Source organism: Pantherophis guttatus, chromosome 8 (genome assembly GCF_059756535.1).
Source record: "Pantherophis guttatus breed Tessera chromosome 8, ASM5975653v1, whole genome shotgun sequence".
Taxonomy (NCBI): Eukaryota; Metazoa; Chordata; class Lepidosauria; order Squamata; family Colubridae; genus Pantherophis; species Pantherophis guttatus.
The window spans coordinates 41,968,675-42,024,249 of record NC_142070.1 but is presented as its reverse complement, the minus strand read 5'-3'; the positions used below and the strand labels follow the sequence as shown (position 1 = coordinate 42,024,249).

The 55,575-nt window shown below is 34.6% G+C and overlaps 1 protein-coding gene across 30 annotated transcripts; it reads right to left on the bottom strand.

The window, feature by feature from the left end:
• Positions 1–3,212: 3,212 nt before the first annotated feature.
• PCM1 (pericentriolar material 1) lies at positions 3,213–55,253 on the bottom strand. 30 transcript variants are annotated; one of them, XM_034442855.3, is made up of 42 exons: positions 54,973–55,179; positions 54,226–54,351; positions 50,272–50,398; positions 49,673–49,918; positions 46,229–46,501; positions 44,587–44,757; positions 44,329–44,442; positions 42,933–43,121; positions 41,134–41,311; positions 39,881–39,990; positions 38,328–38,547; positions 37,513–37,711; positions 35,631–35,807; positions 34,457–34,611; positions 33,415–33,638; positions 32,627–32,775; positions 32,045–32,174; positions 31,560–31,673; positions 30,777–30,967; positions 29,604–29,795; positions 26,752–26,974; positions 25,984–26,129; positions 25,043–25,233; positions 23,842–24,010; positions 22,440–22,798; positions 21,034–21,201; positions 18,081–18,137; positions 15,530–15,702; positions 15,306–15,434; positions 14,161–14,281; positions 12,986–13,126; positions 12,603–12,736; positions 12,134–12,268; positions 11,080–11,244; positions 9,925–9,984; positions 9,215–9,344; positions 7,939–8,096; positions 7,463–7,538; positions 6,224–6,480; positions 5,814–5,906; positions 5,575–5,698; positions 3,213–4,316 (listed from the first exon to the last, which is right to left on the bottom strand). In XM_034442855.3, exons 3-42 carry the CDS (start codon positions 50,365–50,367, stop codon positions 4,291–4,293), a joined length of 6,363 nt encoding a protein of 2,120 aa, XP_034298746.1. In that variant the 5' UTR covers positions 50,368–50,398; positions 54,226–54,351; positions 54,973–55,179; the 3' UTR covers positions 3,213–4,290. The 30 variants fall into 30 exon arrangements, with proteins under 30 accessions (XP_034298746.1, XP_034298742.1, XP_034298748.1 ...); XM_034442851.3 differs by having other exon boundaries at positions 54,853–55,070; XM_034442857.3 differs by lacking the exon at positions 54,226–54,351 and having other exon boundaries at positions 54,973–55,253.
• Between the last annotated feature and the right edge of the window lie 322 nt (positions 55,254–55,575).

The window sequence follows — 55,575 nt, the reverse complement described above, 5'->3', positions numbered from 1 at the left end:
TAATAAACATAAAAAATATGTTGAAGACAGACTGTATGAAAAAGAAATCTATTCCATATTGTAATGTCAGGGCCCTTTTTGCATTTTGTAAGTAAACAGGTACTGTAATATAGAAATACTCTTTTTCAATATGGTAATGAAGGATCGTGCTTCAAAAGTGGGGAATTTTTTTCTGCTATAGCACTGGCATCAAACTCGATCACATCATGTGACATACTGTGATGTATCGCAACATTTGCCTTTGCAGAGCCGGGGTGGGCGTGGCATGCACGTGATGCATCCAGCCCACAGGCTGCCAGTTTGACAGGCCTGTGCTAGAGTGCCTATTTCTTCTGAAGTGAGGGAAATCCATCTAGGTAACAACACCCACTTCTTGTCTCCTAGACATTAAAAAAAAGGAAGAAATATAAAGAGCTTTTCTGACCCACAGGCCCAGGGAATGAGAAAGGAGGATTGAAATCTCAAATTATTGAGCTCTCTTAAGGAAGAAGTCATTACAGTATTGATCAGACAACTGAGCAATGCAAGCTCAAGGAAGCAACCTCCACCGGGGTGAAATCTACTTACCTTCCTTATCGGTTCGGAAGTGCATGTGCCCCACCCGCACGCTTGCATCACATGCACATGCAGACCCTCTGTGCATGTGCAAAACATTCTGCGCATGCGCAGAGGGTTAAAAACACATTACTTCCTGGTTAAAACCAGGAAGTAACAACACCTGGGCGGGTGGGTGGAGCCTTGCACCGCCATCGCTACCAGTTCTCTGAACAACCTGCCACAATCACTACCGGATCGCCCAATCCGGCCCAAACCGGGAGCATATCACCCCTGATCTCCATCAATACTTATTTAAACTTGAGACTGAATTGAGCTTTTATTTTATTCCTTTACAAAAACCTACTGAAGGTGATTTCAAAATGTAGTCACTTCTGCTGAATGCAGCCTTTCCAAATGGGGTATGAGAGATGAGTGGATGTGTGCATGTACATACGCCCCTGCTTGCTATACATTCACAATACTGCAGGCTATAAATTCTTAAGAGCTCTTTTGGGAGTAGCCACATATCCTTCTGCGCAGAGACTGGTATTCAACCTATTAAGTGAGCATCATAATTAGACCCTTTAAGAACTTGAACAAGGTAAAATTCCTTTAAGATCTAGTTATCTAAACTTTTACTATTATAGCAAATTCCCAGCCTGGAGTCCACCAAATGTTTATTACTACCATACTACCACTTTTCCTATTGCACCGAAGTTCATGATATTGGTAAGCCAGTGCACACTGTAGTGTAACGTATGTGTCATGTTGATTTGTAGAAAAATGATAGGGGGTACTCTACTGAAGAATGCTGACCTGGTGGCTAGCCATGCAGTTATGCTAAGCCATAAAAAGGATCAAAGCTTTCCAAGAGAATATATGTGCTGATGCTGTTTTCATCTCTACTGAATGCAACGTAATGGCTGGATCTCATTGCTAATTCTCTGGGAATTTGTCACACATTTTCCACTCATTTTCCTTGATCAGGGGTCTGCAACCTTAAACACTCAAAGAGCCATTTGGACCCATTTCCCACAGAAAACAACACTGGGAGCCACAAAGCCCTTCCCGTGCCTAACTATTTCTTGAGTGGCCACAGAACTAGCATATGTAGCTGAATTAAATGTTCTGTTTTCTTCTGAAACTTTCTTTTCTTGGATTTATCCATGGTTGGCCTACCAGGGGTTGAAAAGCTCAATAAATTGCGTGCTGGCGGGTGTCAGACATTGGCAGTTGTGATACATATTTTGAGTGACGGAGCCACAGCAGTGGGTGAAAGAGCCACATGTGGCTTCAGAGCCACAGATTGCTGACCCCTGCCCTTGATATATACATACTGTATTTTTTGGAGTACAAGACACACCTTTTTTCCCCAAAAAAAGAGGATGAAAATCTGGGTGCGTCTTATACTCCGAATGTAGCCCCACCCAGCCTCACAAACGGAGATTTTAAAGGCCAAATGAAGCCTCTGAAAGAAGCTTCAGGAAAAAAACCCTCTGAAAGGCTTTTATCTAAAATAATATGGCAAGCAGCAAAAGAAGAATCAGTAAAAGTTCTAACCAAACAAATCTGGAGAATGACAAAAATAACCAACAGATTGGAAGAGGTTAATCTTCATACCAATACCAAAGAAAAGAGACTTAACAGAGTACAGACAGTCCTTCAGAAAAAAAGCCTCTGAAAGAAGCTTCAGGAAAAAAGCCTTTTTTCCTGAAGCTCTGTTTCAGAGGCTTTCAGAGGCAGAAAAAAAAGTTTTTTTTTCCCCTGAAGCAGTGTTTCAGAGGCACAAAAAAAAAGCAAGGCACAGAGCTCACAACCAAGGAACCTGTTGCTAAAATTCACCTCTGGAAACAGCTGATTGGGGGTATTCTAGGAGGCAGATCCACCCACCGATCAGCTTTTTCCTTATTTTCCTCCCCAAAAACTAAGGTGCATCTTATACTCTGGTGCGTCTTATACTCTGAAAAATACAGCATTAATTTCTTAAATGAGACTTCAAAATATAAGTATTCATTTCTTAGTGAGACTTCTAGATGACTGTATTTTGCAATATTCTGCATCTTTGGTTCTGTGTTTATTTTCCAACAATCCCTACAAAGCCTGTAGATATTAATGGAAGACCATGGCATTTTTACCAAGTACCTGATTTTGGTTTCTATTGAGTGGAATGTTCTTGTTGCTACTCAAGTTTAAGCATAAACGAATACACACAGTCTTCTCAAAACAGAAGAATTTGTGCATTTGCACTTCTGAGTTGAGCTAAGACTAAACAAGGTACAATTAAATACTTAATATGTTAATCTTTAAAAGTATTCACTTCCCAACCCCAGGGATGTTTGTAGGCACTGCCCTTTTTGCCTTATAATACTTTGATCCACTCTGTGCATCATTCACTTGAATAGCAATAGACTTTTAAGGCAACATCTGATTTTACATAGTAGGATCAAACTGTGTTTACAAGGGGAAAAATTACTAATGATACATCAAAAGGAATACATTATTTCAAATACATTCTATCCAGGTTGGTAAGGCATCACTGGTATTTTCATAGAACAAAATTAGGCATTAGTGCTGTCCTGCACATTCATGGCAAGAAGGAATTTCATACTGTTGTAACAAAAATAACGTTCTCATCATTCCAATTTTGGGAACAGAGGACTCTGGATTTAGATATATTTTCACACAATATTTTATCACAAAATGAACAGTTGTATTCAGAAGAAACAGTTTCTAAAGGGTACAAAAAACCGGTGAAGAATTCTGAAGTGGTTGAAATAACGATATATTTAATATATTTAACTTTCCTTACATTTTCTGGGCTAGTCCATTTAATCAAAATATTTAATCGAAAAGAAGAAAGTATTGTATATACAACTGTTTATACACCATATGGAGACGGTGTAAAGGAGTAAGTTGGTCAGTTCTTACATACAAATACAAAGCTGAAATTGGTTTGGGATACTGTCCCAAAACTATGTCCACAGGCAATCACCTCAGTCATTTTGAGCTAAAGATTTATGATGACCAATGAAATGGTTGAGAGCACAATCATTAGAGATCTAATATCTGTTATAAGGACAAAGAATTATTGTGTTATATGTGCTAAGAGATTATTATTATTATGACCACTATTTAGAAAATTTTTATTTCAATCTGATCTTTTTACTATAGTTTTTATTACTCATTCTCTCTTTGCCCTGTAAATCTCTTTCTGATAAAATAATTATAGCTCAGTATAGTTTACACTGTAGTAAATTTGTCAGTTTTTAAGGTACCCCAATATGCAGGAAGAGCAAAACATTGCTCTGGTATTGCAAGAAGAGCAAAACATTGAAGAGCATCTTTGGATCAAGCCCATTATTGTATGATGAGAACTCAGTAACACTTTTATAAACAAGCTAGCAATAAACTGTTTTTAAAAATCAACACTTTTCCCTTGACTCTATTATTACTCATGGCTCATCTTAGCTTCATATAGCATTGTTCAAAATACACCTACATACAAGTCAAACTTTTTTTAAAACTACATGGTAAAATTGCTAAATCACAATAATAAAAACATAAGAACTGCAGCCAGGTTGAAAGTTAGCTGTTTGAACTTTTATGAGAAAAAATTAGCAAGCCTATTCTAAAAGGCAGTGTGTGAAAAACTACTTTACATTTTATACAGATTAGAACACATGAAACGTAGTAGTGATTTTCTATTTGCATTTATCAATGAATTAGGCCACAGAAACGTTCCAGAGGTCATTTTCATGCACTTTGAGCTCCAACAATCTCTGAAAAAGGAAAATAAAAAGTAACTATTTACCAACAATACAAAATACATCTTTGTACTGAAACCAGCTTTAACAAAGGTGTTTTGTAAACTACAGTCAACAAATATATATGATCAGACAACATGAGTTCGTTATTCTCATTGTGAAGATGAGAGTTTATTGTTCCCTACAATTAATACAAATCAATGTAAATAGGTAATAATTTTCGGTACATCAAGAAACAGTTTAATAATTCAATAATAGTAGAAAACAAAATAGATTATCACGATGCAAAATTTGTCCATCTAGAACAGAATGTTCTGGAAATTCTGGAAAGTTCCAGTCTCTCTCCTAAACATTCTTGACCCTCCTCCTAAGCAGGGTTTTGGGGGATAGTTCAAAAATTTCCAGAAGTAACTTCTTTAAACAGGCAGCATTTTGCAATGTTGAATTGTTTCTAGTTTGGAAATTATTAAATATATCTGGGAATAGTTTAATCTAGTGGTTAAGGTACCAAGCTAGAAAGCAGGAGACCATGAGTTTTATTCCCACCTTAGCCACAAAAGCCAGCTAGGTGACTTTGGGCCAGTCACTCTCTCTCAACCCAATTCACCTCACAAAGTTGTTGTTATGGGGAAAATAGGAGGAAGAAGGTGCATTGGGTATGTTCATCACTTTGAATTATTTGTAAAAATAACAAAGGCAGGCTATAAATAATTAAAAAACGAAAAAATGTGAAGGCCCAGAACGGAACATTCCAGAGTTCTCAGTGAATTTTGTACATTTCTAAGAAAGGATAGAACCTGTTCAACTAATTTTCACTTTGTTAACTGGTTCACAACCATAGCAAGACAAATGTAACTGTAAAATGTAAAATGTAACTGTTCTCGACTTGAGCTTGATTCCTGGTCATTTCACTATATAGTTCTGTTGGGCAATGATTCAGGAATGGTTTTTTATTGCCTTATTCTGGGAAGTATCTTTCACTTCCCAGTCTTGCCTTCAGCTCTGGTGTTTCTTGATGGTTTGCCACTCAAGTATAACAACCTCCTCTTTCTTTTTTAGGATAACTAAAGTCACCAAGCTATTATAGAGATATGCATATTATTTCAGTTAGGGTTAGGGTTAGGGTTAGGGTTAGCTTTAAGTCTGAATGCAGAACAAAACTAAAAGTATTTATGCAATTTTCCTAGTTCTAAAGTCTACAATCTGCATCAAGTAAACTAATTGTATCAGCAGGAGTAGGATAAGCAAAACTAAAGTAATCAAAGATTCTCACCAGGTTGCTTCAACATTTGAGGATCTCCTACTAATTCCTCACCCTGCCTTTCTGCTTCAGCTAGAATTTCTTCAGTGATACTATTTGTCTGAGACTCTGCCATCATTTTTTTCATTAGTTCTTCCTGAAAATGGATCACAAGAGTAATTCTCACAATTTACTAGTCTTGTCCACTTGTTCTACACCATGCTCTTAAAAATAACCTTTTTGCTTTGTATATTTCTTAGAATAACATTTACCTCTGAGTAGACTGCAAGTTTAAGCGGTATGTCTTCAAGTTTTACAAAGTCATCTTCATCAGATTTCTGACTCACATTTCCAGAACCAGTTTCCTATAGAGAGAATAGTTCTAATTTAATTATTTATCTGTAAAATGTATAACTTGACTTTCTTCCAAGAGCTCAAGGAGGTCCCCAAACATAATATATAATTTTATATATTATTTCATTAAAATAATTACTTATTGACCACTTCTTGTTATGAACAGATATAATCTTTCAGTAGAACAATGTAACTGAACTAAACTAAAACTAAAGAATAAAACTGAAATCCAAAAGAAGCATTCTAGGTAGACAATTCTCCAACCATGCATTCTTGAGGCTCATATCATATATTCATATTATATTTAAAAGACAAAAGCACTACATACATATTCATTAACCAATACAGGAGATTCTGTATCAGGACTGCCAACTACAGAGCTTTCAGGTGTTCCCGATGATGATTTTGAGTCTCCACATATTGCGTCTACAGCTTTGTTTTCATTTTCTGCTAATGGAGAGTTTGTTTTTTCAGTAGCTAATTTAATGTTGGCATTAAAATCTTCAGCAACTCTAACAACTAAGGACTGCTTTTCTTCTGTAAGATTAAGATACTGAGGTACAATAGCAGGTATATTTTGATCATCTGAAAAACAAACAATATTTGATTATGTTGCTTGCAAAGACTGGGGATTTTATAACAGTTTACACAAAAAAACCAACAGTTTGTGACTATGGAAAACATTTCAAAAGATTACATTAAAAGATACATGTATTTTATAGGAACGATCATGTTGAATAATTTAAAACTGATCTGGTATAAGTAACTCAAAACTTCAATATGCTGACTTCAGTTAGATATATTAAGACATAGACATATTGTTAAGATAGTCCAAGATTGCAGTCTTAGAGGCTGAAAGAATACACATTGTGTCATTTTGTCAATTAGTTTATAGTCTGAATCCAGACTGCACCAACAGTTCATGCTATATTACAAAATATTAAGACTTTGAATAATAAGCAAAAAATAATACTTGAACAATTTATATAGAAACAGCAGTCTACTTGTGGCCCGAAAATTATTAATATGAAGTTTCTAAGCAAAAACTTAATATAAATCAACTTGTTTTGTCCATCTTTCTCTTGTTCTCCTTCCGCTATTTAATTAATTTTCTTTGACCTATTTACTAGTTTTAATAAAGCCAAAATAAATGTAGATCTTATTAATGTTACTTACATTTTCAAATCTAAAAGCATGAAATCTTAAAATCCTACTCTGAAAAAGTAGGATACGTTTAATAAACTCTGAAGTAAGAGTGCTGCCACGCCATAGAATCCTTTGTGTTCTGTTTAGTAAGCGTAAAGTATTCATAAAATAAGCACTGATGAGTAATACCTAACTTTTATTTAACTTCCGTATAATTAACATAAGAGAAAACAATTATTTTTATGAGTGCATTTCTGTATTTCAATAGAATATATCTTTCTAATCATCAAAACACTTGTGAATTAATTCTACTCCGGCCCAAACCAAGCATCATCTAATTGCACAAAAATTTCAGATGATTTATCTTTTTTCCTAAGAACAAAAAATACCTTGTAAATAGGTTTTTCTATATTCATTTTACCTTTAGTATTTACAGAGTCTTGTTCAGAAGATAAACTTTGACACACATTTGGATTTTCTGATATGGACTGTGAAATCTGTGACAAAATAAATTTATTTACTATTTTGACTCATTTAAACATTAATTATTTCGTATTAATTAAAGCTCCAATCTTATCATGAAACATATGAAGAATCTTAAATTCAGTGTTAATAGTAATGTTCTGCTTCAACTAATTTAGCAAGCAGGAGAATATTCATTCATTTAAAACCATTTTCTAATACATTACATTATTACCGATTAAAAATCCCCATCAAACTTCCAGTCTTCTTGTTTGAAAAGCTATTGTATTCTTTCTTAGTAACTTTAAATTTTACAGTTTTACCACAGTTTTACCACTATAGAATAGTTCTAGATTTTCTAAATAATTATGTTAATAAATCTTTCCAAAGAATGAAAACCTGTCTAGCATCAACACATACTCATTCTCTCAATACCTGTTCTTCTTCGTTTTCAGCTGTAGTTTCATTATTTGCCTGGAGGGAGGTTTGAACATCTACAGGTCCTTCTTCAAATTCATCCATTTCTTCGTCTTCATTTTCATCTTCTCCACTTCCATAATTAGTGAGAGCCTGAGTTTCTGCTTTAGATAAGCCTAGAATGTGTGAAATATACTCCAAACATAAAACAGACCACAATGACTAAATACATACCCAGAAACACAAATATTAAAAGCCTTGGGTTGTTCTTTACCCCAGTGTGAGTTTAGAATAGTCTAAAGCATGGGTGTCACACTCGCCGTGTCACATTGCCGTCACGTGACACAGAGAGACACAGCACGTTTTGCAATGTTTTTCCCATTCGTGGAGCTGGGGTGTATGTGGCCTGCATGTGACGCATCTGGCCTGCGGGCTGCCAGTTTGACACCCCTGGTCTAAAGGGATATAGAACATTCCAAAGTCCTCTGAAATGGTCTGTTTCCAGTTTAAATTCTGAAAATCCTAAATCTTCTGTTTCAAAATAAACTACCAAGAGATATTAAACAGTGGAGAAGGAATTACTTGGGCTCAAGAAATACAAATCAAAGACTACTTTGAAGCATAGAACTACTATTTGAGTCTTTAGATTCTAGCCTTGATTCTACAAATGTAATTATGCAAAATATTTTAGACACTGAATAGTGAGTAAGGCTAAAGCTGTGCATCATAGATGGATATCTAACGGCATAATTTTATGTTTATTTTAATTATCCAGAATGTGCAATATAGCATACTCTCAACTAAGTACAGACTGGATGGAAGTCAAAGCCTATTATACAAAGAAGCTACAAATGTTCAGCAATAATGGTATGTGCAGTACAATATTAAAAATGAATGTAAGTGTATTTCATATCCTATTGGAGACACAAGAGTGAAAGAATGCTGTGGCAACAGTTCTTTTCATGCATGTAATCACCTTTGGAATGTAAGTCTACCACTGTTGAACCAGGCTCAAGGGCCAATCTAGTCATCATAACTTTAGTTTAGACTAGCATCTATCGCATTTCATCTTAAACATAATTCAGGCTCAATAGGTGTAATAATCTATCTGATACATTTAACAATTGGATTGACAAACATGTGAATACATTTATCTATATTTATTTATTTAGCACACAGCAATTTATCTATAACAAGCTAGAAACAGAAGAGGACAGAATTAGTGATCTTTCATTCCACTAACGCAGATGCTTGATTACATGAAATTATAATCAAAACCATTAAAGTTGCTTACTTATGGAGACTGGACAATTTTCACTCTCTTCTTCCTGATCAGAAGGATCTGATCTTGTACTGATTGGAATTTCTCTGCTGAATATTGCAGGTTCATGAACTTGCTTAATAGTTTCAGTTTCATCTTTGTCCTAGAAATAAACAAAATTATTGTTATACAGAATAAAAGAGCTTTAATTGTTTAAGATTTCTTTTTAGTGGGGAAAAAAAGGATGAATCCTATAATGTCTATTCTATAAAAGATTTTACAATTCTGCTCAAATTTATCACCTCTTCAAATACCACTTGGGGGGGGGAGAGATCTTGGAGTAAAGAATATGAAAACTCCTTAATGTGAAAGAACCTATTCAGCAACTATTATCATTGCTTATGAACCTCCAAGAAATATCTAGTTTGACTGCTGCTCAAAAACAATTTAGTTTAATTTTGCTGGCCACTCTCACTATTAAAAAATTAATCAATAAAAGCCCCAGCATCACCCCAAGTTAGAACAACCTCCTAAGCGCATTTCTACATGAATGTATGAGTATTTGTGTTTGTGTGTATAGGATTAATAACTTCTCTGATCATTTGAGATAAATATTAAAAAGTTTGTTTATCTTTAAAAATTAATATAGTATTCATCAGAAATGATAAAACACCTTCAATTACAAAATCTGCAAAAATAAAGAAATAGAGGACATATTCGCCATTGCTTGAAAATTCCCTTACTTTGTCTTCATCAATATCTTCAGTAGATGAACATACTCCTTCTTCAAGTGATTTTTTTACCTAATAAATAGAAATTTGAAAGAATACTGGCTTCTGTTCAAACTAAATACCAACAACCAGATAAGATGGAAATATATAAATGAATTCTGAGCCATATATTCATTTTGCTGTGATTTTCTTTTCAGTTGGTAACTATTAAAGTATTACAATATTGTTTAACTAGATGTTTTAGTTTTTTGCAGCTTTCCCTATTAGAACTGGCTATTAGATTGGCTGAACACTTTCTCTGCAGGCTCTGGATTGGTATGACAAAGATATAGTTGAGTGGTTAAATTTCCTTACAACTTAAAAATATAAAGGTCAGATGATTCAAATCCTATTGGGATGCTAATATTTTCAAACTCCTTGTCTTATGTCCAAGACAAAGGCAGAGTGAAACCTTAATGAATTGTAATAAATTAAAAAACTAAGGAACAAAGAACCATTCTATTCTTCTACTGTTCTACAAATATACTAAACTGAAGAATTTAAAGTACAAAGAACTGTCATAAATAACAGGATGTGGTCATATTATAGCAAGCTAAAGTTTTCATGGTAAAGACTCTGATACTGTTTGATATTAGAACAGAAAAATTTCTGCATCCTTTGACATCTGCAGTCTTACTAGTGACAAATAAAATAAAGCAAAATATACAACCTTCCTCAAAATTCATGAACACTCATTTCCAAAATATGCCATTTGTTTTCATTATTGCATACAGAAAGAAAAATGTCATTTATTAAGAATGTAAAATATGGTTTAATTTTGAAGCTAACTTACTTTCTAAGCTGAACAAAAATTCTCAAATAGAGGCTCTTAATAAATTCTTATTTATTATCAGATTAGCCCCCATCAGCCTCAGTCATTGTTTTTGGTGTTTGGAAACAATGGGAGCTACAAATGAAAATATCTGAGACCAAAACAAGTGGAAAAAATTGAATAGTTCATAACTGAATATCATTTGAGCTCAGGAAGAATACCGACAGTAAGAGAATGCATAGGAAAATATCAAAATTGAAATTTAACAGAATTTGAAATATATTAATATATCTACATTACATGAAACAAAATTTTATATTGGCCTTTTTAATATAAGATTGTGCTATTCCACCTACTTCTATTTTTGGTTTACATTTTTGCTTTGCTGTCAGACTGTTATTATCCAAGTCTTGCATGAGTTTAAAAAAGGCTAATTCATTGAATAAGACTTCAGAAATCTCCACAAGAAGGTCCTCCCCACAATCCTTTAACTTTTTACCAGCAAATTTTGCCAGTGAATCCTGTCCAAAAAAGAGAAAAGAAAAGAAAAGAAAAAAGGTTTAATATATCTATTATGTTTAACTTTTATTCTTTCCCGCCTCCTGATTATATTCAAGGTGGCTGACACAGCATTATTCAACTTTACTTCATAAATTAACATATTAGCTCGAAGGCTTAGCTAAGTTCACTGAATGAGTTTATGGGTAAGCAAGGTTCTAAGGGATGTAGCATTTTATTCTAAAGCAAAACAGACAAGAATTTGGATTAAGTTCTCCCCCATGTTTCTACTGTGATAGATACTACTTTTTCCAAATATTTTCTGATTGTATATTCCTTGTTTGATTAATTAATTAATGCGCCAATTTCTAAAGCAAAAATAGAAGGCATGATTGACAAGTGCTCCCGAAGAAGCTCTGTCAAAAGAAATGAGAGTTACATCACAATCCTTCTGACAGACTTTTCTACTTAAACTAACATTAAAAAATATAAAAAGGACTTGGACAATTCTCATTTTTAACCACTGAAGTAACTTTTCAAATGATTTATCAAAAGTTTCATTAAAATATTCATTTTCTCACACTGTAAAGATGAGTATATTTTAAGTGTCAGCATTTACAAATCAGACAAATGCTATGGATTGCACTTTCCATACTTATACTTGAGTTGCCAGATTATTTAAGATCTCTTTCATATTAATTTTTCAAGAAATTATAAAGCACTTAGCTTTGATTCAGTAGCTTAAGTGCTATATAAACAGATTTACTGAAGTGGTAAAAAAACAACTGCTATTATTGGCAGAAACATTCACTTCAGAATCAAGGTAAAATAATATTTCCAAAGCATTACCAGCACCATAGTGATTCTGAAAATAATCCTTATTTTTACCGAGTTCACAAATTGTATACTTGCCTGCAAAATGCTACCAAGTTGCTTATGAAATATCTTGACAAATTCTTTGCTTTCATCATTTTGTTGAGTAAGGGTTAAGACCATACGTTTTACAGCAGTCAAGAGTTGGGAAGTACATATTTCATCCATGTGTTCCTAGAAAGAATTCAGATTAAGTTTTATTTAAGCTAAGGATGTATGTATGAAAAAAGTAATTTAGTTTACATAACTTGATTATAATTTGCATATAAATAGAGATAAGAAAAAGATCAGAACTCAGTCAATCAGGGGCTTCTTTAGAAAATACAGAATAGGAAGAAATATTCTAATTTTGGTAAGAAACACTTTTACTTTGAATATGGGATAAGTGAAGCACCACCTTCTCTACAGAGGAAATCAGCTGCTTCTTAAGAAAAATCTAGCTACAAGTTTCTGTAAGAGCAAATTCTTATTTTCTAACTGGCACTTACTGAAATCAACATTATAATACCTTCAGAAATGGAATAACTTCTTTCATAATTGCTTTAATTTGTCGATCCAGCTGCTGAGTATCTATTCGGGGGCAAGGAATAGAAGATACTTCAGTAGTCTGTGGTGCAGAATGGCTTTCAACTGCATCTGAACCTTTAAAAAAGTATGTTAATATTAATACTTTTTCCTCTCAAAAAAAATTTCAATATAAGTAAAAATTTCTGGATCTTTGATTACATAAATTATAAGTAAGCATACTAAAGAATAAAAAGTTCAATATAACAAGTGTATAGTCCCTGCCTTTTTTACACTAATTATATACAGTAAATACCAAAACATTTACATTCAAAAATCAATGCTAATATAGCAGATAATACCCTGAAATATGCAACAAATTAATACCTTCCAATTTAGAAGAAGGAGCAGTCTGAAGATTACTACAGCAACCATCCTCGGACTCAAGATTACCCTCAGCAGCTATTTTCATCCGTTCATATTCTCTCATTCTAGCCAATGCTTGGTCTAAATGAATCACAGTGTTGCCTATATATTGGCAAGAAAATCATTTAAAATAAATCTTTTGGCACTGAAAATCAAATATTACCAGGTGCAAATTAAACATAGAACTGGAAAAAGAGGGACCAAGATTATTCTTAAGTATACCTGCCATTAAAAAACTACAATTAGGATAATCGGGACTTAATGACTGAACGCATGAAGAAGCTAACTACTATGGAGATTTATAATACTCTGAAGTTAATGCCTAACAGAAGGAATAATATTTTGCTCTATATATTAACAGTATTATGTTCTTTAATCTGTAACAATGGGTACAAATTCCAAGTCACTCCATTAGGTATAAAATGTATTTTCATAAAGCTGTGGCACTGCTCTATATCCAAAGCCAAACTCCTCTGGATAATTCTTGCTTAATTATTTGAGAAATAGAATGTGATAACAATCACAGTTCTTTTCTTTTTTTGAATGCTAAGACTAAAAGAGAATTTCAAGTTTGAAAAAGGGACAACCTGCACCAAAATGGACTGATCATTAAGTCTGATCGTTAAGTGACTGATCATTGTCTAATCGATATCTAGTTGATTGTTCTGGTCATGAAAATAACAAGAACAGGTGATCCACCTTTAACAACCACTTATTCTGCAGCTGTTCAAACTTGCAACATAACGTTGCAAGTTCTGGCTGGTGCTGTGCCCTTGTGGTCAAGTGATCAGAATCGGTACTTGGCAACTGGTCCAGTTTTCTAATTATTGCAGCATTATACAATCACATTAGAACAATTTGTGACTTTTCCTGCCAGCTTCCTATAAGTAAAGTCAATGGAAAATGGCAGGAAGTCAAAAGTCACAATCATGTGAGGTCATAGCTTAATGATCTGCACAATCCTTACCTATCAACAGTACCAGCAACAGAAATTGCTGAAGCCACATGTGACATTGCACTTTGTGCTGCTGCTTCACCTAGCAATGGAAATTCTGATCCCAGTTATAATTAATTGAGGACTATCTGTACTCCAATGTCAATGAATTGCAAACTGCAATTCTTAGGTTGGTGCTTACCAAGATCATCAGTAGCAAATGGTTCAAAATTTGAAGATGTAGATCTAGTACTGCCATTGTCTCTATCATTTTGTTCAGATTCTCTGCAAGCACCTTGATCAAAATTCTTTGCAAATGTCTCCTTAAAAAAGACAACACAAAAATTTGGCAATGCTTTCCCATAATCAATCATCTTTTTACAATTTTATACATTACCGTTCCAGAATTTTAAGTAAGATTATTTTAAAATGGATTACTAAATTTGATTCCCTGCAGGTATACTGACTTGTTAGCTAGGAATTATAGAAATTGAAGTGACATGCATATACAGTGACTGGGGAAGATAGTAAATGTGTTCAATAAGATCAAGCCTCCAACCATTTGCATAAATTGAACATATATGTGTGTGTGTTTGTGCGTGAGAGAGAGGGGGTGGGAGGGAGGAATGGCTAGAAAGAGAACAGCAGTATACCCCCTCCTACCAAAAAGCTGCTAGTAAAGAATATGACTATAATTCAGGGGTGTCAAATTCAAGGCCCGCGGGCTGGATCTTGCCTCTGCATCCCAGCACCCATCCGGTATTCATCTGGCTAGCGTCATTGCAGCAAACACCAAACAGCCTGGTCAGCTTCAGCACCTTATTGCAGCCCCAGCACATGGCTCATCAGGGCTCCGCTCCATTGCGCCCACTACCAGTCAGCTGAGCTGAGCTGCTGCCGCCGGGCAATGCTGGAGTCTTCACTGCTGATCAGCTGATTGGCAGTTGGATCGGCCTCCTGGCTGTTCTAGGCGGGGGTGGTGTCACTGCTGCCACTGCCAATTGCCACCACCGCTGTTCTGGGAGGGCGCTCCACTGATCAGCTGCTTGGCAGTGAATGCCCCAGTGTTCCCTGGCAGCAGCAGTGACAGGCAGCAATGGTGGCAAATGCTGCCACCACACCAACCCCCTTCCCCCCGCTGCAATATTCGTTCTATAAGATGCACAGATATTTCCACTTACTTTTTTGGGGTAAGTGTCTTATAGTGTGAAAAATATGGTAACTCAGTAAAGTGGACAATTTAATTGTTCAATGAATTTTATGCTAAAAACTAAAACAAAAAATACACCTTTATTAAGTCAAAAATCAAACTTGATCTTAAAATATCCCAAGGTTTACATAACTTACATCATCAGTGGTTGCAAGACTTTCGCTGGGAGTAAGCTCTGAATTTGATCCTATCCAGGCATTTGAGTTCAGTTGCTTTGGACATTCTCCTCTCATATTATCTTCAGATGCATGCCTGGTCACTATGTCCTATGTAAAGCAATAATTTTTGGCAGAAATTTATTTTTCAGAAATTAAAAAAAAAAATTTAAAAAGGCAACCTCAAATCACAATTTTCTAAGTACCTGTAAAGCATACAGTGCTCTTTGCCTCAAATAATCTGTATTTAGCATCTGGAGTTCATGGAAAAGTTCAATTAGAAAATGAGGACGAGATTCATTTTGAGATATCAAAGTAGCCACTTCAGAATAAATGGTGTCTCGTAAAGCTTCAAACATAGAAAGGTCACTGCCTGTTTCTGCAGAAAAATAGACAGAAATGTTATCTTAATATTAATTTTTTATTAAAACAAAAGTTTTGAGGAGAATATATAGCACAGTTGTGGTATGGTCACACCTTCTAGGAAGAAGGCAAATTCTTCAGCTTGAAAGGAAATGAGATATTCCTGTTCAATGGTTAATGGTATTCTTTGCAGGATACTACCCTAGAGTTCCCTGATCTTGGTGAGGCAGTTGCTAAAAATATGAAAAGTCCTTACATGTGAAGGGAATATAGAGCATGCCAAATATGATCCAAGTCATTTTGTACTTAATTTACATTTCTAAAATAAATCAATTTCTTCACATCTCTTTGCAGAACTAAAATTTCAGAAAAAGTCACACCATAGACCCTGACACATGATTAACCACAATTAGATACATTCTCCCAGTCACTTGTGAATCTTATTTTAAACACAGAATTAAGTTCAATAAGAATTCTCCAATTTAATACTGAAATCCCAACTTCATGCAGATGTTTAACATACCACATTACCAAAGAGTGGATTTGTGATAAGGAATGATATTTGAGCTCAGGATCCATGTTCTGATCTCCAAATAATGTTTTCAATTTATTTACAAATATCTCAAACATTTTTCCCCATATCCTACTATCAAGTCACTTTTATTTATTATGTATAAATGTGTGAATTTCTAAAATGATAGCATAGTCATAAATTATTATATACATCACCTATCACCTGTAAACTACATCAGAGTGCCAAATCATTCCTGACATTTATGGACCTAATCAGTTTCTTTACTTTATGTCTTTGTCATGGCTCTGAAGAAGTAGGCAGCTGTCTATATTTTACACTATAATTTTTTATTCAAGATCTCAAATTGTCAAGATCTCAAATTGTTGATTTTATCTGTCCTTGAATTCTGATTAGTTCAATTTTATAGACATCCAATGATGAATTTTGGCAAGTACAATTCTAAACATTAATTCCTTCAGGTCCTTCTTTTTTTTTAATGATAAAAGTCTTAACTCTATTCCACTTGACCCACAAGCTGTATTTTCTTGCAGCTAAGACTTACTGTGTTTCCCCAAAAATAAGACCCAGTCTTTATGGGGGGGAGGGGTGACAAAATAGGCACTCGGGCTTATTTTCAGGGATGTCTTATTTTTTTGACGTGCAGGAGGCTGTGAACGTGGGGGTCAAGGGAGTGGGAGCACAGCTACTGGTGGCCCCCTCTCCGTCCCACTGTCTGCTTGCCAGCAGCCACAACAGGCCAAGCTCTCAGCACACCCCAGCCTCCACCCACCCTGCCTGCTGCTGGAAGGCAAAGCAGGTGCAGAGCTACCACAGGCGACCAGGGGCAGCCATAGGCCTAGCTCGCACAGCCGGCACGAGAGCTGCAGCGCCCACCAGGACCAGGGTACGGCACCTGCAGCACCAAGTATGCATGCAGCCTAGTGCTCAGCAGTCCAAATACTTGACAATGCAGGTTGCTGCCTATGAGGCACCCAAATACTTTTCGCCCAGAGGGAGACCATGCTCTGGGGAAAAAGTGTATAGCAGAGCCAGGCAGAGGCAGAGGCAGAGGCGATCTCAATGCCCATCTTCCAGGTTACCAGTAGAAACAACACACAGCCTCTCCCAGTAAAGATAATTGCAGGCAATGCTGTCCCTTTCAAGCTATCAATTCTCATTCTCTCTCTCCTTCTCTCTCTCTCTCTCTCTCTCTCTCTCTCTCTGTGTGTGTGTGTGTGTGTGTGTGTGTGAGGGAAGGAGGGAGGGAGGGAGGGAGGGAGGGAGAGAGAGAGGGGGGAGGGGAACCGGGTAAGGGGACCGAGTCTCCCCCACCCAGAAGTAACATGCAGCCTCTCCCAGTAATGAGAATTGCAGGCATTTGCCAGCAGACTCATCACTGAAACTACATATTAATATCTATAGCTATGTTGCATAATGTTTGGATTTTCAAATGGTCATATAATTAGATGGTCTTAAGGTACAAATAGTTTATAATAATAAACTATCATTATTTACTCTAGCTTATATTTTTTTGGAAGTTAGTAGCTACTCATGATTGATGAAGAAAAATAGAAAAAAATGGTTACATTCTGGCTATCTCAAGAAATAGCTACATATGCCAGATTTACTGGTATTTCTAATATAAATGATACTACTTATATCCTGCCATAAAAACCTTTCATATCTGCAGTATCTGCCTCATGATCTTTTAGTAATAATACCTATTCAACTAAGAAGTAGATAAAAAAATTTCAGTGGTATGTAGAAGCCATCTGAAGTAATGAAAGGCATATTCAACAATTAAATAAGCAAATAAAAAACAAAAAAGTTTTAAAAAATGAAGGCAAGTAAGTTTAGAAGCTAAGCAGCTAGTGCATTACCTGGTGCTTGTAAGCATGCATTTCTGTTAGACTGCTGCAGTATTCTCCTAGCATGTGCTGCAGGAAAGGTGCGGGTGGGAAGGACAGACAGTGATAAACACAAAATGTGTATCAGAAATAAAGGCAAGGCCTAGTGAAATAATGGGAGAATGTCTACTTAGTAATAGAAATTATTTTTTAAAACTTCACTTGGTAACCTTTTCATTCCAGATAAGGGAAAAAAGTATCAGATTCAAAAAGCGTTTTTGAAAAATACATGACTTTGCAATGGTGCCCATTACACAATTCTAGTTGAAACCAATTTGTTGTCAAATGAAGTAAAAATAAATACATTCTATTTAAATGTAATTTCAACATTAAAATTATCTCCCATAATTTCAAAAAGCCAAAAAGAAGAAGAAACAGATAAACATTTCTTCCTTATTGGTAAAAAGAAAAACTGGCCCTAAATCATAGTTTGTATTATGGGTATGAGCCAGTCTCTAGCCTCCTGGGTCACACGCTTGTTTTCTCTCCTCTTCCATGGTAGCTATAAAATTACATGCTTTTGCTTTGGATTTACAAGTTTTTAATGAATTATGCAAGCTATAAACTACAGTACCGATAAAAATCATTTGGTAGGGGTAGCCTTCATAAATGGTACTTTACTGTCACTAGAATTAAAGCGTGTCTCTGTTTGAGACAAATCCTGAATAACATAGGAAGTTAATCTAATCTAAATATGTGGCTGAATAAAAAAGAATGCATTTGATTAAAAAAACCAACTGTAAAGCTACAAAATGATCTAAGGTTTTCCAGTGCTGCAAGAAATCCTACTGTTTCTATTACTTCATAAATTAGGTGAGAAAAGGCAATAAGGAAAGGAGTAGTCTGGTAACTAGTCTATTTCGCAATTAATGGGACAATACATTCAAAAATGTATACAGTAGTACCTTGCTACTCAACTGCTTTGAAACTCATTGAATCATTGAAACTCATTTCATTGATATGAAAATGTTGTCCTGGTACTCATTGTTTGTTTGGTATTCAACAAATAATCTAGAACTTATTGGCGTTGGCTGCCTTGTAGCTCACTATATTATTCGTTATGGGAAAATTTTGTTAGGTACTCATCGCACCTCTTGGAACCAATTAACAATGAATACCGAGATTCAAGAGAACTTGAAGAGCTGTCTCAGGAAAGAGGATACAGATCCATTATTCCCGAGGTAAGACAAGAACGAATGGGTGGAAACTTTATAAAGAAAGATCAAAGCTTGAAATAAGGAAGAATTTCCTGATGGTGGGAATTATTAAGCAGTGGAACACTGCCCTCTGGAGTTCTGAGTGTTCCATCACTGGAGTTTTCAAGCTAATGTTATAGACAACCATTTTCTTGGGTAGGTTTGAGTTATTTCTCTGGAACTGAGAAAGAGATAATGCAATGGAAATCTTGATTCTATCATAATTCTGTAATGTATCCGTAAATTTCATTCCATTCTATTACAAACAGGTCTTAGTATGTTTTTCCCTAATTGAAGAATATATTTTCCTAAAGCATCAAATTAGGCACTAAGCCGATTTCTGTGACCTGTTCAGGCTCCATGGCAAAATCAGCCACATTTTCTTTGGATGCGAACAATGCAGCAACTGAGGTAAATCAAAAACAAAAGCAATGGGCTCTGAGATATGTGTCCGAAGAAAGAAGTTTGGGCTCGCTATTATAATGTTAAACTATGGTTTTGTTGTAGGGTTATACAACTTCAGACCCCAGAGGTGCATGCAGTTTCTCAAATCCCTTAGAGCACTTCCAAAAGTTGCCAATAACTCCATTTTTTTAAATAAACAGTAGAAAGCATATTAACTAAATTTAATTACTGTAATTTGAATGAAATTTGAACTACAGCCAAATCAAGATTTTGTTCAAGCCTCAGATATCTTTTGAGTGTGTGACTCCAAAAATGCAGGCACTATTCTGAACACTCCCAGTTTATTGTTAAGTCTGAATATGCCCACTCGCACATTATGCATGTATATCAAATATGTTTAAAACTACAACTAAGAAATAGGAGTTTTGCTCTTCAAAATGAAGCTATATAGAGAGAAAATGTGGCCTTCTTTTATTGGGTTTGAGTCCCAGTTAAGAACAAAACACTAAACAATCTTATTTTGACTATGTCCATCTAATCCTTGAAAATACTTCATAAGAGATTAGAAGACACTACTAAATGTTCACTGAGAGGAGTGATCTCTGGAAAATGAGCAAAATCATTATCCAAGTCCTTCTGTCTGATTTTGAGATGTCCCCTTCAGGACAGGCTAGTCTATTCATCAAAATACCCCAATTCTTAGAGATGTATTTTTACATGAGGAGAAATTAGATCCTTCAATCCCATAACACATTCTTAACTGCAGATGTAACACAGAAATACACACGCATATGCATGCATATTCGATATATACACTGCACTTTTTCAAATATGTGTCTGTGTATGTATGTACAGTGAAAAAGTGCACTGTTGTACAATTGTTAATCAGGAATAATTTGATTTTGGAAACTTGTTGCTAACCATTTACTTGCTTTAAACATCATTTATTAAAACAAATTGGTAAATGGAGCCATTAAACAGTTATTAATATAATAACAAAATAAACCATTTGCAAATTATTTAAGCTGAAAGTTTTAATTTTAAATATGCTTACTTGAATCCATTTGTTATTATATTTAAAAGGATCTTAATAGAATGGAAATGAATTTAGGACTGAAATAAAGAATTCCATCCATATTTTCACAACAGTACTTTTTATCTTATGTACTCTGTACTATGTTTTGTGAATATTCTGCTAAACAGTTAGCAGTTATGTATGTCATGTCACAAAACGTTTAAAACCCAATTCCTTTTATGCAGACATGAAGAACATATGGATCTATTTATTTCAGAAGTATATCATTTAAATATTTTGAAATAAGTACCTGAAGACATTTCTGATGACCTACTATATTTAATTATTTTCTCCAATTGTTCCCGATTCTTTTTACTGAATACTTTTGCTTGAACAAGTTCTTCTTTCCGAGTTGAAGGTCGACCACTGTTGCTCTTGTAAGGCTCACATGTACTAGAAACACTGGCACTTTCAAAACCTTTAAATAAATAGATTTTAGTTTTACAACTTATTCTAATTCTCTAAAGCTGTAACATTTAAAAATGTTGATCACAATGTCAATCTATTAAGCAAAATGGCTTAATAGAGTCTACATAAATTAAATCAACCAATTTAAACAAAAATGGTTTGGTTTGGTTTGGATTAAATTAATAAATGTTGATTTGAGTCAAATACCAGAAACCATACAAACTAATTAAATCAACATGTTACAAGATTGTTTCTGAAAGTTAGGCACTAAAAAAGAAATCTATAAGCATTGGCTACACATTTTTTACAATGGAAATGTAGTGGGCGAGAAGGCATTCATTCATATGGGCTTGTCCCATAATCTTCATACTATGTTTTAATGTTACAAAGTGTATTAATAAATATCATTTATATATTATTTTGAATAATATAGCAAAAATGTTATTTATTAGCATTAGGCAGCAAAAAAAAAAGATTAGTCTTCAATGTTGAAAAGTATAATCCTAGTTTTTATCATGATAGACCACTCTGCATTTAATTTGCTCACTAATTCCATAAATCCCAATCACGCCTCAAATTAGCTGGCCATAAAAATCTCAATAGGAAAATGATATTAAACTATTGGCCTAATGTCTGGTTCTTTTCTTTGTGATTACTTCCAATAACAAACAATGTCTACCTCTTAAGCTGGAACAATGTCATAAAGCAAAAAGTAATGACTTATGGGTAATCATCAAAATCTCTATAAACCTTGGGCAATGACCATGTGAAACTTATACTTAAACTTAATGACATCAAATTTGACGAAGAAGCAAATACCTTGTCAGAGAAATAGTTTTGGCAAATAACCAATTACTTCTCTTCAGACATTTCCAAAACGAAAGAAAACTTTATTTTGGGCAAGCATAATATTTTGCAAATGGATGTAAAATATATATTCTAGATTATTTAATAGAGTAAAGAGGGCAAGCAGATTTGCTCCATGTGCCATTGGGGCACGAGAGATTACAGGAGGAGCGTCCATCTAAGAGAAGAATATAAAAGTACTGGTTCAGATACACTGGGAATTGCCACAGGACCTGCACATAGGGAAAATATTTATAAAGTTTTACACTGATGCAGCCTATTTTAAGAGTTTTGTGGACTCAATTTTCTTGAGGTTTTCTCACCTTAAGAAAAAAAAAATGCAAATATAGAGAGCAACCCAAGCACAAAACAAGCCCAAGTTTATATATACAGTTGTCATACCATTAGCTCTAGGTCGTTTTTTAAACTGGGAACTACTCCTCCTCTTATTCTTGGACTTTGGTGTTTTGTCTTTTGAAGCCAGACTGGCCTGTGCAGATGCTTTCCTAGGTTTAAATGTTTTTGTCACAGTAGTTGGATCCACTGGATCAGGCATGCTACTAAAGCTTTCCAGAGATTCTTCATCAAATTCCCTTCGTCTGCTCATGTCAGGTTGATTTTTGTGATTGCTACATGCTGCATTTTGCACTGGGACTGTAAATCCAGTCCTGAGAAATGGCTGTTTCTCTTTTCCTCCTTCCTGATACTCATTTAACCAAGCTGATCTATTTTCCATCTCTTCTTCAGGCTGTCTCTGACTTCTTAACAAAGACAGAAACATTCAGAATATATTTCAGTCAGTAGTAAAGCCAAACGTTTTCCAAGAAAAGTTAATAAGAAAAGTAAAAATATAATTTAGCACAGTTCCATTGCTACTTTGCACAAATCTCTAGCACATCAGTTCACCAGCCTTCTTTACAATGGTTCATCATTAAATATAATCGGTGTTAACAGCTTTCAGCACATAACCTTGCAAATACAAACATTGGGTTCCAAAAAAGGTTGAATGTGTTTTCAAATAATACTAAGGTATGGTAAAAGATTATAGGTTCCTGCCCCCACATTGTTCTATTTGAATCACTGATATTTTCAAAAACTCTTTATTGTCTAGCAATTAAATTGATATTCAGAGTAATATGGTACTTGTAGCAAGAGAAACCAAAACTAAAATTATTCTTTTCAAATACAGTTTGGAATTAAAACCAACAATACTCTAACTTTTGTCTTTATGCATTAACCAGCTGGTTGACTTTGAGCCAATCACTTTCTCTCAGCCCAACTCACATCACAGGGTTTTTGTTGTGGGGAAAATAGAGGAATGTGTGTTGGATATGTTCACCACCTTAAGTTATTTGTAAAAGCAATAAAAATGGATAAACAAATAAATAAAATTCCAACTTTATTATCAACCTCTATCAAAATGGAAACCAAGCTATTCAGTGCTCAGTGTTTTCTACCAAGGAAGGTTTTTTGGATACAAGCATTATTCTGCCCTTATTTTTTTAAAAAAAAGTAAAATATGAATCATCCTATTAGTAGATCAATTGCTGCTGAACCCAAATGGAATCAGACTGATACTCAGTACCTTTGAGTAAAGGAAATTCCTCATTTCAACAAATACTGCAACTTAAATATATCATTTCTAAATACCTCTTTCACTATGAATCTTACTGCATTTAAGAGAAAAGAATACCAAAATACAAACAAAACTTTCTTTTCACAAACAGAAAACCAAGTGTGAATTATAATGCAATGCCATTCGCCAAGCACTAGAAGCAGATACCACATATTAGGTTTCAGATACCTTTGGTTCTCTGCTCCAGAGGTAGAATTACTTTCAAATGGCTTTGGAAATGCCATATAGTCAGCTTTTCCAGTATTGTTATGGTTTAAGGTTGGCTGATATTCACTGTTTTGAGCATTACAATTATGTGAAAAGTCCCCAGATGGAAACATCTGGCCAAGATTGATGCCTATAAAAATAAATGAGATCAGAAATAGATTATATACATAATTCAAGTATTTTTTTATCATCAGAATACAAGAAAAATAAATAAACACTAACATATTATTGGGTTTTCAAATTATGTTGATATTTTTCTTCAGGATACTTGAAATAGTTCAGATAAAATTATTCCATTTATAACCAAGCTAAATCCCCTGGCTATAAGACTGATTTGAATCCCTGTATATGAGATTTGTACTATAATTTATATTTACAAGGAAAAAAATAAACTTGAAATAAATTAAGAATAAGAATTCTCAATTCTTATTCTCAAGACCTAGATATTACATTTTTTTACTTAAACTATTTCCTAACATGCATTTGAGGAGTAAATAGCAAAATCAATCTGCACATTAAGTTCTATTTCCTCTGGCTGTAAATAAACTTTATGTTCAATTGAGAATGCTCTCTTACAGATGAACAAATGCTGCAGGGAATATATTTCACTTTTAGTTGATTCTAGGGTGCTGTAGGAAAATTCAGTCTTAATTCTTTATTCTGTTATATAAAATGTACTAGCATCTGAATCAAAAGAATAACAGCTTCAGTTTTGTTTAGAAAACTGAATGGTTCAAATAAACATTATTAAACAAATATCATCAATTAAATTCCTTTTAGTTTTTAACAATTTCTCTTCATTCTTGATTACTGTAAGGCATGCAAATATGTACTCTCTTGTTCATCTTTGTAAATATTAATGCTTTTGAATAACAGTACATTATTTTTTAATCTAATAGTACTGAAGGAAAATGTTTAGATGGAAGCAATAAATTAAAACCACAAATTAAAATGTCATATACTTTCTTTTGCTATTAAAGAGGCAATTCAAGCATGTTCTACATAACATTCACACATTTAATTAGTTAGAAGATACTTAAGTAAACCAAGAACAATTTGCTTTGAAGAAAGAACACTGTGAAACTAGGCAGTGCTTTCTGGCCATTTGTTTGCAACAAAAAAATCGGCATCATTGCTACTCCTAAATTCTGAAAATGCCTACCTGGTGGGAAAGAAGAGAAATTTGTGAATCCAGGCATATTGAATAAGTTCATTGCTTGGGAAGGGAAACTAAAGGGACAAAACACAGTTGGTGATGGATGTGGTGGTGCCCTGTTGTCTTTCTCCTCTTTAGGTGTTCTGGCCTGCTGCTTCTCTTGCTGACGCATGAGATTATTTAACATTTGCTTCAACCTGTAATTATAAGTAATTATTTATGAACAGAGAGTAATATAATGTTGGGGCAAAATATTAGTTTTAGGGAAAGTAATTAAATTACATTTAATTATTGAACATAGCCAGAATTGTGCATATCAGTTGGCAAAGAGTAGTAAGCAAAAGAAAAGCAAATAACAAATAGCAGTTCGCCATAAATAGCTATAAGAAAGAATAAAACCAAGATGTTCTACATATTTAACATGTGGCTTAACCTCTATATGTATATCTTTTAAAACTAAATAAGGCATTATAATTATTTCATTGTTGCTATAGTCCCAGAAATGCTTAAATCTTTTAGAATGTACCTCAGTACTGTAATAGTAGCTTATTAATTGATTACAAGCTTATCAACCTTACAACCTTATCAAAAATAAAAAATAAAATACAGCATCTAATTATAGATAAAAGAAAATACAGTAATAAAATACATATGTAGTAAATATAAGAAATCAGTATTTAGATAAATATGTATTCTTTACAGGATACCCCATCTGTATCCTGTAATACAATGGGTTTTATCTCAACCTCCTTAACTATAAACCTAAAAGTTCTGATAATATATACATTAGAGTTCAAAAGGAAACAGGACAATCTACAACTCAGATCCCACATACAGAAATTTAATGTGACAAGAATTCTCTTAGGTTCCTCAAAAATAACCAAATGCACATAATTATGTTGTGTTGGCTGCTATTTCTGAAAAGGATATAAAGTTAAAGTGGATACCTTTGAACATTATTTTGTTGCCAGGTCAGCTGTGCATAGCACTGATTTAATTGATGCATTATAAGGTGTACTTGTGGTGAAGCAACATTACCAGGCATCACACTATATGGGCCAGTAAGCAAGGTCTGCAGTAAACAAGAGAGCATCTGCAAAGAAAAATAATGTTAAGTATTTTTAAAGACTTTTTAAAAAAATGCAGTAGGTCAGATCTGTACTGGCCACTGTCATAATTATTTTTCCAGGAGTTGCATCTTAATCCAAAAGTTCTCCAAGACTACATGAAGTCGGATAGAAAATCTCTCAGCTTATTCTACTGCTCAGAGCTCCCCAATATACAGATTTGCTTTCAGTTTATTAAATCTTAATCGATTCTAGCTCCTGGCTAAAACTGAGCTAAAAAAATCCAAACAGTTCATAAAATATTGAAACCCTAACCATCCCAAAAATCTTTTGGCCTAATTTTATAAAATCTTTTGGCCTAATTTTCAGAAAGGTTTTTAAATGGATAAAGTAAAATACCACAAAATATAGCTCTCCAAAGGGAGACAAGTACTATAATACTCATTTACAGATTCTTAGTTTAAAATCTTGTGGAGGAAAATAAGAAACACGACTGGATTAAAAAAAAACAATATACATGAGCAGGAAAAGATTGGATCTGCACTTGAACCGTTTTAGGATTCTTGACCAAAATAAGCCAAATTCACAATCTGAAAAAAAATCACCCATACTGAAGAAAGCTCTTTTAAAAGTATTTTTACAATGTACCTGTTGGTCCTGCATTAAAGTCTGACAAACACTGACACTGAATTCAAGATGCTTCTTTAATTGGTTAATTTGCTCTTGCCATTGTTCTTTCTCCTCCACATAAGAAAGTTCAGACATCCAACGATGATTTTCTTGTCGTCGCATGCTGATGTTCTGTTGCTGCCTTGCTTTATCTAGAGGGCGGTAGTTGCCATCTGCTGAAAGAGGACGAGGAGTCTTCCAGCTAAGAGTAATGTTACAAAAAGGCATTATTATTCTAGAAAATCATCTCCTGGTACAATCAATTCATCAAATAAAAATGCAAGAGATTTAAAAATTCATTTGGAGAAAAATGTATTTGCTCTTTCATACTGTTTTACAAGTATGGTATCTTGATCACATGTGTATAACCAGTCCTCCCTTACTTTCTTACGGAAGGAATTGCTTATCTTTGGATATATATTGCTAAATATCTTGTTTTCCAAGCAAAGTGAACTGAAATATCCCAAAGTACATTTAATTTATTCTTAGAAGTTACTGAGTTTTAGTAGCCGAAAAATTGAATAGCTGAATGATAAACTGATAAAGGAAATACTGAGAAGTCCTTAGTGCGCTCTGAGTTTGGTTCTTTTCCTGCAGATGTTTCATTCCCAAACTAGGTAACATCACCAGTGCTAGTAGGGATTATATAGTTAGTTTATAGATAGTTCAGTTTATATTTTAGTAGCTGGTCCTGTCAATATTCATGGGAATGACTTTGGTGGGTCTTTGGTTGGACTATTTACTGTTAGCTTATTTGGCAGTTCCTTGATTGGACTATTGTTTGCTTCTTGGTTATTCTTGATTGGTCTAATGTTAATCTTGGCGGTAATCTCTGATCATCTGGATGTTGATTTTTGGTGAGGTGTTTTGGTTTTTTTGTTCCCTTTTTGTTTCTTTCAAATGGTATATAGATGTTGTATATGTCTATATGCCTGTTAATGGCTGATTTGTCAGTGCCAGGCTCGGCATGATGAGAGAAATAACATCCATCTGGATGATTGTGGTGAAACTTACTGTTTTATAACTAGTTACTTTATGATTACTGGAGATCCTATTATGAAAATAAGGAAGACTTTTAAGTAAAGTGATTTTTGACTTGCGGAAGCTTCCTGGACTACTTAAATGGCATTGAATAACAACTCTGAGATGTAAAGGGCTATGATTATGAACTTTCTGAGGAGTAACATTAGATTGGGAACTTATTAAATTAAAACAAGATGCTTCATTAGGGGGAAAGAAATGAGACTTCAAGAGAAATGGTGTGGATGTTTCAAACCATTAGGGGTACTATGGAAAAGAATCACAGAGAGATAAAGTACCTAATGCAAGGCATACATGGGAAAATATGCTACAACTGATGATGAATGAAGAGTCCAGGAAAGAGAAAAGATAGCAGAAAGAATGGAAGAAAAGGCAGAATGGACAAATCAGCAAATAAAACCAAAAGATGGGAAGGAGAAGATGATAAAGATAATAATGACTGATGAAATAAACCAAGGGAAAAGCACTTTAAGAGATTTAAAAGAGGAATCAGATAACTGGGAAGATACTTTTGAAAGGGAGATAGGGGCTTGGGTGGATATTTTGGAGACCTGGCAGCTTAGGAGGATAGAGATGGGAGAAATACTCAGTCTGAATGGTGAAGATACAGATGTTGACAGAGATAAAGATCCAGGAGAGGAATATGGGAAGCAAGCCAAAAAAACAAATAAGAATTGAAGTATTAAAACGGGTGAGAGATGATGGATAGAAATTATTATAGATATTTTTTTATTTTTATTTTTCTAATATAATGATGGTCTGATTAGAAATTTATAGAGGAAGAAATAAGAATACACACATTTAGTAATAGTGACCTGATTTAGGGGGAATATTAGCAGATATAATTTTTCCTTCTTTTTATATAATAGAATATAAGTAACAATTTGATGGGAAAGACTAGAGGGTGAAAGATGATATTACCATGTACGTTTAAACATCATTGGCATTAAAATGGAATATTGAAATTTGAATAATTGCCTTAAAAATCATGAATATCAATTCTAAGATTATATATATATATATATACGTCGCCAAGACACTTCCAATTTTACGTGGGAGAAGACCCGAATATGCCGCCCTTCTCCGGAGACTCAGGGCGGCTTACAATGCGTTAAGCAATAGCCTTCATACTTTTGTATATTTATACAAAGTCAGCTTATTGCCTCCACAAACTGGGTCCTCATTTAACCTACCTTAGAAAGGATGGAAGGCTGAGTCAACCTTGAGCCTGGTAAGATTCGAACCTGCAGTAATTGCAGGCAGCTGTGTTAATAACAGGGTCCTTTAGACCACTGTACTACCAAGGCTCTTGTGTGTGATTAATATAATGATTATTACCATGATCATTATTGATATTTGCATCAAAATGAATTATACCCAGGGGCCACACTGTTCATGTATTGATATTGATGTATATTTAAAAATAAAAAAATCTTTAAAAAACCCCCAATTTAATTATTTAAATCTAAATCTAAAAAATCTAAAAAAAAACCAATTTAATTATTTAAAATAATTTTTAAAATATTTTAATTTTTTCATTCACATTTCATTTTGTCCCTCCTTTGGCATCCTTTTTTTAATGATTCTATCCCATTATTTCTTCGATATTAGTGTAACTCTTGTCCCACAGTGAGTTGTCCCACGGCAAATTGGCCATGGCAAGTTGTTCCATGGTGAATTGGCCACAGTTGTAGACCCCCAGGCAGCATACATACCTAATGCTCCTGCTTCCTATTTGAGCACAACAACTTGTGAAGTGGATTGGGCTGAGGAACAAACATTCAACTAACCTCTCTTTATCTTCTTTTGCACAATATGAGATCTGATCTACATTATTGGGACACATGGGCATTTCATTGGAACTATATTCTTGTTCTTCCTCTTCCTCTTCTGCTTGAGCCAGCCCATCAGAAAGGTAAACTTCATCACCTTCATCTTCATCAAGTGCACACTGTGTAGATCCTCCCCATGTTGCCATTGTCCTAGCATTAGAAATTTTAAAAGTTATGCTAAAGTATAATAAAAGTGAAATTAAGTCATACAGAACTAAAACATGACATCATATCAAAATCAATATAAAATATTTCCCAAATGAATATCATAATCAGGGTATACATTGTTTTAACTTCATTTTTTATTTTTTAAGAATTCTGTTAATCCCAAATGATATCTAAAGGATAAATATGCATTTTATTGATATATTCCCTTTCGGTGACTTTATTTTCTGTTAATGCAGAAAACTACAAAATTGATATTGGAAAAATTGCACAACAGCATTTAGAAAAGCATGATCTAACTCTATGACAGGATTCAATTAGAAATAAACTCAGTTTAGCTCTTTCTTAAGTGTGCTGAATATGAAGGAAGGGAAAATGCTCTCTGACTTTCAAATTTCTGTTATATATTCTTGTGGAATGTGTTTCATGACCTGGCTTATTGTAAAGGGCTAATAGTATCTATAAAAGAACAAGTGATTTTTTTTAAAAAAAAGTGAATTATAAAGTAACAGTTACTGATCATATGTTTATACCGAGCTATAAACCTGACTACCTAACCAGCATTCTGGCCAATCATAATAATAACTAAAACATGATTGAGAGGATGAAAGTTTGGAGACATTTGAATCCTAGAAACTTTCATGAAAAGACAAAGACACAGTCACCTTATGGGGAATATGTACAGCATAAAAATTTAGTAAATACAAATAAACATTTTTATATAACTGCTATTGTAGCTACCTACTAGGCAACCATTTTAACTACAGGACTCATGAAACAGAGCACAAAGAGGAAGCAACAATATCCCAGCCTTGTCAGCAATTAGGATAAATTGTAGAGAAAAAATTCCCTTCTCCTCAGTTAATGCTCTAATTATAGCTATTTAAATAGATCCTAACCCTTTTCGGGAAAAATACTCTTTTTACAGCAATTTTTTCACACCAGATGAATAGAACTTAATCTTACTTTTCTGTTCTGCTTTGCTGGGGAGTACACTGAGTCTCTGATCCATTACTTTTAACAGATCCAGGCGCAGCAGGTGAAACATCTGCTAAATTTTGTCTTCTCTGATGCTCAGCCATTAAGGCTTCTAGTTGTTTTCTTCTTTGTCGCAATTCTTCTCTTAAAATTTCATGTTTGCGCACTTGAGACCAAGTCTGTTTAAAAATTAATATTTATAGAATATTCGTGAGGTTTAAGGCAAAGTATGTTAATTCAAAATAATATACAAGGATAATTTTTTTTTTGTTAGACACAAACCATGTATGTTTTGGAATGCCCTGAGTTAAAGTAGTATAGAGAAAAGGTTCCATATCAAACAACTCAAACAGTAATGACATTAAGGAAGAAAAAGAACATAAGAAAGAAAAAAAATATTTTTTCAAGCAACTGAAAAAGAACACAAGAAACATTCTTTTTTCTAAGCCATAATGTATACTTGCATTGACAAAAAAATGGAGTAAATATTCAGTCAATCAATGATGTAATCAAAGAGGAAACAAGTTAGAAAATACAAAAAGTTCTTTGTCATTTCTCCTTCAGTTACTTGCAGTTTTCATAATATTTATTATCAAACATTATCAGAGTCTTTAGAACAGTTTGTATATTCCATTTTGCTGTTTTGTTTTTTAAAAGTCCACTAAGAGGAGGAAGCAAAGAAAACAATTTCCCTTTTCAATTACAATGTTGCTATATCAGTTTCTCCAAGAAAAAAGTATAGTAGTATTATTAAAGAAGTACACACAGTACCTCACTATCTACTGCTAATTCTTCTGGTTGAATCGGAGACTTGCTCACTGTGCTGACTTCATTAGCAGCTGCTGTGGAAGCATTCCCTGCACAATTATCTAGGCTTGATGTCAGCTAAAAAAAGAAATAAGTATTAAAATTGCAATCTGATTACTCTAAAAAACTTAAAACCAAAAGAACAATATACAGTATTTTTTTATTTTAATTAATTAAACTGATTCCAGTAGAGTGAAGAGTACTTGATTAGTGTCTGGATATTGCACCTAACTCTTTAAGGATATCTCTTTTAAGCAACTAATATATCTTTCTTCAATTTATTCAAAGCTGCATTTCTAAACAGTTTTTTGCAATCAGGACCAAAATACCTTCCTCCCCTTTTTAAAAAATACCAAAATTAATCTTCTTGCTAGTGAGTTACAAATAATATTGCGTTAGATTCTGTTCTTCCCTCCCTTATGTTAGAAATCGAAAGGAATTGTACATACTTGAAGATCTGGGCAAGCCTTCTGCAGGACCTGAATTTTTTCTTGAATATTTATAAGTTTCTTTCTTTCTTCTTGAAGATGTTTAAGTTCTCTCTTTTGTTGCTGAAGTTTAGCTTCATAAAATTTCTCCCTAAAAATAACAAATTTTGTGTTATTATTTTCTGGGTGAAAAAATTACAAAAATATATAACAAAATAGTAGCCTTGTAACTTAAAACCATTTCTCGCCTTTCAGTTATTTCAAACTGATTCATAGGAACAGATCTATATAGTTGGATGTCCAATGTGAAAGCCTAATATATTCATTGTAACATTAAGAATTGGTGAACCTCTAAGTTAGATTGCACTTTCCTAGAAGACCATGAAGAGATTGGCCAAGTCCTAAACTTTGTACACTTTCAAATATGAAGATAAAGTTCTTTATACTTTCCAGTATGAAGATCAAAGACTCATACTTTTCCAGTATGGGTCTTTTATCTTTATGCGAGTTTCAATTCTGGCCCTTCAAATGTGCATCTTCCTCAAATGCACTAATGAATCTGCAGCTTAATTTTATAACATTCCTTAATGAAAAAGACCATACCTTGCTTTTTCATTCAGTCCAACACTTTTCTGTGATTTGTTTGCACTGTTTCGAATGTTGTTTGGCTGTTGCTGTCCTTTTTCTTCCTCAGCCAAAAAAAATTGTTCCACATTACTCTGTCCTGCTGCCTCTGGCTCCATCTCGTCATCCTAAAAGCAATAGCAATATCTTTAGCAACCTTAAAGTTCCATCTATTCCCATTTTCAACACTTTATATGTCATTTGAATGAGTATACATTGAATGAAATATATACGTATTTCTAGCAATTCGGGGCAGCTGAGTTTTGATGACACCAGTCATAATTAGTGTCATATTACATTTACTTTAAAAAGGATGAGGAATTTAGGAAAAAGAATTGAAGTTGTAAATAAATATCCAAATTACAAACTATCATGATGAACAGAGAGCAAGAATTCCACCATACGATGATAATATGCGTACCATCTATACATCTGTATATACTCAATAATACATTTGGATATTGAGTTATCAGTTTAAATGCCAGTAGACTCAATGAACATACAACAAATACAAACAAATTGAATTCTTCAATTTAGTAGAACTATCATTTAAATGTCATGTATTTCTGTCACTAATGAGTTAGTATAGTACATTAGAATGCTATAAAACAGGCCTTCAACATAAAGATACCTTTTCAGTATTTCATCATTTAAAAACTTCTAAAACCGAAGCCATTACAGAACAAACCAGACCATATAACACTCTTGAAAATTATCCTATTTACTACTGGCATGAAAGAAGTTTTTTTAAAAACTAGAAAATGTACCTGGACCATAGCCACAAGATTTTGAAGCTGTTTCAGTTTTTGCTTTGCTGCTATAAGTCTGTTAATCTTTTGCTCAAACTCAGCATCTATAGCACCCTCATCAGCTATGCTACTTCTTCGACTGGATAATGAAGTTTTGCTGATTCTATCGGCTTCAGCATCAATATCCTCATTATCATCTTGTGGGACAACCACATCATCTTCTTTCCGATTATAGTGACAATCTGAAAAGGACAATAAACTAAATAAAGGAATGAAGACTTACAGTATTTAATAAACTATTTAAAATTAGAATAATCCAAAATTAGTGGATTTTGTTAAAATTCCATTTATAATATAAATATTTACAAAGTGACAGATAACAAGTACCGTCTTAGAGCAGGTATATACTCCTTTGGTCATCTTAGATCCATCATGGCGAACCTATGCCATGCGTGCCAGAGGTGGCACACAGCGCCCTCTCTGTGGGCACGCGAGCCATTACTCCAGTTCAGCTGTGCCATGCATGCGCGCGTGCCTCCCACTGGCCAGCTGGTCTTCGGGTCTCTGCTGTGTATGCGGGTGCGGGGGGGACGCATGCTGAGGACACGCGCATGCAAAGGTTAGCCATCACTGTCTTAGATCCTGTCCTCTGAAATTTCTCTAGCTTTGTAGTATCTTTGGCAAGGTGCAGCAACCAGAACTACGCACAGGTATGGTCCACCATTGGTTTTTTTTTAAAAAGGGCATTATTATATTAGCATCTCTATGTTCAATAACATTTCTTATTATCCCTAATATGCAATTGGCCTTTACAACAGATGCATACTACATCAACACCTGCATTGAGCTGCCCACATTTAGTCCAAGACATTCACTGCTAGCACTGGCCTCATTTGTTTCAACAAGTATTTACAAATTTTAACGCTAATGTGCACCATCTTACCGTACAACACTTAAATGACTGCTAAAAAACTAAGATGTTACTGATTAATTAATGTTGCAGTAAGAGTTCACGCCAATATATTACAGAATATATATCCAATAAGATATTGAAGCATACCTAAAGTAGAAGGCATATTTGGCATCCTTACATTAGCAGATTGATTATTTATTTCACAGGATGTATTAAGATGTCTTCCATTTCGGTTATTAGTTCCACACTGCAAATTGCTATTATAGTTAATTTCACCCCAGTTACTGATTCCTTGAGGATTCCTGTTTTGAAAAAATCCAGTGGATCAGTATCTTTAATTTTTCACAAGTTATACACTACCACAAAATAACAATTTCATACAAATATACACTAAAACATTTACTTACTCAAAAAAAAAAAAATCCTTTTCCCTTACTATAAACTACCCTAATGGACCTTGTCAGAACAACCAATCTTACACAAAGCACTCTACGTTGTGTGCCAATGTCAAGTTTAAAGAATACTTATTTTCATATTGACTATACAAAATAACCTTCAAATTCTCACATTAGCGTCAATGATTAAACCAGAAATTGCAAGAAATGGAAATATTTCCTCAAATATCTTAACCCAAACCCAATTTTGTCTTGTTTGTTGTTTGTTAGCTGCCCACATGAACAGTACATATTTCCCTTCAATGAGAAATTCACATAAATCCTTGAAGGGGATCCTTATTATAACATCAAATAATAATACAAGAGATACAATTATAAAAAGGAATAGATGCATTTTGATTCATAAACGACCTGCTCAAAAACATGAAAGTAAAACTTGACACATCTAAGTAAGGTCCTAAATTACTTATGTTGATCAGACAACAAAGCTCTAAAAAGCCATCTACAAGTAGGGTAGCAACAGTAAACAAAATTCAATTATGCATGAAATGGTACAAACATTCAAATGAAAGATATAAATTAGTTTTAGTTAGTCAAGCAGTAGATTATGATGCTAAGTTACGATTAGTATCAATGTACAGTATTAGCATAACAAGTAAAATAAAAAATATTGTGGGTAACAGTCTCTCTCAAACCCTGAAAAAAAATGACAAGACAATCAGGAAAGCTTATAATTGCCCCAGTGGAGCAGATTATCACACTATCTGTGCATTATTGCACACACAAAAAGGGTAAAATAGATATATTGACTTTAATTTCACTATTATAAACATATTACATATTCAAGACTGGACAAGAACAAATGCTGTTAACACAATTATATTTTGACTACACATTACTCATTAACTTATGTGCAAGTAACCAACCTAATATTTGTAACAGGTTGTGGATTCTCATGTTCAGATTCACAGTCAGACTCTCCAGTCTCTTCTTCCTCTTTAGTATTTTCATTTACAGCATCTGTCATCATATCAGAAGTTTGCTCGTAATAGTGGACTAGTTCACGCAATTCATTCAATCTCTTGCGAACTTCATTCAGCTTCCTAGAATTAAAAAAAATCAGTTTACTTGTAGATATGAAACAGTGGGGGTGAGCTCTAATAATTTTGTTTGCTTTCTTTATATAAATTATTTTGGCTAATGTATGCACTATTATTAGATGAATAATTTTGTAAATTATCTTAGAAAGCAGATTATTAGACAAAGACCACAACTTCTTGATATCTTGTTCTGTGTTAGTCAATTGTATGATAAAGTACTAGAAAAGCCTTTCTGCCAAACATTTGTGTAATTCCCTTGAATTCTTAAGATTCAATTAGTGTCCAATTTATTTCATGCTGCATTGTAAAATAACAGAAAAGGTAAGTTATTTCTATATTCATGATGGCATTAGGTCGCGTTATCCAAGGAACTTCTTTATTTTTATTTTTGTGTGCCCTGTAAATGCAAGCAGAGTGGGTCCATGTCCCTTCAATTAAATGTTGCCATATCATGCAACTCAGAAAGTGTGCTTTCTATAGCAATCCGCAGCTTGTAGAACATCATCTCCTTCAGAGATACAGACAGTGTCCTCTCCTGGGGTTCCAGAAAGCCTTTAGTACTTGAGTATGGGATTAATGCAGTTGTTTTGTATTGTGGGGTCTCTGCTGTGCTTTTCTCTTGTTTACTGTTCTAGTTCTTTTAGCCAGAGCTGACTGTTTATGTGGATTTAAACTGCTTTAATTATTTTTACTAGTTTTCCTGGATTTTGTAAACTGTCCAGTCTTCTGCAGTTGGTGGACATAAAAAAATCTAATAAATTTAATTAAATTAATAAGTATATTATTCTTTCTCAATCTTCATATTCCTAGGATCATCTATAACAGGGTTGTCAAACTCAAGGATCCGGCCACGGGGTGCTTAGATCTGGTCCGCAGGGACACCCTGGAAACAGCGAAGGACCGGCCCGCGGTGGCTCTGCCAGAGAAAACGGAGCTTGGGAGGGCCATAAGCAGCCCTCACGAGTTCCATTTTCACTGGCAGAGGGTTGCAGGAGGCCGTCGCAGCCAGAAACGAACTCCGTTTTCGCTGGCAGAGGGTTGCAGGAGGCTGTCACATCCGGAAACAGAGCTCAGGAGCCTGTTTTCGCTGGTAGAGCGCTCAGGCCACTACAGACACCCCCGACATGAGTGACGTTGAGCTGGCCACACCCACCCCAGCCCCCCAAAGTCAAACACAACCTTGATGCGGCCCTCAATTAAATCCAGTTTGACACCCTTGATCTATAAAGATTATCTTGGAACTAAGAACTAATTGTCATAACTCAACACTTTTAATCATACCTGTAATTACATTTTTATAACTTTGTGTTCTATTGGTTTTATTGATTTCATTAATAGTCCAAATCATATGGTAGAATTAAGATTCTGAAATGGGTATAATATTGCACTGCTAAATAACATCATGAATTTTATTTATGGATGCTGTTACTTCCAGTAAAAATATGTATATACAAAAATCCAAAAAATTATATGCATATTTAATGTTCATAATCAAGCTATACGTTAGCATTCAGCATGAAAATCTACCTTTTCTCCACAATCACTGTTTATATAAACTGAAATCCCTTGTAGCATGCTATTACTACAACCACAAAAAACAGCTATGACTAGGAATTTCTATAACGCAAGTCTGCTTTTTTTAAACTGCTTTTTTAAAACCAATAAATTACAGTACTTAATAAGCCAAAATAATGTAATAATGGATTACTGAAGCTTTTCTGTTGGATTTAAGTTGTCTTCTTCACTGTCATTCTGTGAGGTCACAGAATCCGGATGATATGCAGCTGAGGATGCTAAGCTGTTTGGTTCTTCATTGACAGCTATTGTAGGCCCTGCAGGTGCAGAAGCAATTGAAGCTGTGCTCCTTTGATCAATACTCCTTTGAGGAGATCCTGCAGCTGGCAGAACTGCAAAATTAAAGACAATTCTGTTTAATCCTGTTTTACGTTAAAAAAAAAAAGATGCATCTGTTGAATATCTGATCTAAGATTAAGGCATATGCTAAAGATAATTTAACAAAGATGTTTTAACTCCTGTTAAAAAGTCTTTCTAAAACAATAACCGGCAATCATTGGTGGAAAGCACTCCCTCCCTCCTAGGAATCTGGACTACATTGCATCACAAATCACTTATCTTAAAATCAGCATTTACTTATCCCTTTCTCACAAATATTCTCATAGCTTTCTTTAAAGAGTCATTCTCTTTACTGTGGAGAGGCTAGAACTTGGAAATATGTAAAATAAATAATCCCGCATACTTATTTTCATAATGCTTGAGGATAGAAATCTCATCCAACATTTATATTGTAACTTATCCCTTCACTATTTACTTATGATATGGGAGGAAAAATAACTAAGAATTTCTGAGAAAATGGAGAACAGTACCTAAACTTGACAGCTAAATATTAGCAATCTTATCTCAAAATGCAACAGAATTGACTTGATTCCCATTTTCAATAATTAAGTATCCCAAAAAGTTTATCTATAAAACTCTAATTTACACTTCAGGGTGCCATCTACTTACATGATGATGAGTTGTTAAGATGCTGGTCACGAAGTGTATGCAGCGCTCCTAGCAGTTTATCCATCTTTTGCTTTTTATCCTGTAATGCTACCATCTTACTAAATAGTTGTGCTTTTTTATCAGAAAGTTGCTCAGACATAGAAGAATTTCTGCTCTGGGAAACTTCTCTGGCAAGAGAGAGACTCTCTGCTTGCCTTCTGTTATCAGGCACAGGTTGAATCTAAAATCAAGCACATATATTTTAAGCACTGGAATGTTTAGCAGTGAAATATTTTAAAGTACATTTAATATGCACACTCCAAGAATAAGCCTCAATTTGATGTAATTTACTTTTGACAAATATGTACAAGACTGTATAGCAATACTTTTGGTATTTTCAAAAACTGTTTACATTAGTTCTCTTTAAGTGTGGATTGTCAGGAATTCCCCAAAAAACTGAAATACTGACAAATTATTTTTATAAGATAGAAGCGAAGGCTGGGTATCAGGGTGGATAAAAATCAATGACTTTTTTTTAAAAATCGGATTTTTTTGATTTAAATCGAATTTATTTTAATAAAAAACTTTTGGGGTAAAAATCTATTGTAAGATAGTTTTCTATTTAAGATACATAAATAATTTAGTTTATTCAGCATGAAATGGAGCTTAGTTATGTAGCATGAGGCTGTATATTCTGCAACACTGGCACTATCGGTGAGTCAACAGTGGGTCAAAGGAGTAGCAGAGATGACAGTTGCTCTTTAAAAATTATGATTTAAATTGAGTTGATTTAAATCAAGCCTTTTTACTAGTGATTTAAATCATGATTTAAATTGTGATTTAAATCGAGTTGATTTAAATCACAATTTAAATCATGACTTAAATCACTAGTAAAAAGGCTTGATTTAAATCAACTCGATTTAAATCAAATCCACCCTGCTGGGTATTATCTTTTTCCATTACAATTGCAATTATTTCTCTCTCGCTGCAAATACATTTTTTTAATCAATTGCAGCCAGCTGGATTTTTAAAATTCCAGTTAAAATCAGGCAAAAATCCCCCTCCATGTTGAGGTACAGCTAGGAAAAAGTATATCTCATTTTTGTAAAACTGAAATATATCTTTATCTTTCAACCTTTTATATATTTCTATCCTCCAACTTTTTATTTTGCCCCCAAATTTAGAGCTTCAATGTTATGCAAAATACAGCTGTGTCTCGCTTTGCCAGAAAAATTTGGAAATACCCTTCTGTCATTGTATTGTATGCGGCGAGTGATGGAAATGAAAGCCATCTATAAAAACCAATGGAGAAAACAAATATTTAACTGAATTGAGACTAAATACAGCATGTCTATTCTACAAGGAAGGGAAAAAAATACAACTATGAAACCTGAGCATTATCAATGGACATAGAATGCTGACTGAATGAGGGAGGAAAGCTAAACACATATGAAACCTTTAACAAAAGTTTCCCCAATACATTTTATTGTGATGCTAAACATGTCAAGTTTTATACTGCTGATTTTCATCAGCAAACTACTTAAGATCATTTGTACACACACTCAAAAGTTTACCTGAGAATCATGAAGCTGGTTATGAAAACGCTGAATTAAATCATTTAATTCCTCATTCAGCTCAGATGTTAGACTCACTCCAGAAACGCTACCTGTTGTTTCTGTTACAACTAAAAGGAGGAAAAAGAGAACAGTCCTACTCAGATATCAAAGTACAAGCTAATTAAAAATTAAGAAATTGAAATTGAATCACATCAAGAATATTTATATTATTTTTGATTGGAAATATGAAAAACATTGAGCTGCTAATTTATTTATTTATTTTATTTATTTATTTAATTGGACTTATATGCCGCCCTATCTCTGCAGGACTCAGGGCGGCTCACAACAATAAACAGACCGTTAAAAACAAAGTCCATGATAAAATTGAGAAAAAATCCAATAAAACCCCATTAAATTCAATTAAAAACCCCTCAGTCTAGGGCGGCTAGATGGAATAGCCACGTTTTGAGCCCACGGCGGAAGGAGGGAAGGTCGGGGCCACCCGGAGCTCCAGAGGGAGTTGATTCCAAAAGGTGGGTGCGCCTACACAGAAAGCTCTCTCCCTGGGGGTTGCCAGCCGACATTGTCTGGCCGATGGCACCCTAAGTAGGCCCTCCCTGTGAGAGCGCACCGGGCGATGGGAAGTTGTTGCTGGCTGCAGATGGTCCGCCAAATATCCCGGGCCTAAGCCATGTAGGGCTTTATAGGTGATCACCAGCACCTTGAATCTCACCCGGAGAGCAACCGGCAACCAATGCAGGTCGTGCAGTAGAGGTGTAACATGGGAGTGTCGGGACACTCCCATCACTACCCGCGCGGCCACATTCTGCACCAGCTGAAGCGTCCGAGTGGTCTTCAAGGGCAGCCCCATGTAGAGAGCATTGCAATAGTCTATACAGGAGGTTTACACACGTATTTCTGGAATTATTAATAGTTTAAGTCATAATATATAATGTAGTATATTATATTCATTATCTTTTACTTTCTAAATATTTCTTGCTTTTCATCTCATGCATACTCAACTAGATATTTGTTATTTTAATATACTTATACTTCCAGCATTGAATTGAAAGCCAAGCTAAATGTAGCATCAGTGTCTCTCATTTTTTTAAAAAAGCTTGAGGTATATTTCTCATTAATGCTGCTAAAAATTCATCTAAACTCTAATTTAAATTCTCAATGAATGTAGTTTTCAAGTGCCTGAGTAATGTGGCCCAAATTTTTTTTGTCCATTTAGGTTTTTTTTAAAAAAATATATAGGTTCAACATACCAGAATCATCCATGACAGCAATAGCTTGTTCTGCTTTATGATGAAGAGCAAGCAAGGCAGCTTGCCTCCCCTTCAGAGCCTTTAATTGTTCCTGCTGTTGTAGCATCCTTTTCAGTAAGTCATGTTGCTTCTTTAGGTTTGCAAGTTCTTCTGTAGCTTCTTGCTGAGGATCTCTAGCCTGGAAAAATAATCATCATTTATATTGTACCAGAAATAATTTCATTACTTTTTGCAATTACAATTTGCAAAATACTTCTGTGAGAAAGGAATTAAATCTTAATCTAAAAAATATTTTAAATTGTGTACGATACATTAAGCATAATATTGTACTAAAAGGATAAGTCAATTTGTTAATAAGAATGAAAAATGCTGGCACTGTCTATTATTTCAAGTAAATAGCAAAAATTTATGCTTAGCAAAGTAACTCTCTACTAAATGTGCATAACTATTACACTGATCTTTTTTTTTTCTAAAGGTTTGGGTTGATAATGGGTTGAGAATAATTTAAGGGACAATATTTAAGAGCCAGTCAATAACGGAGGGAAAATCAACAGCACATCTGAAACCTTATTATTTCAATGAGGGAGTAAAAAAAATAAAGGGGGGGGGAGGGGACCCTAACAGAAGTAAAGAACAAAACACAATTTCTACTCAGTTCAAATACCTTATTGGAAATTATCCAATCCAACAAAGTAAAACTCTTTGTTTTTAATATCTAATGTCTAATTTAAAGCTTGAGGGGAGTTTTTAAGAGGCAAGAGGGAAAGAGAAGATTTTTTTAAAAAAAAAGAAAGTTATGGGATTAATCTGACCAAAATAGAAACAGGTCCAAGTCATGCAACAAATAACTTCTCAAACTTTTAATAGCTGTACAGGTAGTTCTCAATTTACGACAGTTCATTTAGAGACCATTTGAATTTACAATGGCACTGAAAAAGGCAACTTATGATCATTTTTCACACTTACGACCATTGTAGTATCCCCATGATCATCAGATCAAAATTCAGATACTTGGCAACTGATTCATATTTATAATGGTTGTAATGTCCTGAGGTCATCTAATCATCTTTTGTGACCTTTTGACAAGCGAAGTCAATCAGGAAGCCAGTCACTTAGCAACTGGGTTACTAACTTAACTGCAGTGATTCATTTAACAACTGTGGCAAGAAACATCGTAAAATGGGGCAAAATTCACTTAACAATTGTCTTGCTTAGCAACAGAGGTTTTATGGTCAATTGTGATCATAAGTCGAGGACTACCTGTATAGACATACAGAAGACAAAGACACCGTACTGAGTTCCCCCATTTCTGCTTACAGAAGTACCCAATTCTCAAAGTGGGAATCTCTGCTAGAATTTATTCATTTTTGAAAAAGCTGGTGAGAATCCAAATCCAAATCCTATTAAAAATGCTATTTTAGGAAACAGTAGGTAAATTTTAAAGTAATTAACTGATAAATAAGAAAAGTCCAAGAGATACTGTAGTCAATTATGCTAATGCAAATCAGTGAACTTGAAGATTGGTTGCATCATAGAAAAGATTCCATATGGAAGCCCTCAACTTTTTTGGCTTTTAAAGAATACCTTCTACAAATAAACAATATTTTCCTGGAATAAATAATAATTAAGAAACAATATAAAATTTATTAATTCAAATATTAATTCTAACAGACATTACCAAAAAGAATTAAGAAATCATTGAAACAAAATAAATACTGATTGGATTTTAAAGAAAAAGGGAAGGCTTAAAAGATTAAGACCTTTTACTGAAAGATTCCCAAGGCAATATTTAGTAGTACCTTTGAGAGCAATCCAGGTTCTTGGCTATTTATCCTACTAGACCAGATTTCCCTGCCATTGAGGGCAGTTGTGTCTCTTTTCCCTTTTGGAGTTGCTGTAACATCCATGTCTGAAACCTGTCCTTGAGTAGCTGAATTCCCTAGTTTGTCCTCAATGCAGGGCCGAGTTTTCAGACTAAAAGATACCTCCTTTATCAAATAATTTAAGTCAGACTGTGAGCATATATTTCGGTGAAGCATAATTTTTCAAGTTATGGCCTATTGATTTGTCAATACAATATGTCTGTACTTAATTCATTGCAATTTTATTTGTCTCAACATATCAATCACTATGATCCAGAGGACATACAGGAATTTCACTCTCCTTTAGGTAATTTTTTCCATTAAATATTTCAATTACCATTTAAATTTCAAAAGGTAAGAAAGAAAACAATTCAGAAGTATGGAGGCAATTATTCTAATCAGGAAAACACTGTTGCCTCATGGATGGCATACACACATTTCCATGGATTATGACCAGTATAAATTCAGTAATTATTTCAACAGGACATAGGTCAAGACTTGAAATCCACAATGTAATATTAAAAGGGGTTACTCCAAATTCATCAGGCATGTTTTGATATTACCAAAAGTGTTTTATGAGGTTGAAAAACATTTCAAACATTTTGAAGTTCAGAATGGCCCTAAAATATTTCCAGTGAGGCTTTGTTTTGCTTTGACCTTGAAATGTGTTACACACCAATATAATCTCACATGCATAAGTAAAATTCTCATATGTGCTGCAGAGGATTATCCTTCATGGAAGAAAATGATACATTAGTGTTTTATTAAACTCATCAAGCTCAAGTATCTACATTTTTTTTAACATTAATACTGGTCACTTTTTAAATTTTCAAGATTATTACACACTTAGCTTTGTTCCTACAGTACTACTCCCATTTTTTTTAAAAAAATGAACCTTTTGGCAAGTTTTTCAAAGGAATATGCTAACGCGAGCCAGTTATTATTCTCATCATTTATAAGGAAGAACTGTTGATTCTGAGTAAAAATGCAAACTTGTTGTACTTGTCCATGTCTTAAATGAATATTTTGGTTATCCCAGCTCAACTCAGAATTTTTCTGATAGAGGGCTGGCTGCAATCAACTATCAAATACAATGTAATTTCTCAGGATCTCACAAAGCCAATTATAAACCTATCAGCGTATTATTTTTTGAAAATAGTAGAATAGTTCCATCTAAAGTAATAAAATTTAGCAATAATGTGTTTTATTACAGGTTTTATAATATTTAGCATTGTAAATAATGAAAAATAGGTGTTTAAAATAAATTCTAATCTTAAATTATCTCAAAAATTGTCTTCACTTGTAGCACCTTAATTACTAAAAAGTATCTTACCGTTGTATCTGAAACTTCAGACTGCACATCTAAGTTTAGTGATGTGCTCTCAGCTACAGAACCAGATCCCACAGCTGAATCTATAGTCCGACCATCCTCCTCATTTTCTCTAGCCTGAAATATTTTTGTGGTATAAATAAAAAACTAATAAATGAAATAATAAAATGAATGTTATGGAGATAGTGCTATATAACAAACTCATCCCCCATTTGATTTTATGAATTTTCTCAGTGAATTTCAATTGTCTTTCAAACTTACTAGCATTTTCTGCAAAAATTTCAGGTATGATTTCTCTTGTTCTTTCAGATGATCTATGAGATGTGATAAGCGCTCAACATTAGCAGATCTCTCATTTTTCTCAACAAGGTCTTCTCTCATAGAACTAGCTTTTGCAATGTAGTCACGAATTTGAACTAATCTGCTCACAATCTGAAAAAGTCACAAAAGTAATGATCAATTGGGTTGACTTGATGTACTGGCTCTAAAGCACTATCATAAAACCAATACATTTCAAGACCTGTCTCCTAATAATATGGAACAACCTATCATAACAATATACAAGGCTAATTAGCAAGGTAGTAGAATCCTTTGCATGGATTTATGATTATTTATAAATTACACATATGGACTGCACATAAGTAACTGTTAGAACCCTCAAAAGAATTATGAATCACTTACAAGAGAATTTCGTTTTAAAATGTTCTGCAGGAATGGTTGTTCAGATTAGATTTCTGAGCAATACAATTTACAAATGGATTCTATACCACCCTCTTAAGTCTGTTCTATGTTCTTATAAAATATTTTGAATTAAAGGTTTTTCTTCATGTATCTAGTTTTACGAAATTTGAAATCTTTTAAAATTAATCACTAGATCAAAAATGTCTACAAAGTTTTCTAATTTGCTTTAAAATGTAAGCTATTTCATGCATTGGGCTTTTAGGCATTGTAGTGGGCAAAAGTTTCATTTCTGGAATATCTGCTCAAGTTACTACATTGGTGAAACTCAGAACTTTTGTTAGTTTAAATCTCTGAGCATTCAAAATTGGAAAGATTTGATGTAAGAAAAGGTCTACCAATCTGCTGATACCGGTAATTATAATAAAACTAAGGCTAAATTATGAAAGTGCAATAAAATATAAAAATGTTTTAATTTCACAAGTTTTTGCTATTCTAATAAAATAGTCTTGTGCAAAACTACTATCCATTGAGAGTATAAGTCAAGAAAACTAAAATGATACTTAGAAGCAAGTCATGTCAAAAGTTCTATCTTTGTTTTCATACAAAAATTAACATTAATATGTTTATTTCTTGCCCTACCCTAATCTCCAAAAAAAAACCTCAATAATTTTATTCTCAGTGTGAGGGGAGGAGTATTACACAAACCATTTTATCATTTTAGGGGACAGTAATAATTCATTATTCCTGGAATCCTCAAACTTTTAACTACACATCAGGGCTTATTACAAAATGAGGTTATATAAGATTTTTAATGCATTTTTAAAGCACTGTTAGAAAATCACCTGTAATAGCGCATAACAAAAATATATTTTAGTTCTTAGTATCACTTTAAAGTTGAATCATTTTCAAAATTAAAATTTTGTAGAAAACATCAGCAAAAATGCACAAAAGCATTACTCTTTAAGATGAAACCCCAGACGGGGAGGACCAGTGTCACAATGGATAGAATGCAGTATTACAGGCTAACTCTGCCTACAGCCTGCAGTTCAATCCTGACAGGATCAAGGTTGAGTCAGCCTTCCATTCTTCTAAGGTTGGTAAATTGAGGACACAGATTGTTGGCGGAAATATGCCAACATTGTAAACCACCAAGAGAGTGCTATAGGGCACAATGGGGCAGTATATACGTCTAAGTGCTATTGCTATGAAGTACAAACAGCACCTGGCTACTGTCCACCGCAGGTTCACCTCTACCATCTTCTTCAATTGAGACTGGACAATTCTGCAACAAATCTTTATTCAAAGCAGCGGTAAATAAGTCTTTATATTTTGAAGATGCACCAGTTTCTTGTATTTGAGAACTCATTGCAGTCTCTTTGCCCTTGTTAGTATTAATCTGTAGTGATAGGAAGTTGAATGGTTTTCTGTTTTCATTAAGCTGGCGTTTGTTGTTAGCAGCTGTTGCTCTGCCCTGAGAATCACTTCCAATACTTCTCTATGTAAGAGTGAAACATCAACAAATTATTCACATTTCCAATAATCATGTACTACTTACATGAAATATTACGGAGTATTATCCATGCTCTGAATAGGCAAATATTATTTTCTATATCACATGTTCGGAATCAAGACAGTCTGTAACACTGATACTATACAGTGGGGCAAAAAAGTATTTAGTCAGCCACCAATTGTGCAAGTTCTCCCACTTAAAAAGATGAGAGAGGCCTGTAATTGTCTTCATAGGTAGACCTCAACTATGAGAGACAAAATGAGAAAACAAATCCAGACAATCACATTGTCTGATTTGGAAAGAATTTATTTGCAAATTATGGTGGAAAATAAGTATTTGGTCACCTACAAACAAGCAAGATTTCTGGCTCTCATAGACCTGTAACTTCTTCTTCAAGAGGCTCCTCTGTCCTCCACTCATTACCTGTATTAATGGCACCTGTTTGAACTTTTTATCAGTATAAAAGACACCTGTTCACAACCTCAAACAGTCACACTCCAAACTCCATTATGGTGAAGACCAAAGAGCTGTCGAAGGACACCAGAAACAAAATTGTAGACCTGCACCAGGCTGGGAAGACTGAATCTGCAATAGGCAAGCAGCTTGGTATGAAGAAATCAACTGTGGGAGCAATAATTAGAAAATGGAAGAATACAAGACCACTGATAATCGCCCTTGGTCTGGGGCTCCATGCAAGATCTCACCCCATGGGGTCAAAAGGATCACAAGAACGGTAAGCAAAAATCCCAGAACCACACGGGGGGACCTAGTGAATGACCTGCAGAGCTGGGACCAACGTAACAAAGGCTACCATCAGTAACACACTACACCGCCAGGGACTCAGATCCTGCAGTGCCAGACGTGTCCCCCTACTTAAGCCAGTACAAGTCCGGGCCCATCTAAAGTTTGCTAGAGAGCATCTGGATGATCCAGAAGGGGATTGGGAGAATGCCATATGGTCAGATGAAACCAAAGTAGAACTGTTTGGTAGAAACACAACTTGTTGTGTTTGGAGGAGAGAGAATGCTGAGTTGCATCCAAAGAACACCATACCTACTGTGAAAAGCATGGGGGGGTGGCAACATCATGCTTTGGGGCTGTTTCTCTGCAAAGGGACCAGGACGACTGATCCGTGTACAGGAAAGAATGAATGGGGCCATGTATCGTGAGTTTTGAGTGCAAACTTCCTTCCATCAGCAAGGGTATTAAAGATGAAACGTGGCTGGGTCTTTCAGCATGACAATGATCCCAAATACACCGCCCAGGCAACGAAGGAGTGGCTTCGTAAGAAGCATTTCAAGGTCCTGGAGTGACCTAGCCAGTCTCCAGATCTCAACCCCATAGAAAACCTTTGGAGGGAGTTGAAAGTCCGTGTTGCCCAGCAACAGCCCCAAAACATCACTGCTCTAGAGGAGATCTGCATGGAGGAATGGGCCAACATACCAGCAACAGTGTATGCCAACCTTGTGAAGACTTACAGAAAACATTTGACCTCTGTCATTGCCAACAAAGGATATATAACAAAGTATTGAGATGAACTTTTGATATTGACCAAATACTTATTTTCCACCATAATTTGCAAATAAATTCTTTCCAAATCAGACAAGGTGATTGTCTGGATTTGTTTTCTCATTTTGTCTCTCATAGTTGAGGTCTACCTATGATGACAATTACAGGCCTCTTCATCTTTTTAAGTGGGAGAACTTGCACAATTGGTGGCTGACTAAATACTTTTTTGCCCCACTGTATATTACAATTCAGTTTAAACTGTAGCATACATCCATCCATCCTTTTTTCCCACCATCTCTTTGTGTCTATCATTACTCTATTTTTTACTTCTCTCCCACTAACTTAACTATCAAAAGAAAGGGTGACAGAAGGCAGAACTAAGAGGTTCATTAACTGTTGGTTTTGTAGTGAAGCACTGTAGAAACAAAACTCCTAGCAAGAATTTAGTCTGTGAAGGAATACAAAACAAAAGTCAGTTTAGAATACATATTGATATTACACAGTACTCAAATAGTTGTTAAGTATCAAGCAGAAACATGAACAGGGATTTCCTTTATTTCTAGAAGTAAAAAAAGTTATGATTATAGTGACAATAACTTTAATCTGAAAAATATATATTATTGTTGCTCAGAGCTACCAAAACTAGGTAACAGATTCTTTAACTATTCTTCCCAAAAAGAATGCAAGCAAGTATTTGGGCAGACACTAGCATTCCCAGACGGAAACAAAGCACCAAAAAGCACATTCTGGCAACTGCTAACTTTTACAGTTCTTTCTTTGATCCTTCAACAAGAAGAAATCTTAATGAAACATAGTAATTATGCCCAAGAGTAAACCTTTAGACGTTGAAGTTGGTATGATTCAAGAATAACTATAATGATAACAGCTCGATATCACCCAGATGATCTTGGGTGATCCCTAAAAAACAAACAGGACTGTACCTGTTTAATATTTGAATGGGACACCATCAGGAAGTCCTAGATATGTAGACTTAACTGACAACTAAAAAAAAAAGCCCCTGGAAAACAATAATGTCAAGCCATTTCCACATTGTTCCAATAAAACTTAATGGATATGTTTATTGACATATCTTTAACTTAGTTTCAATTTTATTTAACAGCCTTACATTTTGAAACAAGAAATAAAGCTTCTTTCTTTTCTTCTCATGGGAAGAAAAATAATTGGATACTCTGCATTCCAACTTAAGTAGAATGGTGAATAAATTAAATCACTTGAAGGCAATTCATATTTTCTTTACCACAGTATGAGCAGCTGTATTAAAACCAGCAATACCAGGAAAAATATTTAACGTGACTCCTGACAAAATTCCTTCTCTTACATTTCCACATTGAAATAGTAATGTCACAGAAAAATCCAGACAATTTGTCCTTTCTTACAAATAGCACAATTCCAATTATGCCTAATCAACATAGCTTGCAATGTAAAAATAGGTGGCATATATGTGTCTTGAAGTGAATCATCTCAGGTTTGCATGGGGATACTATACTTTCGTCAGTACAGAATTCTGTTTACAACTCTTCTCAACTCACCTCAACATTAAACTATACTGCGCAATGAATAAGATTATTTACTCCATTTTAAAAAAATATTTAACTATGTTTTGTTTAGTAAAGATAGAACACAAACCTGGTCTAAATCACTGAAATTTATTCTTTGTTTAAGCTTTTCCAGTTCTGTCTGTTCTGGGACAGACATTTGGGTTATATATCTAGTACGAGGGAAAGTATGCGGAGTCTTTGACTTCCTTCGTCCAACTTCTGGGGTAGATTCTGGAGAAATATCATTGGTAAATCTTGTTTCACTTTCAGCAGAAACTTTTTTTTGGTTTTTTTCTGAAGATCTATTTGGCCTCTTTGGCTGACTTCCCCAACTCTAAAATAAAATACACACAGCGCAAAATCACAAGGGAGAGGTTTAAAATTAAAGATATTGATGTTTAAAATGGCAAAGAGAAAAAATCCTACCAGAAGCATTTTAATTAAAATTTACTTCCTGTTGAAGGTAATATGTTACAATCTACATGTTTTATCAATTCTGTAAAATTAATTTCAAGCTTATACTTTCAACGTTTCTTATATTGTTGCTTTTTTTAAACAGTACTTTATGTCTTTAATTCTTAAACCTTGTAATTTTATGAACTTCATAATTCATTTCAAGAAGTTTAGAAGAACCTTAATGCATAACCCCCATTTCATATGAATATACATAAGAAACTGTAGCAATACCGTATTGTTCAATCGGTCATCAAGGCTTTCATGGCTCCAGCTTGGTAAGTCATGGTCATCTATTCCTTCTTCAAAAGGACTTCCTCCTGTAGCCATTGTGGTGATGATCAGCTATTGAAAAAATAAGCTGCAAGATAGAAATATATTTTAGCATGCTATCTTTTAATTTATACATAATTAAGATATTGCATCAATTCAAATGTAATGAGAATATACTGAACAAGATCAGTCACAATTATAATGGGAAATGATTTCTATATTTAAATTGGTCAGTTCTTATAACATTGAAGATCTATCCAATAGTTCATCAATTAATGAATCTATTTAACAATAGTATATTTAAAGCCCTTTATAGTTTTTATTTTAGAAACAATATATGCCTTAAAAATAATTAAATTAAATCTCACAATTTTTCTGTAACAGTTTAACTCAAAGGAATTTCCAGAACTAAGCTCAATTTACTGTATATACAAGAATGCTGTAATACAGTTCAGATTATACAGTAAAACATGCCTATACAGCACTACCCTATTTTTGTATTCCAGTATTTTTAAAATTTTATTCAAAGATAAACAGGTTTAAGACGAAGCACTAATCACTTAAGAGATTTCTACGGTACTAAATCCTATAAATGCAGTAAAGCCTACTGAGTTAATATGTATTTATTCTAGGTAAATTATGTAGGATTGCAATCTACACTGATTAAATACTAAAATGGTTTATTCAGAAACAACACAAACATTCCTTCTACCAATGATACTGTAAAAGTATGTACAATCAATTTTACTATATGTTGCTGTATACATTCCATGACTTGCTAACTATTCCATGCGTGCATTTATTCACATGAACTTTATTTAGTTTTAGAGCTAATCCTTTTTCACTTATTTTCCTATCAGCAATTTTCAAATAACTCGTCATGAAAGATTTGCTTCTCTTCAATACTAGTACCATGACTAGTAAAAGGTGGAACAAAGTTCATACAGGTAGTTCATACAGGTAGTTCTCAACTTACAACAATTGAGCCGAAAATTTCTGTTGTTAAGACATTTGTTAAGTGAGTTTTGCCCCATTTTATGACATTTCTTGCCACAGTTAAAGAGAATCACTGCAGTTGATAAGTTAGTAACACAGTTGTTAAATCTGTTAAATCTGACTTCCCCATTGATTTTGCTTGTCAAAAGCTTACAAAAGGTGATCACATGACCTTGGGACACAGCAATGGTCAAAAATACGAGTCAGTTGCCAAGCATCTGAATTTTGATCACATAATCATAGGAATGTTACAAAAATTATAAATGTCAATAATAGTTATGTCACTTTTTTCAGTGCCATTGTAACTTTGAACAATCACTAAACGAACTGTTGTAAGTCAAGTACTACCTGTACTAATGTGTGCACAGACCCATCATTTTTATTAAACAGAACAAGAAATCTTCTGTCCTTGATGGAAATGCAGAGAGAATATTCAACTGTTACAAATTTAAAGATAATACAACAAATATCTTCCAAATTTCTGTTTCAGTTTCTTTGCTACATGACGGCACCATGACTTTGAAGCAGTATGTACAATGCAATCTATTGTCCATAAGTCCTAAATTTAACAACTTACTCTAACATAAGATTATATATTCTGTATACATTATGTTTTCTACAATATATATTAAAAATATTATACATATATAACTCTCTTCAATGCCAGGATCAAAAAATGACAACTGAAGGATAAAATAGTGTAGACCCTTCCACATATTTTTAAACAATAAAAACTAAAGTATATTAACAGTAGATATCACACATGAAATTTTCTTATGAACTTCACAAACCTAAGTCAAAATTAGAATACAGCAAACTTATCAAATACAAAGCAGCAATGCAATATCAAATTATTTTTAAAAATTAGAATAAGTTGCTATAAACATGAAATATCACCCTCTGGTCACCTTATCTTCTACTACATAAAAAAAAGCTAAACCCAATGACTCCAGTGCTGTTGTAAATTAAGATTGGTAATAGTTTACTGAAACAGTTAATGTATTACTGAAAGCAGGCATACTTAGCCAATCTCACAAAGTTGCCATTTTTCTCCTGTCTTGGAATTATGTAAATAATCTGTATTATGAGAAAGTAGCCATGGTTTTTTAATATGAGAAATTTTTACAAAGATAGAATTTTTCTGTCCTTCATCCCACTTTTTATTCAGACGAAGAAAGAAAAGTGTTCAATTTTGGTTTCTTTTAAACAACTGTTTGTATTGATCTCTTTCCTGAAAGTGAAAGCTTTGCATTGAATGTTGTTCCTGGAATATTTAACAGTGCCTGTACTATGCTCAACGTGTGTATGTTCATATTTGTTGAACAATATTCACTCAGATTTGGGGAGCATCCAAATCCAATTATTTGGAAATAAGCCAATTCCTAGAATCAATTTAGGACACCAAGTTTGATTTACCATGAATGCATTACTCGTAAGAAATCCTTTTCCATGTATTTATACCCTATAATAGTAATGGAAACAAACACTAGGCTCTGATCCCCTCACTAACTATATAATCTGAGAAAAGAAAAACATGTTCAATTGTCATGGATAGTTTGACATACTTAGACGTTTTATACATAACAACCTATCAATCCAATTTACAGTTCTTGCCCCTAAAAGAAGAGCCTTTTTTTACATTTTATGGTGTTTTAAATCAGAACACCTTAGTTTTCATTAACCTTTTGTAAATTTCTACAGTATTTATAGTGTTGCTGTAGATCCAAGCAACAAGATCAACATGGAGTTACTAATACAAAGAGCAGCCAAACGTATATTGAAACAGTTCAGTACAAAGGACAATAGCAAATATAAACAGCCTCAGATTTGACTCAGAAGCACTTGACCTGTGCTTCTGAGTAAAAATACATAAAACTCTTGCACACACAAGATACTGTTCCATGATTCCATTTCTTATTTTTAGGAATCAAATGGTCAATACAATTGGGAAATTCTGTAGCCACATATTAGCTTTCTGTTAGAATGAAGAAAAAAAAAACCACCTCATGTATATGCAATTATATTATATTGTATGGCACAACATTATATTTGTATGGCACAACAATTAGGCTGAATTTGCAAAATATACCAAGGCACAAAATACATAACCAGTTTCTATAAACCCCTACAATGTGTTTAGTTCATGGTTCACTGTTTTCTGCATACGCAGAAAATTGGATTAATTCAGCAAATCATGGTTCAATTACCAGGGACTAGGAAACTATGTAAACTAAAAATGCAAATGATAACTCTGTCTTTTTATATATAAGTGACAACAAAAGTTTGTTAGATAAGAAGTCAGCTGGCCCTGAAAACTCACAGATTTTTCACTTGAATTCATAGTTTAGTGGATAATGAAAATGCCCAAAAGTTATAAAGCAATAAATTTAGGGCACGAAGCATCCAAGATATAGAAACTTAGTTCTTATATTGCTTTTGTAGGAATTATTTAAAAATAGGCCTTCACAATGGCACAGTTTAATGTCTGTCAAATAAACCCACAAAGAGTTAAATTTGGTTTTACCTATATGCCCTTCTATTATTCTTCTGTACCTCAATTTCATTTTAAGAGAGCAATCCAGTAGGAGACTGAATTTTATAAACTACCTTCAACAGCCTTCCAGCCATTGCTGACACTCATCTCCTGTTAAGATGCTTAATAATTCTAAGTATCTTTTGAGCAACTGCCTTGTTGCATGTTTCATATATATATGACATTATATATATGTCAATGCCAGTATACCAGTCTTATTGCTAATCGATTGGAAGGGGGGGGTCAGAAAATCAAACTTTCCAGGTCCATTACAAATAAACAATAGTAATGAATCCTACAGGGTTTAACCCACCCTATACTACTAGCCGTTTCCTACGAAGGCAAACCATTCTTGGGACGCGGTGGAGGCAGGTAATCTAGCCTACCTATTTGGGACGCAGCTGTCCCGATCCTGGAGACCAGCCGTCCCCGAAGCGCTTCAACGTCTCTTTTAAAAGCTCCCCAGCCGCAGTTTCCTCTTTCCTGGCAGCCAAGGTGCTACGCTACTCCCGCTGAAGGGAATGAAGAGGAGCAGAGGGTAAAAAAGACGGTTACGGGGCGGAGTCCCAGGGCCCGCTTTTTCTCTCAAATAGGCGGCAATGTCGAAGTCGCGAGGGAAAGGAGAGGGACCGAGGCAGGTGGCTCGGCGCCAGATTGCTGACTAGGGAAGCGAACGCGCCGTCGCCCTAGCAACAAGGAACCACTACCTTTCTTCCACCCACTCAAGGTAGAGGGGAGGAGCCTGACTAGAGCGCGCGCTGCACGGGAGGAGGCGGGGAGAAGGGCACGCCCCCTCCCCGTCCTTCTACGGAAGGAATCGAGGAGCGCGAACACCCCGAGGCCCACAGACTAATCACCTCCCCCCGCAACTGCTTCCCACTCCGAGGTTCACCTACGCTGGATACCTTGAAAATATAACACACACATATATTTCTTGGGAGATGTAGCGCGTGCCCCCCTTTTGCCCCTCCCACTCATTGTGTCCAAGTGAGTAAGCTCGCGCTTCTTCGTACCGTGATCTATCGAGAGACCCGCTTGAGGAATCCTCTCACACCCCACCTCCAACGGCTGTCCCGGACGCCATCTTGGTTTGTTTTTTTTAGCGAAAAGAAAGTCGGCGGACGGATACACACCGTTACTTAGTAACGTCTGCCCGGGAAACGATGATGCTCTTCCGCGCCGCGCGTCCCAGCTTCGCCTCTTCAGCCCGCTGATCCTGCGTCACGTGATCAGAGCGCCAATGTCCTGCCCCCTTCCGAGCTATAGTATTCCGTTCCTGGTTGGCCAAGATGCTTCGAATCAACTCGCGCGGGAGTTGCCGAAATAAACGGACCAAAAACTATGTTTCCCAGAATGCAGGCCGGGCGCTTTCCCACAAATGAAAGGGGTTCATTTAAAGGATTCTGGGAACTGTAGTTTCAATTTCTCTTCCCACCCTCTGTTCTTACTATTCTTAGATAAGGGTGTTCTTGGGAAGGGGTTGTTAAGACAGCAATGCAGGGAGAAGCGTGCATCCGTGATTTTTGAATTTCTGAAGAGACGTTTCGGGAAAAGCCTACATCCAAAATTAGTGCAGTCATGAGGGGGGAGTAAACGGTGAAGGAGAAGGAAGTGATTAAAAAGGAACAAACTGCACCCCCAACTAGTTTTACAGCAAAATGCTGACACCAAATCCATTTTCATCACTGTGACCGGTAACACCTAGCAGTGATCCATGGAGAGCTGTAGAGTTAAAA

Excerpts from the sequence above, each read along its gene's own strand:
- PCM1 (XM_034442857.3), bottom strand. The coding sequence starts at position 50,367 with ATGGCTACAGGAGGAAGTCCTTTTGAAGAAGGAATAGATGACCATGAC. Across the intron at positions 30,968-31,559 it reads AATTAGCAGTAGATAGTGAG|ACTTGGTCTCAAGTGCGCAA; the intron begins GTACTGTGTGTA and ends ATTTTTAAACAG. Across the intron at positions 9,345-9,924 it reads AAGATATTGATGAAGACAAA|GACAAAGATGAAACTGAAAC; the intron begins GTAAGGGAATTT and ends GTTTATTTCTAG.